The sequence below is a fragment of the Furipterus horrens genome, unplaced genomic scaffold (assembly GCF_987537825.1).
Source record: "Furipterus horrens unplaced genomic scaffold, mFurHor1.1.pri manual_scaffold_10, whole genome shotgun sequence".
Classification (NCBI taxonomy): Eukaryota; Metazoa; Chordata; class Mammalia; order Chiroptera; family Furipteridae; genus Furipterus; species Furipterus horrens.
Genome location: NW_028327180.1, coordinates 36724181 through 36785128, shown reverse-complemented (window position 1 = coordinate 36785128; position 60948 = coordinate 36724181). Strand labels below are relative to the sequence as shown.

Sequence of the window (60948 nt, the reverse complement as noted above, 5' to 3'; positions counted from 1 at the left end):
CTTCTGCAAACAATGGTTGCTCAACTCCAGTTATGATTTTGGGCGTGATCAACCACAAGGAGTCCTTCTTGGCATGTATATTCTTCTCGGAGTCAAGAAGCTTAAAAAAAATTAATATTTATAGCATGTGTTCACAGGTCCTATCTTGTTTAAGCCTAAGAATCCCAGGAAGTAGTTTCCATTAGTGTCAGGATGGTCAGATTTAGCAACTAAATGTAGAGTGTGCCTGGTTAAATTTCCATTTCAGATAGACAATAATTTTTTTGTATGAGTATGTTCCAAATATTGCACGTGATCCTTCAACACTTTGTTGTTTATCTGAAATTTAAATTTAACTGGACAACTCTATTATCCCCATTGGTAGCTTAGAAAAATCACTGGAGTTCTTTTTGAAAATTTATTTTTATTTTTTATTTTGAAAGTACATTTATTAAAGCTGGGGACAATGCAACAAGGAAGGGCTTAGAAGAAGCAACAGGCGAGAGCCTAGGTGGAGCTGCTTTGGCTCTCTAGAAGTCAGAGAAAAGGGGGCCGGAACGAGCTGCCGCTGCCCACTGCTCCCCTGGTTGTAAGTCTCATGGCTCCCTTGGAATTTAGGAGATGCACACCTGTGGGGGAAGAAAAGAGGGAAGGGAAAGGCATGAGTGGGCTCCTGGGAGGGAGAGCATGTGGAGCACTGGAGTTCTGAATGTCGAAGCCACTTGTCCTTGGCTTGGTCAGTAAAGATGATTCGAATCTGGAGGTCTCAGATATAGTCAGATCTGTGTGTGCAAAAGGTCTTTTGACAGTAATGTGGAGTATGGTCTGAGGAAGAGGACAGGTTGTGGCAGTTTTAGGACATTGCCACCGACTCTCAGACATGCTCCCATCAAGAGGTCTGCATCACTTCTCTTTGAATGTTGGTGGGTGGGCTTGTGCCTATTTTGACCAATCATTTGCAGCAGAAGTGGCTTGGTGTGACCTCCAAGGCTACTTGGAAATGGCCTTGCTCTTAGGACCCTTGTCTTGAAGCCTGTGCTGAGAGGGAAGTCCTGGTAATAGATGTGGAACCATGTGCGGTCACTCAGTTCTGCTGAGCCTGGCTGCAAAGCTGCCCCAGGCCAGGCACCCAACTTGAATACCTCCAGATGACCCCAGTTCAAGTCCCTAGATATGGTGAAGAGGCAACAAGCTACTTCATTCCTGACCCACAGAAACTGAGCATAAAGAGGCAGTGGCTCTCTGTCACTAAGTTCAGATGGTTCTGCAGCAGTGGTAGTGTGGGAACAGGGAAGAAGAGGTCCAAGGGAGTGCAGAAAGGCTGAACCAACAAGGCTGATGAGGGTGGCAGTGTGTGTTAGCATGACTCTAGGACAGAGGTTGGCAGTTTTCTATAAATGGTCAGTCAGTATTTTTGACTTTTTTGGCCACTCTGGGTTGCCATTACTTAGAACTGAAGCTGCAGCGCATAAACAGCTAGACACAGGTAAAGTGAGTGTGACCAGAAGTGTCTCCTGATTTGCTGAAACGAGGGCCTCCTAGGGCAGGCCAGCAAGTCCCGGGCCCCAGGAGGCCCTTCCCTTCCACTGCCATTCCAGGGGCTGCCATCCACTTGCTGGGCTCACAAGAAACAGGAAACAGCCCAGGGGAGTAGTTCATACTGTGGGTGACACCTGCCCCCTCACTACTCTATAAAGGTGCATTTTCAGCCTCCCCCTCAGGAAATGCCTCTGAAAGACAAAGTGAGGGGGAGCTGCACACCCCCAGGTCTTAGCAGCAGGATGTGCCTGCAAGTTATAAACACAAGCTGTTGGCCTGGCCTTGGTGCTGGCAGGGTGGTCATACTCCTGGGATGCACACATGGGAGTCCAAGGACACCTGTGGATGCCCTCAGGGCTGAGTCACCTGTAATGTACAGTGGGGCTTAGAGGTGCCTAGAACAAGGCCCAGGCAGGAGGGGGACGGGTGTGGTTTCCACAGGGTAGACTGGGCTCAAATCCAGCTGAGAACTGTAGTGAATGGGTGTCCCATTGACAGTAGTCCCTCACTGGCCCCATACTGCCCCCCACGATTTAAGGGAAGTCAGAAATTAAGACAATTGGGTGAAACCTTCCAAGTTTTAATGTAGGAAAATCATTCATGTTTAAAAAACAAACAACATTGTGGGGGCCAACCATGAAAGCCATACTTGTGGCACCCAGGCTGTGGTACATTCGTGGAGCAGGAAGCAGACGAGGTGTGCAGGCTCTGCAGGGTCTGGCTGGGCCCTGGGGTGCACCTGTCCCCCACCTGCACAGGGGTCATACAGGCTCTGGCCTCAGTGACCAGTCAGGCCAGGGCTCACTCAGACCTTTTTCCTGGTAATGCTATCCAACCCTGAATCCAGCTTGCTCCAGGCTTTTCAGAAATAAAGTCAGAGGCCTAGGTGACATTGGGTATATAGCATCTGCAGACAGCAGAGTGGAGCCGCCTGAGGGCTGCAGGTCATTTCCAGCCTAGGGCTCAGGACCTTGAGCCCACAACCTCAGCCTCCAGAGCACATCCCTGGCTGCTCTGCCTGCCTTCCGCTCCCCCCATTGTCCTTGGGGAGGCCAAGGAGAGGTTGGTTTTCTGGCTTCTTATAAAGTCATTTTAGATTCCAAACAAACCAAAGCAGAGAGAAGAGGTGGCCATGAGTTAATCCATCCACTCAAGAGCTGGGAACCCCAAGTCTCTGGCTCTAGCCAGTGGGGCAGCAGACAGGATGGGGGTCTGGGCCTCTCAGGTTGCCTTTGCCCCCAGACCTGCCTGCCAGGTGCCCAGCACTAGTGTGGCCCTAGGGACACAATGAGATGGCCCCTCCTCTCCAAAGCAGAGGAAAACCCAGAACAAGCATGGGAAAGGAAAGTGAGACCAAGGAGACAACGCAAGAGCGGAGCCACCTCCCTGAGGTAGTCTCGGCGTCAGGAGGTGCCCGAGAGCCCACACAGTCTGGGCCTGGTGAGGTAAATCTGTAAGTTTATTCGGCGGAGGACATGGTGTCAGGACTCCTCATTGCCGGAGTCATCTTCGTCATCCCCAAAGCAGCTGTCAGCTTCGGCATCGGCCTCAGCGTCTTCATAATAGTAATCGTAGAAGAGGTCTGAGCCCTCGTCAGGCGCCGGGGCCTTGGTCTTCACGCAGTACTCAGCCAGCGTGGTGGGCACCTTTACGCCATCCCGCTCGGCGTCCACTTTGGTCCCTAGGACCTGCTTCCTGGGGGAGAGACAGGCCAGTTATGGTCTTGCCAAGATCCACAACCAGGTGCCTTTGGAGAGGTGACCTAGCTTACTGCAGAGAGCACTTGTGGGAGGGGCCTGATCAAGGCCAAGCCAGGGACCAAGCAAGGATCCTGGATGATTGTTACACTAAGTCAAAGTGCTGGCACCAAACTGTATACTTAACCCACCTGAGAAAATTCAAGGGGGGTTAGTTCTTCAGCACAAGATTGGAGGACTTCAATCACTTGAGGAGTAGAGGCAGGCAGAGGGGAGGAAGTGGACAGTGGGGACAGCACCCTGGGAGAGAGGAAGAGGATGCAACTGGCTCACGCAGCAACATGTAAGCTCAGCACTGCACTGCTCACAAGGCAGCAGGTGAGGTTAGGGGGATGCTTCTGTTGACAGTCAAAGGGAGAACAAGTGAGGTGACAGAGGGTGGTGGTATCCCATTGGGCCATACACCTGTCTCTCTGAAGCCTTAGCCCCACCACCAAGTATGGCTGGAACTGGAATATCACAGGACCAACCTGTAGATGCTAAAACCTCTTAAGCCCACCAGGAACTCGGCCTTGTCATCATGACAGAATGTGTGGGAATACAGATGGGGACAAGCAAACAGGCAGACAGCAGCCATCACAGTTTCCCACGTGGGCGCATATGAGCTGGCCCACAGGGAGTCTGGAGTGATAAAAATAGTCTGGATTTTATTTCGGCACCACATGGAAGATGCTGGAGAAGAACTGGCAGAAGATCAGGCCACGTGGGCAGGATACTCAGGTGGTGCCACCCAGCCCTCTGTCCCTGAGGGTTATGCACAAGTATCGAAAGAGGCTGGCAGATCAGATGTTTGCCAAACACTTCCTGGGATGGCTGATGGGGGACAAACTTCACAACATCCATCACAGCTCTGTGGCAGCTCTGCAAACAGAAAACTGACTGCCTAGCATCAGGGACAGCTGTCCTAGGACAAGAGGGGGACGCAGAGAAGAATGCTGCACCCTGTAGGCTCATAAGGTTCTCTGGGGGCTGTGTGTGTGTCAGTCGTTTATAGAAAATTCTTACATAAAACACCGCAGAACAAGCAGCAAAAACAGGCCACACCTATGTAAGGAAGCCAGCTCAGTTTAGTCAGGGAAAAGTAAACGGAAGTAAAGAGAGAGGGTACAAGAAAATAGGCAGAAGACCTGACAGTGCAAGGTCACCAATGCCCTAAACAAAATGCTGCACCTGTCTCCATGTGTGTACATTTGCTCACACATGCATACACACGTGTTTAAGACTGGGGACAAGTCAAACTGTAGGATGAAGTGAAATGGAGAACCAAGGGCTATTTAGGGTTAGGGAAGAGTTGGTTTATTAGGAAGGAATAAAGCAGGTTACAATATGTAAGCATGTGGAGAGCCTCCAAGGTCAGGTACTAGGAAGCTAGAGAAGACCGTTTCCTACTTTTAGATAAGAGCAGCGGCTGCTGGGATGGAGTGGGCAGGAAAGAACAGTATAAGGGTAGGAGGGAAGTTTCGGGTGGTGGAGCTGGATTTCCATCTCAGCAAGGAGGTGGTTGTGTTAACTGTCAAAACTCACCAAATAGCCCTAAAAGGATGAGCTTTACTGTAAGTTAACACCTCAACAAACCTGACTAAAAAGCCAGTTACAAAGTGGCATATGTAGTGCAGAAGGATACACCCAAACATTAAACATTAGTTATTAGGATCATGGGGTTTTTGTTTCTATTTGTACGTACATGTTTTTGCCTTCTCGTTATTTTTGTTTCCACAGCTTTATTAACATGAACTGCGCCCATGTAAAAAGGGTTAGCAGTGAGCTCTGACCCCTTTGTGTCTTGTGAAAGCACCCCACAAATGAGATCACTCACAAGTGTACCCGTCACCCCCGGAAGACTCCATGTACCTTAAATTCAACATCCCTGATGGCCATAAAAGCACGTCCCAGGACTCCTGTATGGGAGCATGCCATTATCTCCCACGTTTGCCTGGCTTCCTTCAGGAAACTTAATGCTTGGAGATGTGTCCACCTGCCTGCTGGACAGGCCAGGGCTTGCTCACCCTTCACTTGAGGATGTACATTTGGTTTGTTAGTTTTTGGCAAACTGATGCTGTTTTACATGGATGCTGGTAATAGATATGCACCTGATATTTCTTGGGTAAATACTTAGGCCTGGAACAGCTGGGCCATAAGGCAGAGGTGTGTCTAACTTCTTATCTACTTTTCTAATTAAGATAAATTACAAACAGAAAGGTATTTAGGGAAAAAAAGAAAACGAATAAAAGGCTGTCATGAAATAAGCCAGTAAACCCCATGAATAAAAGTGACAATGGACACAGCAACTCACAGAATTCAATAAACAGAACAAGGCAGGAAGAACAGATCACAGCCTGGAGAGAAAGCTGATGGCTTGCATTCCCATGGTGTTAAACAAGGTTCTGTCCACAGTTTGGCACCTGCACTGCTGAGAATCCACTCTATAAAGTCTGTAGAATGTTCACCTGCCCATTTGTGAGAGAAGAGCACTGGAAACAACTGAGAGGAGAGACTAGTTCTGACAAATCCTTAAGTAATATGTTGTGCTTATAACTAGGAAAATGGTTATTTTTTTTAGAAAAGAAGGCTATTTTCTAAATATGCTGATACCATAATGGTTTTTCTGCCTTTAGATGATGATCCAAGTTTAAAAATTACAAACTTAAGGGATGTTTACAGCAGCAAATTATTAAGTGGGAAAGATAAAACATTACACAAAGCATAGTCTCCTAACAGGAAAAATGACATGAAAACTGATGAGGGACAGAAGCAAACAGTAAAGGACACGTGCATGCCCAGACGTGGTTCATGTGCACCTAAAGGGAGACAGGCAAACCACACCATTTGCTAAATACACTTACATGGGCCAAATGTAACAGGAGAACCCCCATTCTCAGATGTGCTGCCTGGAAGGGAGGCAAACAAGGGGCAAAGGAAGACAGGGAGGACTTCCGGCGCTCGTTGCTGGACACCTAAGTGTCTATTTCTGTGACACACTATTGTGCGATACGCCCACATCCTAACACGCAGATGCACACCTGAGTTGATACACATGTACATGATATGTCTACTCTACAGGTTACATTAAATACACTGACTTTGGACTTGTATGACAAATATTTCCAAGTGCAAAAAAGAAAGAAAAACGTACAATTTTCTTTTTTTCTAAAAAAGGAGAAGAAAAGAGGCCAAGAGGAAAGAACCACTGGGTTGGGCTTGAATCTGACTGGATCTTTCCCACTGCCCAGTGGCCTAGGCTTCCCCATTAATGGCTCCTGCCAGGGTAGACATTAAGCCAGACTGATTTGGGAGCCCTTCCTTACCGGATGATGTCTGTGTACTCCCGGTCCTTGCCTTTGCTCTCTTTCCACTTCCTGTACATCACAGAGGCATCCACATTGGCCGGGGAGAAGGTGTTGGGTTCGTTGAGGAGAGAGATGACGCTCAGGAGGATGGTCCTGGGGGGGGGGGGGGCGAGCATAGTCAATGGGTGAAGGGCATGGGGGGTGTTCACTGGCTGCTCCACCCATCCTGGAAGCCAGGTCTGACATTGCAGCAGGAACCACAGGCTAAGCACAGCCTCGGGCAGCTGCCACTTATGGGAGGCTTCACAAAGTCCCAGCTTTTCAGCCTTTCAGGCCTGAGAGTCAATGGGAGAGCTTTTAGACACACCCTGAAGCCAGTACCCACCCAGAGACCCCCCCCTGGCACCCCCCCTTCCAAGAATAACACTTGTTTAGACTTCTCACTGGGCCTGCCCTGTCTACTGGCCTCCTCCTGTCCTATGCCACATGCCCATCTCCCTAGACATGGCATGTATGGGCAGCGAAGCCCAGGACCACCTTCCTTCCACCTGAAACATGCCTCTTCCCTGCCCTAGTGCCCTGCCTGGCAAGTGGATTTCTCTGTGCTTTCTCTTACTATGGTCTGGGCTGGACTAAGGATACGCAGGCAAGGAAGCAGAGTGCCAGGCCCTGGGGCTTGGCCACAGAGGGGCTGGCCCACTCAGAGTGAGGAGTTCACCCCTGAGGATGGAGGTGGCTAGGCTTGGTAGGGGTTGAGGAAAGAGGGAAGACCTCAGGGGAAGGCAGAGGGGAGATCTTGTGGGCAGAAAGATACGGACACAGGATACCCATTGGATGGGGTACTGGGTATCACAAAATGAGGAGAGAGGCCAGCAGAGATGGTCCAGGATGCCCTGAGGCCTCAGCACCCAGACAGAAAACCAGTTTCAATAGATGCCACAGTACTGCAAGGAGCTGAGGACAACACAGGTATGTCTTCCATGCCTAGGTTCCCAGGGCTGGAGCAAGGTCAAGAATGCTGGGGATGGGGCACCTACCTGCTGACTAGCCTCACCTGACATTCTGGGTGGGGTTCCACCGCTCCGAGGGCAGCTCGCCACTCTGGGGGTCGTCAACTGGGGGGTGGAGGATGGAGATGCACACGTCGCCTGTCTGTGCAGGGACAGGAAGGAAAGGGGTCAGTGCCCACACAGCTCATCAGGCTAAACAACACTGCTCCCCTGCCCACCCCCATTACAGAGAGGCCAGGAGGGGTAGGTTGGGAGAGGTAGGCTCACCTCGTAGATGTTGGGGTGCCACATCTTGGTCAGGAACCGAAAGGCTGGCGGAGAGTAAGGGTAGTCGATGGGGAACTTGAGGCGTGCCTGGGAGGTGGGCAGAGCGGGAGGACTCAACCAGGGCAGCCCTGTTGTCCCCTCAGTACAGTGTATGGGTTCAGACTAGACAGGACAGGCTACCTCTTACAGACTCTGCCCATAAACACACAAGGACATAAGCCTGGGACAGACACCCCCCACTACAGGAAGGCTGCCCAGCTTAGACATGCACAAGGAACCCTGCATGCTGCCCACACCCCTCATATGCCTGGGGTCAGGCACACAACAGGCTGCCTCAGGATTCTTTGTGGTCACCTGAGCAGATCCTGATCCCCACCCTGTTGTTGGGAAGCATGGACACCTACCCAGGTCTATGGCTCAGGCCTGTAGGAGGGTCAGGAAGCTGGGCCCCAGGGTTTGCTGGGCTCACACCAGCAAAAAGCTCCACAGACTGGAAGAGGCCTAGGGCCTGGGGCCTAGGCTCTAAGAGCTATGTGCCTAATGCAGTGCTGGACTCCCTGCCTCAGTTCCCAGGTTGTAGGAAGTATTAAAATAGATGTGTGTTCACTTGGCAATTCACAGGCCTGGGCCCTGTGGAAGGAGATGAGTCAGTGCTGGGTGAACAGTCTCTGCCTATAGGTGTCCATCTTGGGGGATCAGAAAAGCAGACAAGGAAGGTGACAAGGTAGACAGGGGAGGGCCACCTGACTGGGTGATAGAGCTATAGTCTCAGTAGGTAAGGAAGCTTCATCTGCTTGCATAAGCCCCAAGTCCCAGGCTTCAGGGGTAAGTAGTAGGCTGGAGGCCACAGCAGGGCACCTCTGCTGGGTAGGGGCCACTCAGGCATTTGGGTGAGGTCTCTCTGTTTTCAGGTGAACGATGAGGCCACTGGTCATGGCCTCAGAACAAGCCTGGAACCTGGATCTCATCACCTGCCCTGCGGTGCCCCAAGACCAGTCCTGGGCTTCTAAATGACAATGCTGAAAATGGTTGAGGCTTCCCCTGCACCAAGCACCCATCAAGTCCCATCTAGTCTCTTGTTTACCTCTGAGTAAACCAAAGCTTCAAGAATAGCGTCTTGCCCAAGCATACATAGTAAGAAAAATGTGGAGAGGGCTCCACAACCTGGTTTCTCTGGCACCCCTTCAGCACACTGCACTGCCTAGAGGGTCTGTCCTGGGCCAGGTGGTCCCATGTGGCTCATACAGAGAATTATGAGTGGTTGTGTTGGGCCTGGAGGAAGGTGCTGGAGGAAGTGGTTGGGAAGTGATGGTGGCCCATGGGGCACTTCCCACCCTGCATTTCCACATCTCCTTCAGAAGAACTTTTTTCCTCCATTCCCCACCTAACCACACCAGGACCTAACAGGAATGGTTAGGCGGGTGGCAGAACCACCATGGGCCACACGCTGGTTTTCTTGAGGACAGACACTATGGTGGCAGATGTGATCAAAGTCTGGCAGCGTCCCTTCCCCAATCCATTCTTTTCTAGGAAAATGGGATTTTCCCCATAACAGCCTGGGAGGTTCTACCTATAATCCCTTGCAACCACTTAGTGGGTAATAGCTAGACACCAACATCCTTTTCTTCCAGACCTGCAATTGAGCTTAGAGTCCTGGCCTGGCTTTGCCTAAGGGTGGGACTTGGTCATCCAGGTTCTGAGAGAGCCCTTATCTTCCCAGCCTGCTGCTCCCAAAGCAGATAAAAAAGCTGATCAACCTCAAATCTGTACCCTGAATGGGGAGGCCTGCCACCAAATGTAGAACTCAGCCTAGGGTTGTTCACACTCCTTCCCCTATTCCACCCCTGCATCAAGATCTCCTCCTTTCCCCTCCCTCCACCAGCAGACCAGGCTGCTCCCTCATAGACAACAGAGCAGGTGGGGCCAAAACAGTATCTGTCTAAGCAGCATTGCCCCCACCCCCCTGCGTGCCGCAGCCTGGCCTAGCTGTGGTTTCTGCTCCTCACCCAGGCAAAACCTGGCAGGTCCCAGCCAGGATCTTGGCAGACTGTGATGGGGCGTGTTCTATGCTGAAGGCTCATTTCTCACCTCTCCCACAGAGAGACCCCTTGCCTAATTCCTCTGGCTCAAAAAAGCCAAGTCCTGCGACCTGAAAGGGTTCCTTCCAAGGCCACGGTCTGGACTGAGATCCTGAAGTTAAGAAAGCTGTCTGGTTTTTGGCATAACTTCTTCGTCACACCAGTTCCAGAGAAAGCACTAACCTCCCTTTCCTGACCCCAACAACAAGAGGGAACTGCTTGAAATCAAACCACCATAGAGGACAGAAGAAATGTCCTAGAGCTAAGATTCTGGCCATCTGCTCAGTGGAACCTGAGAAAGGCAAGTTGGGGTAAAAGAGGAACCCGAGCTTCTGAGGCCAAGGTCAGGACACTAGTAGGAGCTAGAGGCCTGGGGTCCATGGGGGTACCTCTGCAGTGTGGCTCCTAGGGACAGGGTAAATGATGGGAGTGACAACCCCACTTCAACCTTCCCAAGAGAAGAGAGAGAACAGGTTACGTAAAGCTCTGTATAAAGCTGAGAGGGCTTGGCCCGCTGCTATCGGCAAGGGTGGCTGCTTTCCAAGCAGGTCCTGGATGCCAAGGCCCAATCCAGCCCTTTGTTAGAATCTGAGCAAGTGGCAGAGCCAGACCCCCACCCCCACCCCGCTGGCCTCCCTCCCCCAGGCCAGTGCTCCCCAACAATAGGTGCTTGCTGGTTCTGGGGAGGTCTCTTTGTCTCCTCCGGGCAGGAGGCTGGGAAGGCAGCTGAAAGCTGGGTCAGCTAGGGCAGAGCGGAGGGAGGGGGCACCAGGGGCTGGGCCCTTCCAGGAGCGAAGTAAGCAAGAACCTGCACCAAACAAAACAGGGAGTGTCCTGGGCCTTCTCTCTGAGGGGCCTGCATCTGCCTTAGAGAAAACTGTTAAGTTCTCGGGGACTCCTAGGGCCTGAGAAAGAGAGACTAAGAGACCCCTTGAGTGACAGCGGCGGGCCCAGGCTGAGGGAATGGGGGACCGCCCCGCGATAAGTGTCACGGCGTCCTAACTGGACTGCGGGCTCACCTTAAAGTAACCGCCCTCGTAGTAGGTGTTGGGGGGGCCGAAAATGGCTACCTCCCAGTTGTACAGGTCGCCCTCGTCCACCAGGGTCACCCGGAAGCCCTCCACTGGTTCCTCCTGCAGACCCTTGAGCTCGAGCAACAGCGCCTTCTGCGAACTGGGAACCAGCGGCCGGGCCATGGCGGCGGTGGCGGCGGTGGCGGCGGGGCTCGGGATCGGGGGTGCGCTGGATCGCGAGGCCGCCGCAGGGGCGCAGGATGGGCCAGGCTGCGCGCTGGCCTGAGGGGCGCCGCCGGGGCCACTGCCGCCTTCCTCCTCTGCGCCTCCGCCGCCGCCGCCGCCCGGACTCCCTGAGCGCTCCACTCGCTCTGGCGCCGCCGCCCGACCGGTGCTCCTCTCAGCTGAGTCCGCGCGCCCCGCCCCGCACCGAGCCTGCGCGCTGCCACCAGGCCCCGATTGCGCCTGTGCGCTGCAGCTGAGCCCCCGACTACACTTGCGCGCTCACCCGCTGGAACGCCGGGAAGTGGAGTCCCCCCTCCCTCGGGCCGCCGGGCGCGCGCCGAGCGCGACAGCTGGGAGGGAGGGGGCCAAACGCTCAGGCACCTTGGTGCTTCCGAACCCCTGGGAGGCTGTCGCAGCGCCCCCCTCGGACAAGCACCCCAGACGCCTGTGCACGGGGAGGCGGGCAGGACTGGGCTGCGCCGCTGCGGCCAGGACCGCAGGGCTTTTGGGGTCGTTTTTGTGACGTCCCCGGCGCGGGGCGGGGCCGAAAATCAGGAAGGGGTAGGGGAGGGGCGGGGTGTTCTGCTCATGACCCGCCCTGATCCTGTTACCTCATCCTTGAGAGGTGGAGGATTCCCTTCCGGGGTCTCTGAGGGCAACCAGAAAGGGCACTGAGCCAATGGTGAGGAGTGAGGGCAGGTGAGAGCCCTTGCTGGAGCCCGCATCCTCGGCCCAAGGCGGGTCGTGCCTCAGTTTCCCGTCGGTGGGGCTGAAGATAGAGCCCAGCTTCCGGCAGGTGCGAAGGCCCAGCGTAGGCAGTGCGTAGGCCAGGGAGGTGAGGAGGCCTGAGCAGGGCTTTAGTGACCACTCAGATCCACAAGCTGAAATCAGAAGAGATTCACTCTCCGTTCAGCACTCATTCAGCACCCATCCTGACTGAATCCCCAGACTGATGCCTGAACCTGGCTGGAGCCTAATATCAGGCTGACCTTTGACTCCACCCAGGTCCTGACTCAGGGCTTCATCCTGACCTGCCTGAGCTCTGACCTAGCTGAGTCCCCAAGTCCAGACACCCACACACCACTTGCGAGGACACTTGGTCAGGACAGTAAGGTGTGGTGCCCTGGTCTCAATCCTACCACCTCCACAGGGTGAGAGCTCCCTGTGAGAGGGACCTGTTGTTGTGGCCCAGGCTTCCGGCTGTGCCTGCGGCTTTGCTGACAGGTGTCCTGGGTAGCCAACACCTGCAACACCTCAGACTGGACTCCCTCCCCAAGATGCCCAAGCACCTGGCCCCTTGCCTTGCCTAGCTGACATGCAGGTAAACCTGTCTGGGAAAGAGAAAATAAAATGTCAACAGTGGGGAGGGATGGAGCAGTCAGAGCCCTGGCAGAGCAACAGCTCAAATGGCTGCCCAGGGCTAGGCCTTGGCTTTCTCAGCCATAAAGCTCTAGGCTTCATCTCTCAGGCCCTCTGCCCTGCACCCTAAGGACCTAGAGCAGACCCCCTCATCTGTCAAATGGGCTATTACCTTTGCTGAGTGTCCAGGGGTTATGATCCTCGTTATCTGCCCATAAAACCAATGTCTTAGCATTGGCATGTGCCAGCTCATCAATAAATAATCACTATTTCCCCAGAGAGGTTTCCCAAGGTCTCTCCTTATGTACACCCCACATCCCTAGGGAGTACTGGAAATGTAAAGGAAGGCACCACGTTTTTGCCCCTCTCTCTCCCGGGGCTGGTCCCACATGGGGCCTCATCCCTCAGGAAAGCCTGCTCCTCAAGCTCTGAGACCTGCGATGGTGGATGTCTAGGATTTCTGTCTGCCTGTTTTCTGGCCACAGCACCTGATTGTCCTGCAGGGTTTCCCCATTTGTCAAGTGAGGGTAGTGACTTACCTTATAGGGCCATGGTGAGAAGTCAGATAGGATGTTGCAGACCTTGAACGTGTTAGCTGTTTCCGCCATCACTGCCTCTAGTACCTGTCGTTGACCTCTTCATCTGACAGCTGGTGACTGAGGCCCAGGAACTACTTGGTGGGGCATGTATAGAGAGCAGGGCTGGGGACCATGTCTTCATCTTACAGAGCAGTTTGCTGTGCAGGCCCAGAGCCCTAGGGCAGGGCCTCTTGGGTCCAGGGCACCTCACCAGATGCCTCCATTGCCCTCTGCTCCCATAAAGCTGCAGCCAGGTGTACTCTGGCGTTTTCAGGTGGCAAACCTGGCCTATGGGCAATGGTGCACCTGTTGGGGTTGGCTGGCGTTCACTGGAGTGGAGAAGCATTTCTGCAGCACAGAGCTGGGGCGTGGGGAGCACACACACACATCAGATCTTCCTCAGACACAGGCTTTATTACTGCTGAGAGGGGCCTTTGCAGGTGTGTGGGGAGGGGTGACCACTTCCAGAGGGCCTTGGCCTCCCCCCTGAAGGGGGCTGGAGTATCATGCCACCCCCTGCATGCAGTAACACCAGTTCTGGTCCCAGACCCATGTTCTGCCCAGGAGCAGGTGAGCCAGGCCTTGAAGCATCCCCAGCTGTCTGGGTGGAGGAGACAGGTGAGAGGTGAGGGGGGGGGGGGCTCAGCCCACTGGCTTGACTTTGGCAATGAACAGGGCAGCAGCCTTCTCCAAGAACTCCTCCCGGGTCATAGGGGAACTGGGCCGCCGAGCCACCAGGGCACGGTCCATGGCCAGTGCCAGGTTGTCAGGCCCCAGGAGTGAACCGGCCTCCAGATAGTGGGTGGAAGTGGTGGCACCATTGCTGGCCTGCAGGGCCCCCTCCAGGGTGTCCAGCACAGCCTGGCCCATGCGGCGGTCAGCAACTGCCAGGGTTGGGTCCTCCAACAGCTGGTAGAGGGCACTGGCCCGTGCCACAAACTCCAGCAGCACAAAGCAGGTGAGCATGCCAGTGCGGAAAACATCCAGGGGCACGGCCTCATGGTCCCGGCACTGGATCTTGCGCAGCAGGGGTGCCACGACCTCCTCTGGGGCCTCCCCATCTTGGCAGATGCGCTTGAGCAGGTCACTGTAGGTACGCCCGTCCAGCCCCGGCTTCTTCTTGCGCCCACTGGCACTCAGGCACTCATAGGCCACACCAACGTTGTTGTTGAAGGCTGTCCTGCAGGTAGACAGGGGTGTTGGGCTATCTCAGCAGAGCCCTTGGCCCCCATGCCTACCCACCTAGCCCGTCTCCTGTCCCCTTAGCTCTTTTTTGAACATGCCAGGCTGGGTCCACTCTCAGGGTCCTTGCTCAGGCTGTGACCTCCCCCTGGAATGCCCTTCCCCCAGCTCTCCCCATGGTTACCTGAGTCACCTTTCTGGTGGGGCCCTCCATTCCCTAACCCTTTCCTTCTCTATTTTTCTTTGCAGCAGTTACCACTTTTAGACTCACTACATGGTGTGCTCATGAGTTTATGTCTTTACCATCCGAATGTCCAGGAGTCCACATCAGGGTTTATCTGTCAGTTACTGTACAGCCCCAGTGCCTGGTCCACAGCAGCTGCTCAATAAATGTCTACTGAATCAGCAGATAGGCATCTGCCCTGTGGGATCTTACAACTGCCCCCTACAATAATATTTGCACTTAAAAGGTAGTCATTCTTGGCCAAACACTGTGCCTATCCATTTAACATGGGTTGACTCATTCCATTCCCCCAAGAATCCCACTGGCCAAGAGTCAGCAAACTAAGCCACAGGTCAAATCCAGCCCACTGCTTGTTTCTGTAAATAAAGTTTTATTGGCACACAGCTATGTCAATCCACTGACACGTAGTTTGTGGCAGCTTTCTTGCTGTAATGGCTGAGTCCAATGGTCACAACAGATATTGACCTGCAAAGCTGACAGTCTTGCTACCTTTACAGAAGTCTGCCAACCCTGCTCTCAGCTGTGAGGTGGGTATGGTTCCTTGCCCAATGAGGAACTTGAGGCCCTACTATGTGCCCAGGCCATGCTGTGAGCTTCACAAGCAGAGTAGGAGAGCACTGGTTAAGTGTGTGGAATGTAGGGTGAGACTGGGTGGCTAGTTAACTTACCTGGTACCTCACTCTCCTCCTCAGGTTGACAGCCCAGTACCTGGCCTGCGGCCCTGCACTAGTGTGGTTGGTGGTTTGTTACTAGTTCCATGGTCACAATTGGGAAGTGAGGTCCAGGGCAGGCTGATGGTCGGATCAAGGATGCCAGGAAGGGGATGACCCTAGGCCTCATATTCATCCTTTCTGGGAGCTCTCAGCTCCATGGTGAGGGAAGGTTCACAATGCAGCTCCACTCTTATTTCATGTGTGACTTGGGCACATCACTTCACCTTTCTATTGGTCAGTGTGCAGTGGATGCCCAGTTAATACTGGCCAGTAGGCAGTGGGAGCCCAATAAATGCTGGGCAGCATGCAGCAGGTGCCCAGCAAATGCTGGCCAGCACACAGCAGGTGCCCAGTAAACTTGGACACTATGGTCATCTCTGCTGCCCAGCGCAAGGCTTATGGATAGGTGTGCTGATCCAATGAGCTATGTGAGTTAAAGCATTGTTAGAGGAAACTGAGGCCCAGAGGCAAAATGGCAGTAGCCTGGGAGGTCTCTCTCCCAGATGCGATCCAGTTTGCACCCATCTGGCTATAAATGTCTCTGTCTTCCTATTTATTGGGCCCTTTGCAGTGTGAGACCATCCAGGAAAGCACTGAGATTAGTGCCAGATGCAGCCTCGTGCTCAAAAATACTTGTTCTCATTATTGCAACTGTTACCACGTAATAATCCTTTGTAGGAGCTTTTATTAAGTCCTTTCACTACGGGAAGGAAGTTGGAAAGACCTGGTGTAACTGTGGTTGAGTGCCCATGTCAGCTACCCATTGCTGCGTAACAACTAACCCCAAACTCTGTGGCCCAAAATAGCAGTAACAGTTATGCTGAGGTTTCTGTGTGGCAGGAACTTGGGAGCAGCTTAGTTGGGGGGTTCTGGCCTGTTCTCTTGTGAGGTTGAGGTTAGGATGCCAGCTGTGGCCATGGTCTTCTGAAGGCTCGATAGTGGAGGTGTTTCACATGCTGGCTCAGTCAGGAGGCCTGGGCTCCTGGCCCTGGGAATCCCTATGGGATGGCTTAAAACACCCACACACAAGGTGGCTATTCCCCCAGAGCACATGCTCCGAGGAAGAAGTTGCTCTCTGTCACATCTGTGACACCTAGTGTTGACACAGGTTGGCCCTGTGGACGTGGGAGACAAGCATAAGCAAGTGGTGAGGGTCTCAGGGACATCTTGAAGGCTGGTCTCCACTACACTGTCCAACTCTCCACCCCGACTGAGCCATGACTTGCTTCAGCCACTGAAACGTGAATGGGAGTGATGTGCAGGCTGGCCACGCCTGATGGAAGTTTTCAGAGCCAAAGCACCATTCCCCATGGTCCACTCGCCACTGCCATGATGTATAAGCTCACAAGAGCCCCATGGTGTGAAACAACGCAACTTCGGTTGTGTTGAGGCCACTGAGGTTTCAGGGGTTTCTTCTTTTGGTGGAGCATAGCTCACCCTGACTTGTACATAAATAGCCCACGAACCACCCAACTGACCCCTGAAGCCTCTCTTCCAGGAACTTGGTTGGCCCACCAGGGGAGCAAATATCTGGGTGCTTGTTGGATTCCCAGGTGTTCAATGGGCACCTTCTACGTGCACACCTGTGTTCTTGACCCCAACTCAGACCTGTGCTCAAGTCCTAGCCACTATCTCTCATTTTCCTCATCTGGAGAACAAGGGTCATAATTCCTGTGCCTCAACTCAAGAGTCTCATGATGACAGAATGGTAGATTTTGTGCCAAGTTCTCAAGATTGTGCTGGCATGTGGGAGGGACCCCATGCATGCTTGTCATTTGCTATAATCTGGTCTACATTTCAGCTGGGCTATCCAGACATCGTTTATCTTAGACTCACAAAGGGATAACTACAGCCCAGCTAAGTGAGATCAGAGCTATGACAAGGATTGGGCAAAAAACCAAGTTAGACCCAACCTCTAGGCAAAGGTCTCATAACTGCCCCTCCTGAGTACAAACCCAGTGGTTCCCAGCCACAAGGGGCACCCATGCCATTTGCTGAATCATGCGGGGGGTGGGGTGGGGTGGGGGAGGCAAGAAGGCAGCCTGCTTTGGACTTGGTGGCCTGGGCTCTATCTTGGCTCTATGGTGGGACTCTGGACCTCAGTTCCCTATCTGTGAATTGGGACTGGGCACTTACTCTATTCCTGTCAGCAGTTTGTGAAATAAGTGAGCATCTGTTAAAACAAAAAAAGAATATGGCATGTCTCCAAAAAGAGACGAGAGACTTCTCACTTTAAACCAGGGGTTCTCATCAGGGTGATTCTGCCCCCAGGGCACACTGTATAATATCTAGGAACATTTGTAGTTGTCACACTGAGGATGCTCCAGGCATTGAGGGGATGAGGGCCAGCGATGGTGCTCAGGACCCCACAGTGACCACGACAGCCCCCAGAGGTGATATGAGAGGAGAAGCCTTGGCCTAGACCTGTTGGTGCCTTTTGTATGTTTTGCCAGGTCACAGGGACCTGTGGGGGATGGCATTCTTGCTGTTACTATTAGCAATGTGGTGGCTTAGAAGGAGGCCTTGGAGCCACACTGCCTGGGTCTGAATCTGACTCTGGCTCTGTCCCTTTGTAGTCATGCAGCCCTTACAAGTGCAAATGACACACAGGGTCTTGAGCCCAGAAGAGGGCAGGGTGATGGTGGGGGTGCAATGGGATGCAGCTGCAGCTATTACCACTCCTGCAGGCCAGCAATTCTGACTTCTTGAGACACTGGCACAAGTTTAGGTTGAGTTCTCCCCAAATCTTTCTTGTTAACATGGTCAACATTGCAGTGTCAGGCAAAGCTGCCAAACCTTGAAGCACCTGCCTCCCACACCTGGAACTGGCCTGGCCAGGTTTCTGCTCCTGAACCATCAGGCATGGTTAAGGTCCTCCTGCATTTACCACTCACTTGTCTCTGGGGAAATGTATCTGTAACCAACACCCGCTATGCACTCTGTGCCCTGGCTGCTCTCAACTGCCTATAACAGCACAGTGACTAATGTCCCTACAAAATGCATGTCCACCTGGAACCTGTGGGTGTGGCCTTGTCTGGAAATAGAATCTTTGATATGTAAATAGTTCAGGATCTGGAAATATGGTGAGGTGGCTCTAAATCCAATGCCAAATATTCTTAGAAGAGAAGAGAGGACAGAGACACAGAGGAGGTGGCCATGTGACGATAAGGCAGAGGCTAGAGTGATGCTTCCACAAGCCTGGAGACACCCAGGATCCAGGAGAGGCAGGAAGAACCCTCCCTTAGAACTTCCAGAGGGAGCTCAGCCCTGCCATACCTTGATTTCAGACTTCTGGCCTCCAGAACTGGGAGGATATTTTTTCTGTTGTTTTCAGCCACTAAATTTGTGGTAATTTGTTAGAGCAGCCACAAGAAACTAAGTTTCCTGTTGACCCTAAATTCAACGCTCCTCAGCCACCATCTACTGGGCCATTGAACACTGGGCTGCTGCCAGCCCACAGGATGTCTTTGTGTGAATTAGGAAAAAACTCTGCAAAAAGGCTTCATACAAATGTTCTTGTCTGTGATATCTATGGGACAAGTGGCTTGTGCATTGCTTGACTTGTACATGGTGGCCCTGCCAATGACCACTCTTTCTCCTTGGAAGAGGTCCTGGGGTGCCACTCTCTTCTAGTTCCCTCCTTCATGTCTAGTCTGCCTTCACATGTTTTTTGTGGGTTTTCCAAGGCTGCAGCTACTCAGAGCTGGGTCCTGGGCTCTTCTCAGGCCTTCACAACCCCTCCCATTGATCTCTTGTCCCAGTCACACATCTCAGTTGCAGACCTACCTGTCTACTTTCGTGTTGTAAGGTTCTCCCAGCCCCCTGACTTATAAGTCCCCAAGTGACTCTGGGTGGGAACTTCCCCCAAACCAATGACCTTCTATCTCAGTAGACAGCCCCATGGACTCATCTGGGACTGTCCTGCACACTCCCTTTCCACCCTGGCCCCAGCAGACCCATCAGCTTGGCATTCATAGCATGTCCCACCAACATGTTCCTCTTCCCAGGTCCCCATCTCAGGGGTGGTCCCAGCCCCTAGGCACTCCACTGCTCCCTTGTCTGGCTGTCATCTTGTTCCCTTTCTTTCTGTGGTGGTGATGTGACTGCTCTGTTTGGATGCCCAACCTCCACACCCCTCCCACAGCTGTACTCCTTCCCCAGCATCTCTGTACTTTTCTTCTCGTGGCCTGCACTTGTTACTCTCTTGGGAAGTCTACCCAGAAGCACCTGGGAATACTCTGGGATTCAGGGTGAAAGGCTCCCCTGTTGGCTTCCACCCCTTCCTGTGGTCTCGTGGGAGCACCCCCTTACAAAATCACCCCTACATGAATGTTTGTCTCAGGCTCTCCTCTGGGGATGCCCCTAGCCAAGATCCAGCCCACCTACATCCAGTCAGTGGCTTAGTCTGGTTGATGCTGCTTCTCTCCAATCCACCTGATGCAGACCATGACTTCAACACATATTCCTCAACCACTTTCCATGGGCTCACAACTGTGGGGAAGGAAGGACTCGTGGGGCGTGGGCAGACACCACTCCCTCCATCCCGTCATGCTTCAGCTGTGAGAAGGCTGTGCGCCCCACACTGCACCTGTACAGTCTCCAGGCTGGTGCACCTGAGGCACCACCATTCTCTGTGCAACCCGCGGGGCTCTTCTGGACAACCCTCCTGAACACTGGGAGCCTCTCTCTAGGATAGGTGCCTTGAGTGACTGGATTGCTGTCTCCACACCCCCATAAAATACTCATTTTCTGGCTGAATGGAAGGGGATGCTATAATTGTAACGAGCCAGCTAGGAGGAACCAGGCTCGCAGGACTTGCTCTGCGACATTGGGCTAAGTACTCTCTGGGCTCCATGATTTTCAAAAAGGCTTCACGAAAAACGAAGCCGGCAGGAGCATGGACGCCGGCGCATAGTACGGATGTAACCGCCAGGATACGCAGGGAACCTCTGGGCCATCGCGGTCCCGGTCCACCCCGCGCCACGGAGGCACTGGGGACTACAGTTCCCAGAATGCCACGCGCTCAAGCGCCGGGTCCGGGAGCGCGGGGACGCGCGGAGCACGCTGGGAATTGAAGTCCGGTTGGGGTCCCTACCCGCCCAGGCCCGGCCCAGTCCCGCACCTTTGGGAGTGGTGAGCCAGGCGAAGGTGCCACAGCGCACGGCCCAGGCGCTGCTGCTGCAGCAGGAGTTGGCCTGGGGGTTCCCCGGAGCCGCCGTTTGCAGGCGTACTCATGCCCATGTTCTCGAAGTAGTGCGCCAGGAAGGAGATCGGCTCCTCGGGCCGTGCCTCCAGTACCTTCAGCAGGGCCGCGCGCAGCATCTTTGTCACGCCGACCTGCCTCAGGAAATCCTCTTCGCTCTCGGCCGTTGCTGCTGCTGCCCGGGACGCCGACGGCCGACCGCTGTCCGTGAAACTGGCCGCCGGAACTACGGGCGGCCGACGCTTCTCCACTGCCGCCATCTTCGCTGAGGGCAGCGGGACTGGGAGCCCTGCTATATTCCATAGTGCGCTTGCGCCTCCTAGCGGTCATCTTGGTTAAGGGCCGAGGACGCCGGATTTCTCAGGGAGACTTGGGAAAATAATTAGTGCAGGCCACTCTTCCCTTTAGGTTCTATTTGGCATCTTCCCTCCAGTTTACTCTTTACGTATACTGGTTGGCTTTTTTGGCTTAAGCCTGGAACCTAAACTTTGCCAGGCTTCAAAATGGCTCCCAAGGAAGGGCTTGGCTTCTGGCATGAAGCTGGATTGCTTGCCATCTTGCTGTGGGCGAGTCCTTTCTTATCGTGGTTCCCTAGTAACGAGTCTGGTCGGATACCAGAGATGCCAAGCTGCGCTGGAGAGAGGGATGGATCCCCCGAATTCAAGGACTCAACGCCGCTCCATCCCATTTATCTGATTTTCGTCTTTGAGACTTTGGGCTCAGCCTGGCCTTCACCCTAACCCAGTCTTAGTCCGAGTTTATAGCTCACCTCGTGGGGACCCCTCGCGCGCCCCAACCACCCACCAGGCTCCGTTGAGGATCTGCTCTGGGCTTCCACCGTCCCTAGTCCCCTGTGCGTGTTCGAGGAATGAGTAGACCACCCACGGTCCCCAGTTCCCCGTCCTAAGCTGTTACCTTTCCTCACCACCCGAGGGATCTTTCTCACACTGCATCCCCTAGCACTCTCAGCTCTCCCCAGAGCCCACAGGCTGTAGCCCCTGGCATCTACTGATCTCATTTCTAGCCTGTTTCTGCTCTGTCCCCTCCTTAGCTCCCTTAATAAGCTACCTCTCTTCTATGTTTGCCCACAATGTCCCCCCAAATACATTCTCTATTTCTTTTGGTGACTCCTTAGTTATTCCTGAAACTCCAGGGTTCCTGCAACCAGGGAAAGGCAGAGCATTTGTATTCTCCCTTCCCCGGCAGAGTGTATACTCCCCCTGCTCTGCGCCAGTGGGGCTGGGGTGTCTGTCCATTATGTCTCTCCAGTAAGTTGCCCAGGGCAGAGCCCCGGGTCCCCGTACCACAACTTAAGCCAGGGAGGTCAGACCAGATGCTCTTTATTCTCCAGTTAGGAGCAGCTCCCCAGGGGTCCCACAAGGGGAAACTCAGCCAGGTGGAGAGCCAGGATGTGCTGGTGATCAGGGTGAAGGACCCTCTCTCAGCCCTCATTCTGTCCAGAACCCTGCAAACATCCTCCAGTCACAATTGAGTTGAAGGAAAGGCAGGCCACTTCAGAGGCACTGGTGGGCCTGGTGGTCAGCTGGCAGGCTGGCAGCGTTTCCACAGGTGATAGGTGAGGAACACCAGGAGGAGCAGCCCCAGCACCAAGCTGCCGATCCACAGGGCTTCGGACGTTTGTGGAGAGCCTAGAGAGAGAAGTGTCAGGAGCCTGAATATTTCTTTGGAGGTTGTGGGAAGAAGTTCAGCAGAGCTTTGAAATTTACCAAGTTCCCTAAAATTTAACAAAGGTCTTAATGGTTTAGAACAGCAATTTTCAAAATATTTTATCTCATGGCACACATAAACTAATTACTAAAATTCTGCAGCACACCAAAAAATATATTTTTTTGCCGATCCAAAAAATTGGTATGGTTTTGATTAATTCATATCAGATGGCTGTTGTTGTATTAACTGTTGTCATTTTTTAAAATTTGACAATCTAATACCTAGTCAGGTATTGCATGTTTTAAAAATTATTGTGGTATACTGGTTGAAAATTGCTGGCTTAGAATGTCTTTCAAAACATACAAAAAGCACTGGATTATCCAAAGGACTTTGGAGTGAATCTTTTGAAAGGTATGCAGGATCTTATAGTTAGATGTGGGCTGTTCAGGGAAATGGCCACTTGCATGTCTGTGCTTGAAATGTAGCTTGTCTGGGTGAAGTGCTTGCTGTCAGTGTACAATACACATCACCAGAACATAAAATATATCATTTATACGTTTTTACAGATTGCATGTTGAAATGATGATATTCAAGATATATCGGGTTAAATAAAATATATTATCTTTTATTTTTTTCTGAATGTAGCTACTAGAAAATTTGAAATGAATTAAGTGACTGTATTCTGTTTTTATTCCACAGGCTGTTGTAGTCAGTAAAGTTCAGAGTTTACAAAAGCTTCTGTGAAATATACATAGTCCCTGAAATTTAGTCATCACTATGCCAGGCAACTGTAATCTTTTCATGTCAAGGAAGCCCACTGGACAGTTGGGGAAACTGAGGCTGGGCATGGGCACCTCCTTCACTAAGGTCTTTATGCAATGTTGCCTCCCTCCTAGCCTCCCCAAGTGCCCTCCCAGCCCCTCAAACTCACAGATTTCTGGAAGTAGGTACAGACTGGCTGTCTGGCCGCCTGGGTCCAGGCGACACTGGAACCAGCCCTCAGGGTTGCATTCAGCCCACAGCACGCTCAGCCAAGCCTGGGCTCCGGCTTCCCACATCTTATAAGTTGCCAGATCACCAGGTGCCTGGGTCCAGTGAACAGCTGTGCTGGGGCCACAGGCTGCTTCACACAGCAGCTCCAGACCCCCTGGTGCTGGCAACTGGTGGATCTCAGGGCGGCAAGGCCTGGTGGAGCTGTTCCCAGGCTTGGGGCCAGGACTCCAGGGGCTGCGGGTGGAGTCCTGCTCCAGGGTGGTCTCCAAGGGGGTTGTGATGGGGGGCTCCCTGGAGGTCAGGCTGTGCAGAACTGGAAAAGAAGGCAGCCATTTTTCTCCCTGCTGCTCCAGTCCCCTTTCTTGCCTGTCTACCTGGACCACAGAGTTGGACCAGAATTGCTCCAAGCCCCAACCTTGGGTGAACTGCAACATATCCCAGTGGGTAGGAGTTGGGTTGGTCTGTTGTACCACCCTTCACCCCCAAGGAAACTTCTGAATCTCCTTGTCTCATTTTCCTCAACCGTAAAGGAGGTGAGAGCCCCCACCTAGGCCCACACATGCACACAGAGCATAGGGTCAGTGAGCACTGGATTTTCTTGTTATGGGACAGGAAGGTGGAGAGAGGGGAGGATGCATCTGACACAGATTGAGCACCTGCTGTGTGCCAGGACCCACATTAAATGTTATCATTCAGCAAGTATTTACTGTACACCCGCTATGTGCTGGATACCATGATATTAGTCATTCACTTATTCAGAGTGTATCTATTCAACATCTACTACACTCCAGGCACTGTTTTAGCCACTGGGAACACAACCGTGAACAAGACAAACATTCCTATCTTGTGGCCAAGAGCAGGGGAGGTAATTAATGGAAAAATAAAGAGAACATATAGGATGCCAGATATTGATAAAAGGTGTCAAGAAACAGTCAACAGGAGAGAAAGAGCCCATGTGTGCATGTGTAAACATGCACATGTGTTAGGAGTCGGGGTGAGGGGCCAGGGGAAGCCTCATTGGGAAGGTGACCTGAGGGAGGGGAGTGAGGGAGTCATGGAACTATCTGGGGGAAGAGCATTTCCAGTGGAGGGCATAGCACATACAAAGGCCCCGAGGCTGGACTGTGCCTATTGGAAGAACAGCAAGGAGGCCTGTATGCCTGGAGCAGTGAGTGAGGAGAGGGGAAGGAGGAAGTGAGGGCAGGGACATGATGCAATAGGTTGTGCAGGACCTTGGGGCCCCAGAGACGACCTGGGTTTTTATTTGGATGGAGGTTGGAGCCTTGGAGGGCTGTGAGCAGAAGTGGGGCAGGCCCTGATTCAGGTGCTCACAGGTGCTCTCTGGTGGCTGATGTGAAGACGACAGACTGAGGGGGGGGCGGGTGGGAGCTAGGGACCAAGGCAGAGGGCAGAGCTGCTCAGAGCACAGGGTGCGTGGCACAAGTAAGGTGCTCAATCAATCTGTTGAATAAATGATTGAGAAGTGTCACTCTGGCTGCCACCAGAGGGCGGACTAAAGATAGGATGCAATTTTCCCATCTGCCAGTAGATGGACCCAGTAGGTGAGGGGCAGAACCAGGATTCCAGAGGAGCTGAACACTGCTCATCAAGGCTCATAGGAGCTGGGTAGAATGACTTTGCCCACTTCCTGGGGCGACACTAAGGTGCAGGGCAGTTAGGACCCTGTAGACTGACCTTGAATAGGCTGGCGGTGGCTCCGATTCAAGCCGGGCAGACTCATGGTCGCCTGGCAGTGGAGGGTGGGTGGGGCAGTTGTTCCCAGGGGGGGCAGTAGCCAGCGCTCTGTCACTCGGAACAGCAGGTCCTCGCCCTCCTGGGGCTCCTCCTCCTCATCCCGGCCCAGGACCTGCACCCCTTCCAGTTTCTGGTCACCCAGAAGCAGGGACAAGGAGAGGGCATCAGGATTGGCAGGTGCGACATTGTGGGCAGTGCAGGCCAACTCCTGGTATTTCCCGGTCACCAGGGCCACTGGAGAGACAGTCAGCTGGTTCGGGAAGGCTGTGTGAGGAGAGTTGGAGGAGGGTGGGCTGAGCTGAGAGGATCAAGGAGGGGGCATGGGGTGGGTCCAAGCAGGGAATGGGGACTGCTGGTGCATAGGGACAGGGGAGACCCAGCGGTGGCACCTGCATGGCTAGAATATAAGGTGCTAGAGAGGTGTCCAGAGCAGAAAGGGCAGGGGGGTCAGATATGGGAGGTTTGGGGTGGATTGGGGGTGGGGGAGTGAAGGCTGGGAGGCCTGGATGGGAGGAAATATCGAGAATGTATGGCAAACCAACTCAGGAGCTGCGAAGCGGGTTTTTAGCTGGGCTAGGGTGGGCAACCCGGGAAGACTCCCGGGAAGAGGTGGCATAGGGACAGCGCTAAAGCAGGACTGCTAGGTGGGCCCTGCTTGTGTAAAGGCGAGAAGAGGAGGGGTGAGGGCTCACCAAACACCAGGAGTTGTACGGTCTGCTGGAAGGTGTGGTTGCCGCAGGAACCCACACACACGCGGGTCCCCGCAGCCGACAGCGAGGCGTTGCGCACGGAGAGGACGCTGCTGCCGGCGCTCGATTGAACTGCACCCAGGCTGGTGTCTAGGCCCCGCCACTGCACCGAGGCGGCCCTTGCCGCGCAGGCCAGGCGGCAGGTGAGCTGACTTGATTCGCCCAGGGCTACAGCCACCACTGTCTGGTTGGGCTCTACCTCCAAGGGCCCACCTGCGGGCAGACGTTGCTCTTAGCCCCGCCCTGCACCTATCCCAACTCGCGCCCCCAGCCTCAGACCCCTGTCTTGAGCTCCCTCTCTGTCACGGCCTCCAAACCTCTCAGCCTTGTCTCCTCCAAGACTGTCCTCTGTAGGATCCCCCATCACCCTCCCTGAACGTCCCTCGTCGAACCCCCTACACATCCGCTCCCTTCTCTTTCCTAGGCCCCCTCCCCTACTCACCGCGGCCTTGCTGGAGTAGCCCCATGAAAAAAGGAAGCAGGAAGGTTAGGGCCTGTTCCATGTTGGGTCGCCTGCTCTGTCCACGGCCCTCGAGGGAAATGGCTTAAATAGTGGTGCCTCTGGCTCCTTCCCGCTGCCCCGCGACCCTGCTTCTCCGCCCCCTCCTCCAGCTGCTCCTCGGGGATTTCCCGAGGGGGTTTCCCGCCCTGACCCCCCCCCCCCCCGACCCTGGAGGCGACAGAGAGGCAGGGACTGGGGGCCAGAGATGGGAGGGCGGGGCCGAGGTCACAACAGATGGGGCGGGAAGGAACGGCGATTCCAGAGCTCACTTTCAGAGACGGGAAAATCGGAATATGTGGCCAGAGGGGTGACTGTCGAGGTCAAGTGAATGGAACACCAAACAAAGCCCAGGGTCCGCGCCGGCCACGCGCGCTGGGTAGGCCGAACCCCAGCCTTCACAGCCTTGAGCAGCGCGCTCAGGATTGGAGGAGAGCATCTGCCTTCCAGGTCTCTTGTGTGCAGTGCTGGGGGATCTCCCAGAGGCTGAGGGTCTCTGTCGATGGAACCTCCTGAGGGAGAGGGTCCTTCAGGGGTGGTGGGGTCTCCTGGAGTGATGGAGCTGAGATCCACGCCTGGGACACATCAGGACCTACCGCTGAGTATATCTTCCCTCTGTCAAGGGGCAGGCTGGTGGAAGCCCAGGAGCCCCTGGCGTGGGGGTGCCTCCATATTCTGTTCCACAGAAACCTGGGTCTGAGGTCCACAGGGGAGCATGGCCAGGGTCCCCACCACAGCAGTCATCAGCCAGACCTGATAACCTCATCTTCCCAACACCCAGATCCTCCATCCTATGCTCGGTGCCCCTTAGCCTGGTCCTCCTTCCCCTGTCTGCCCTTCCCAGCCAGTCACCGCTTGGCACGCAGAGCAGTTTTAGAAACACTCTTCTGAACACATAGACACCCCAAGTCTGCTGGTGACATAAAGGAATAAACCCAATTCCTTGCAGGTCTGAGCCCTGCGGCATCAGGCAGCCTCAGGACCTTTGCACGGCTGTGTCCTCACTCTGTTCAGTCTATGCCCAAACCTTGCCTCCTCAGTGTCCTCCCCAACCACCTTCTCACAGCCCCTTCCTGTATTTCACTTAATCCTCAGGGCCTTTAAGGAGGTCATGAAGCTGAAGCTGTAACTTCCCCTGTTCTGGGGGGAATCTTGTTTGCGTGATCCTCACTGATCCCAAACCCTATCACAGAAGGCGCACAGGAAGAAAAGAACTGAAGTATCCTGGTTTGTCCCCAGCCAACCTCAGGGTGCAACCTGTGCCTCTTTCCCTGGGGCAGCCAGAAGATGGGATTTCTAAGCACCACTGCTCTGCCTGTCTGTGTCTCCCTCAGACTTTTGTCAGAGGCAGAAACTGGGGCCCAAGAAGGGCTGGGAGAGAAGGGGTAAACTGAGGCTCAGAGGGGCTGGAAGCATAAAAAGGAAACTGAGGTCTCAAGAGGTGAAAGTACATGTGTGTGAACTCAAAGTTTATCTTCCTTGGTCCCAACCCCCCTCTGCCCTAGTGCCGGGAAAGGCCACACAGGAAGGTGGACTACAAGTTTCAGTCTCCCCCAGCCCGGAGGTGTGGGCCCTTCTCGGGAAGCTGGGCTCTTAACCCGGGCTGGGAGCAGCTGGCCTGGTGAATGGGCCTCTTCCCAGCCCCTGACCCCACTTCCTGCTGCCCTGGCAACTGAGGTCCCTTGCAGGGCGTAACCCAATTCTCTGGCCCTGCCTCCCCCACTGCTGCGCATTCCAAGCTCCCAGATCTGAGTTCTACCTGTATGAGTGTGACAGGTAAATCTTCACATTCAGACTCACATCGCTGGGGTGGCTGGGGCAGCAGTGGACTGAAAAGATAAAGAAGGTTCTGGGCAGAGGTGAAACCTGGGAAGGGGGAGAAGAGGGTTGAGAGAGAGATGGGAGGAGTTGGGACGCTGAGAAGGGAGAGAAGAAAGGGATTGGGCAGGAGACTAGAGAGTCTAGGTGAACCCCAGGGAGGAGTGAGGGAGAGAACCCTAGGAGCCTGAGGCCAGCAGTAGCTGGAGACTGAACCAATTTCATACCTGCACCTGGGATACGTGGTCTTGTATCTGAAAGACTGACTCCATGGAAGCCGCCTGGTTTGGGGCTAAGGTCCTTGCTGTACTGCTCCCCCCGATCCCTGGCCTGGGCTTCCTGCAGAGCCTGCCCTCAGATCCCCCTTCCCGGCATTGTCCCCACCAGAGAGGAAGTCCTCAGTGGCCTTGGCAGGAAGCCTTCTTCCCACAGAGGGTCCCAGCCCTCATTCCAAGACCCAATATCCTGGCCTCCCCATCCACTGCCCCACAACACTGGGGCTCTGCAGGGGACTCAGGCCAAGAAGGGTGTCCAGGAGAGGGAGCCCTGGAGGTGTCTGTTCTCTTCAGGGAACCCTTCCTGCTGGACTGGGCTAGCTCCCCTCATTGGCACCACTGGTCAGTTGGGGGCCTCAAGGCTCTTTTTGGGGGGTAGGCTGCAGCTGTGAGAGCAGGGCTGGGTCATTTGGGACCTCTGTTGCGTCTTTCACCCAGGTCTGGTGCTGGAGGACCCCAGACCTGAAATGTCAGCCCAAGTCCTGCCCCCTGGCGCCACTCCCTATTTTGGTGCGGTTTGGGACAATGTAAGCCTGGGCAGGTCTGTTTAATAAATAACCACACAGAAAGCTCTAGAGTGGAAGGGCTGTTCCAGTCCATAAGGCCTTCAATCTCCTGCTGGGCCTTGAACTAAGCACAGGGGCCATGGCAGGAGGGGTGACACCCAGGGTACCAAGTTGGGGAGTCAGGACTCCGAATAAATAGCACGGAATGTCTGTGAAGACGATGTTGCTTAATGAATCTGTTTGTGATGCTGTACCAAAGTTTGGCAAAACAAAGTCTGTATGGTACCCAGCCCCACAGGCCATCTGGGGGCCTGAGATATAAGTCATCAGGAGTGTCAAGGGGTCCTGGCTGGTGTGGTTCAGTGGATTGTGCATTGGCCTGCCAACTGAAAGGTCGTCAGTTGGATTCCCAGTCAGGTCAAATGCCTGGGTTTCTGGCCAGATTCCCACTTGGGGGCGTGTGAGAGGCAACCCAGTCAATCTGTCTCCTGCACACCAATGTTTCTCTCTCTCTCTTTCTCCTTCCCTTCCTCTCTCTCTCTCTCAAAAAAAAAAAAAAAGTGTCAAGGGGAGCGAAGGCTGGCTGGAAGGGCCTGGAAGCTGGGCCTAACCTACCCAGGGACTGCAGTTCCTCCCCAACTCAGGGAGGGGGACTCAGGCAAGCAACACCAAGGGAGATGGACAGATGAGTGTGGGGGGCAGCTTTGAGAGCAGATTTGGGGGTGCTGGCTCCACCACTCTGAAGCAGGGAGATCTGAGCAGGAAGTGGTGGGTTGGGCTCTTATAAGCTCTACCCTTGGTCTCAGGCTGTGTGGCTACCTCAGGCTATACTGTCCTTCAGCAGCAGCTCCTTGCTGATGGGGCCCTGGCTGCGGAACTGGGGGATGGCTCAGGGACCCCCCACTAAGCTTCCTGTGTGTGTCAGGCCACAGGGACAGGTGATTGTGTTGGAAGATGAAAGGTGTTAGGTTTGTGCAGGGAAGAAGGGAGGGGGTCAGGTGGACCACTTCAAAGCCTTTATTGAAGGATGTTCAAGCAGGCGCTGAGTCCCAGAGGACTGCAGCACCAAGGGAAGAGATAGAGGGATTTTTAAGTGCTTGCAGCAAACCCTCAGGCGGATGGGTCACCCTGCTGATTGGCTCTAGAGTCCAGGGATATGTGTGTTTTTAAAAGAACAATGTCTCCTGATTAGGGATGGCTGTTAGGACACTTATGGTCCTTGTTTCTGGGAAATGATTAAGGGAGAGGAGAAGGGGCAATGGCGATGTAATTCATTCTCAGCAGGATGCTGGTGGCTGTACCTTAGTCACCTCTGTTAATAGGGAACTTTGTGATTGGGTGCATGGCCAGTGACGCAGACCCTCTTTGTTCCGGCACAGGTGGTGGCTCAGGTCCTGCATGACTGCAGGCCACAGTTCTGGAGAACACTGTGACCACTGGCCATAGTCTGTTTTGCCAGGCCTGACTCGGAGGTAGGCAACATGGGGTCTCTGGCCCTAACAAAAGGAGCTCAGGGCTCTGGGAGCAGGTACAGAAGAGGAAGGATGGCCCAAAGGCAGTCTATTTTGGAGAGAGCGGGTGGTGGTGATTAATTCAATTTGAGGGATTTGGCATGAGTACCACCAGAGCTAGCTTTGGGCCCGCTGTGTACAATTTCCTGCCCCAAACCAGCTGGCTGTAGCCTGAATGATTGACCCCAGCAGAGACAAGCCAGGGAGGTCACACAACAAACTTAGGCCAGGGCAGAGCCACCAGCCACTCTCAGGTAGTGATCATCTGAAATGTAATTTTTAATTTAAATTTCAACTTAAAAGTAGACACAACTCAGTTGTTGGAAAACTTCGGGCAGGGAAACATAGTCCTCAATGGAAACTAAAAGTGTCCTCCCTGGAGACAGAGGTGAAGCTACCTTATATGAACAAGAGTTCTAGCCCCATAACTGACTGGTCAGTTCTCATGTAAATGAGGATTCAAAATCTTCAGTTTGATTGATCTAAAAAGCACTGTCTGGAGTAGTTGGAATGGAATTCTCTGATTGGTCAATAAAGATGCAGATAAAGTTACCAATTGGATGTGTAACATCTCAGTTCTACTGATCAAATTTCAATTCTAGGAGTTCTCATATAAGAGATTATTCAATGGACAAGGAGCACAGTGCAGGGGGCTGATGGCCCGTCTCTGGCTTTTCTTTGATATGCAGCTTAGGTGAGAGGCCTCTGTAAACGATGGCTGCTAGACTCTGGTTGTGAAATTCGGTCTAATAAACCACAAGGAGTCCTTGGTAGTATACTCTTCTCAGGGTCAACTTGGGTTAAATAAAGTACATTTTATTTTATACTTTATAAAACTCACTTTATTTATGCCACCCATTTCTTTGTGTTCTTCAACCAGGCTGCTGGAGAATTGAAGTCACCTGTGCAGTTCAAATTCCATTTCTGGTGAGCAGGGTCTCTGACCCCAGCCTAGGCCTGTTGCCTGTCTGGAGCACAGATTAGAAACATTCCTTGATCACATGGTGAGGTGCCCTCTCCACCTCACCTCAGGCTGAGACCTGGGGACACCCGCTGTTTTAGGAGGTTAGGACAGTGATTCTCACCTGTGAATAATTCTGCCCACACCCCACCCTGGAGGATACTGGGCAATGCCTGGAGACATCAGTGGTTGTCATGATTGGGAGTGCTTCTGGCATTAAGTGAATGAATGGGGGCCAAAGGTGCCGCTTGACACCACACAGAGCCCTGAGAACAGTCAGGTTCCAATGCCAGCAGTGCTGGGAATGTCAGAGATTAGGAAACCCTGAGTGGAAGACGCTGCTGGTGGAGGACTTGGGAGAATTAGGCATGAAGCTGGGGTGTCACGGTCAACGCCCAGACCAGAACTTCTCGGGGAAGTTTTCTGTCCAAGGAGCTTCTTTCAGGCTTAGTGTCTGCACCTGCAACGTGAGTGGGGCCATGGGGCTTGGGCGGGATGGGCGCCTGGCAGCCAGGTCTGTTGGGGGTGGATCTGCACGGAGGGTGGAGAACTGGGGTTGCAGGACCTTGCTTGGCTGTCTGGGGCAGGGGTCTGGGTGGACAAGGCTGGGTTTGGCAGTCCTGGGTACGGAATGGGACCAGATTTCAGCTTCCAAGGCCGACGCTTAAGAGTTCCAACTGGTCTGAATGGGCCGGCCCAGACCGGCAGGGGCAGGGGCAGGGGTCGGGCCGCGACTCAGGTATTCACGGCACCGTTAGTGTTGGGGACGATCTTCTTGGTCATCGGAACGTTGATATTCAACCGCTCCTTCTTCTCGCTGGTCACGTTGCCCGGGCCGCTGCCCCCCGGCTCTGTTCGTTCCTGTAGGGGAGCCCGTATCCTGCAGCCCCAAGCCACACAGATCGCATGGCAATGATCTCGTTCAGAGCATGGTCTGCAACCACTAGCGGGATTCGGCCGCAGTCTCCTGGCACGCCCACAGTCTCCGCCCACAAGTCCCGGCAGCCCCTGCGCCCTCCTCGCCTCTGCCGGACTACAACGCCCAGCATGCTGAGAGGGTGGTGGTGATGGGGTCTGCGTCCTGGAGCTTCGTTTCCCCGCAGGCCACGCGCACCTTAGGGCCTCTCTAGCACTCTCCACTTCCACCTCTAGGCTACTTACGTGCCGCACACCTGCGCGACCTTACTTGAGCTGCTCCTCAAGCCCGCTTCCAGAGCTGCACATACCCAGTGCCTCCCTTCCATTCATGTATTAGTGCGAATGTTTGGACATCGTGCTTTTATATTTTTTTAATTTTTACTTTGTAAAAATCCTGACTCAAGGATATGTTCATTGATATTTAGAGAGACAGAGGAAAGGAGGGAGAGAGAGAGAGAGAGAGAGAGACATCAATGTGAGAAACATAAATTGGTTGCTTCCTTTATGGGCCCCGACTGGGGTTCGAACCGGCCACCTAGGTATGTGCCCTGACGGAGGATCAAAGCCACAACCTTTTGGTGTACCCGAGGACGCTCCAACCAACAGAACCACCCCATCAGGGCATTTGGCACTTCTTGAAACCAACTTCCCATCCCCCAGTTTCTAGGCTGCATTGCATTGTCTAGGACCAGGGACAGAGGCAAGTCATTTTTGCCTTGGGGCAGGTCACAGGGAAGGCAAGATGGACCTGCATCTCTTAACTCAGACCGGAAGAAGGCACTCAATAAATAAGTGCTGAGGTTTCTTCCTGGGACTGGAGTCTAAGGCCATAGTGTTTCTGCTCTGTCACCCTCAGGGCAGGGATCACAACACCGGGAGCTGCTCAGGCATCTCGAATTGCTATGGGGCTGGGATCATGATGATAAGTTCGTGTTGCTTGGATGGAGTCATGTTGCTAAGGCATCTAGGGTCTTAATGCCTGGCCAAGGTCAGGGTACTAGAGAACACCACTGTTTTATTTAAGGGTGAGAGGATGTTTCTGGGGACTGGAATAATGGTATTAGAAACTTGGGCATGCTGAGGGGTGGTTTTGTCACTAGGGTCCTACTTTCAGAGTATGAGCAATTGTTAGGGAGGAGGGTCATTCATTCAACAAAAATTTATTGAGTGCCTGCTAGATACCAATTATTGTTCTAGGTGCCAGGGTGACAGCAGAGAGCAAGGCGGGCAGACCCCTGCCCCAGGAGCTTAGATTCTAATGGGGTCCTGGGTAACCAGAGACCACAAACACTAAGTATAATAAACAGGTAGCTCTGTGCCTATAAATGTCCAACAACTGGCTCTTCAGGGCAAAAAGCCCTGCTTTATAGTGCATGCTGATTCTTGTGGTGTTGACACTCCCATCACAGCTGATTTCAAGCAACCAATAGGACTTCTACCAGCTCACAAAACTGCACATTTTACAGCTCTGAGAACTCCAGTCCATCACTGTGCAAAACTGGACACAGACAAAGCAAGATGGAAGGGGGACTGGCAGTCTGGAGCTGGGGTAAGTTGTAGCATCAAGTTGGGTGGTCAGAGGAAGATCTGTTCAGACCGAGAGGTTTAAGCAAAAACTTGAAGGAAGTGGTGAGAAGTAGCAAGCATCTGTGTAGGAAAGGATGTACCAGGTAGAAGGTACAGTGAGTGCAAAGGTCCTGAGGCTGGAGCTGCCTGGTGTGTTTTTAAAAACCAAGGAGGCCTCCTCTTTCCAGGGGATACTGAGCCATGGGCATCTCTTGGGACAACTACCACAAGCGCCACAAGACCAGGATGAGAGAAAGCCTTACCACAAAAAGTGTAAAGATGAGCTGGGGCATCCTGCTGTTACCACACAGACTGCGTGCAGGGAGGCAAAAGAAGTCCCTTGCCTTGAGGCTGGACATGGGCAATTCTGAGAGTTGTACACACAAAACAAGGATTATTGATAACGTCTGCAAATGCATCCAACAACACACTGGTCCTCTCCTAGATCCTAGTAAAGAACTGCATTGTGCTTGTTGCCAGCACACCGAACCGACAGTGGTATGAGTCCCACTATGCAGTGACCCTGAGCCACAAGAAGGAGGCCAAGCTGACTCCAGAGGAGGAAGAGTTTAAACAAAAACGATCAAAGAAAATTCAGAAGAAATATGATGGGAGGAAAAAGAATGCCAAAATCAGCTGTCTTCTCGAGGAGCAGTTCCAGCAGGGCAAGTCTCTTGCATGCATTGCTCCAAGACCAGGCCAAGGTAACCACACAGGTGGCCATGTGCTAGAGGGCAAGGAGCTGGAGTTCTAACTGAGGAAAGTCAAGGAGGCCTGGAAAGGCAAAAAGAAAAAAAAAAATCCCCTTCCTCCTATCTTAGCTCATATAATAAAGGTGTTTATTGTTCTAGAAAAAAAGAAAAAAGAAAAGGAAAAAAAAAAAAAAAGAAAAAAAAGAAGGCAAGGGGGCCAAAGGAGATGCACCAGAGGGATGGATTAATGTCAGAGAAGAGAAAGGACCTGGTTGGGTAGGACTTTGTGGGCTCCAGGAGATCCTGCTGGGACCCCTCTCCAGTGCCCCAGTCTTCTGAATGTGAGCCCTTTATTTCCTCTGAACCTCAGTGTCCTCATCTGTAAAATGCAGCAGGGTACCCAGCAGAACTGCTCCGGTACCTGCTTGGTCCCATATAAAGAGCCAGCTTTTTCTGGGATAGAGGGAGGTGGGTAGGCTGGCAGGTTCTTTGCATTCTAGTCCTCTGGGAAGAACAAGGCTTCCTTGTTAGAGTCCCCAAGGAAAAAGGGGCAGGCTGCCACAAAGGCACGTGAGTCTGAGTCAGGGGACTGGCCACTGGACAAAGGACAATTTCGAGGCACCGGGGAGGTGGGAAGTGACATATCAACTGTGAGCTGACACTAAATGGGGTGGCAGCCCCTGTGAACACCTGGCCTGCCACATCCTATATACCTGGGACAGAATACAACAGATCATCCAATAAACCCAACCTCCTGGGGTATGTCCTCACTTTCAGCCCTGAATGATTTTTAGAAAAGGGTGATGAAAATTTGAACCCACAGTAGCAACAACGTTGATGAGAGCTCCACTTCACCCCTTCCTTTCTTCAACAGGTACTTCCTGTGAACCTGCCATGGGCAAGTAATGTTCTGGACCCTCAGGATACAAAGGGTACAGCTTCTGCCTCTTCCTGTGCATGTGTGTGCCTGTGTGTTATATGGAGGAGCATGGAAGAAACAAATAATGAACAACCAAAGAAATTAACAACTATTTTGACTCTTCCCTTCCTCTTATCCCAGACCACACCCTGCATCTGCCCCAAACCCTCCATGGCTCCCACCTCACTTGGGATAAAAGGCCACATGGCCAAGAAGCTGAGAGTGCCTTCCAACTCACAGCCAGCAAGAAGGGGGCCCTCAGTTCTATAACAAAAGGGAAATAAACCCTGTGACATCTGGGGGAGCTGAGAGTGGACCCTTCCCCAGTCCAGCCTCCTGATAAGGTCCAGTGCAGGCCAACACCATCAAGACAGCCTGAGCAGAGAACCCAGCTCTGTGGCCTGAAAACTGTGAGATAATAAATGCATGTATTGTTTTAAACCACTGCTTTTGGGTCACTTTGTTATGAAGCATAGACAACCAGCCTCCTACATGGATGGCTGCCTACCAGTGTCCACATGCACCTCCCACCGGAGCCTCAAACTCACAATTTCAAAACTGAACTCTTGATCTTCTGAAACTTGCGCCTTCAGCATCTTCCCCCTCCTCCTTACAGCAGCTTATCCTCCAGGTTCTCCTGCCCAAATCCTGGAGGTGGCCTCAACACATCTAGTTCCTTCAATCTCCACACCAAATCTATCACAAACCTACGGGGTCCAGTTTAAAAATACACTCAGAACCAACCTGTTTATCACCCCATCCTCCAGCTCCACCTGATGGAGCCCACCATGCCTCCACACTATTCTCCCCCATGCTCCCACCCCCTCATCACCACACCACTCCCTGTCTCCGCATCCTTCCCCGCAATCTTCCCCACTTATCCTTTCTGGACCAGCGCAGTCCCCTCCACTCTGTGGTCTCCCAGCACCTCCTACGGCCTCTTCTCTGCAGCCAATAAAAGGCGCCCGTGAGCCCCTGAAGCAGAATTGGCCTTCGGACCCCACAGCCTGTCCTCCCCAAAGTAGCCACCAGAGGGCAAGAGTGAGCACCGAATGGGCACGTTCCTGCTCTGCCTACCGCCCTCTATGGCTCCCACGTCCCTCAGGGTAAACAGCCCAAGACCTCCCGCGCCCATGGGACCCTGCACAACTTTCCCTGTCACCTCCTTGTCCTTACCTCCTTCCTCTCACTCCCTCACTCATCCCGCTTCAGCCACGTGGGCCTTCTTGCTTCTCCCTAAACATGCCAGGCACTGTGCAATCTCATGGCCTTTGCATATGCTGTGACTTCTGCTTAGCATGTTCTTTCTTCAGACCTCACCCTGGCTCCCTTCTCACCTCCTTTAGGTCTCTGTTCCAATGTCACCTTCCCAGTCAGGCTTCCCCTGACCACCCCATTTCAAACTGCAAACTCCTTGCACCTCCAACTCCTCCTTGCCCTTAGTCTTTTTTCATGGCAGTATTTGCCTTCTAAAGTAATGTGAAACCCACTTATTTGCCTCTCTGGACCAAGAGGTGAAGAAGGGAGTTTATGTGTTTTGATCATACCTGTTTACCTAGCACCTGCCAGTGCTTGGCACACAGTGGAAAAACAGATAAATACTAGCTGAATTAGTAACTAGGACAAGGCTATAATTTAGGGAACACCAACTGTATTGACGCTTCAGGATCCTGAGTCCCAGGGTGGTGACGTTCCTCTCCTGGAGCCTCACACTGTCACTGCCAATCCATGCTCCCCCCCTCCCCCCTTTTTTTTTTCTGATTTGCTCTCTTCTGTCAGTGAGTCAGACTGGATTAAAAGCCTGGCTTGTTTGCATATGCTTTAAATGAAATAGCAGCTCATTTACATGCCATTTACTTGGCATCTGGGGAAGAGCTCTGAGCTGAACCTGAGTCACAGAGAGAAGTGGTGCCATCAATGGTGGACCTGTGGACTGGAGGAGGGCTGATCTCCGTCTGGTGAGGTGGCCGGCCCTGAGGTCCTCAAAGGTGTTCTTCACAGGCTCAGGCAGCCATTCCACTCTGGGCCTTCTCTGTGTTAGCTCTTGATCCCTTCCCAAGTCACAGTGGGGAAACTGAGGCAGTTGGGACCAAGTCTGGGCTGGAACCAGTGTCTCCAGTGGTCTGTACTCCATGGCTCACTGATGTAGCCTGTTTATGGGGTGGGCGGGGTTTAGGGAGCAACCTCCAGAGGGACATTTGTCTTTCCTGTGCCTGGCTGACTTCATTGGTGGGGTCCCTAGGCACTTGCACTTCTGGCCAGTCTTGGTCAATGGGAGGCTCTGCCTGGTGGGTGGAGAGAGAGAGGCTGGGATATTCATCTGTCATCTCCCTCCTCTGTGCCCAGTTCTGTCCATAGCTCTAGAGTTTCTTCTGCTTCTGGAAAAAAAATCAAATGGCTTATACAATGTTAGGGGCCCATAGGTGACTGAGGGTGGAGCTGACTGTGGACTCATTTATTGGCCAAGGCATCCAGATGGAGGGAGGGCAGGTGTAGGCTCTGAGGTGGGAACTGTCTTAGTGGCTCAAGGAATAACAAGTTAGCTGAAGTGGCTGGAGCAGAGTGAGCAAGGATTGAGGGGAGGGGTCAAGGGCAGAGCTTTCAAGAGAGCCTTGTGTGACAGTGAGGGCTTGACTTTTATTCTCTGAGCTGCGGGATCCACTGTGGATTTTCAGTACCCTCAGAAAGCTGACCTGGGATTAGAACCTGGAAGAAGCCTTTGACCCTTAACTTTGATCTTTCTTCTTTTCTAATACAAGCACTTAAGACTTCTTTTATGACCTTTTACATAGACTATAACATTTTGATTAAAAACTTTAAAAGTTTCAGAATGTAGTAAAAATCAGATTGTGGAGTGAATTGTACAGCATATGAGTTATAACTCAATGAAGTTGTTAAAAAATTAGAGTGCAAAGGCCCCGACAATACAACTGCAAACAAGGATACCATGGAAGAGACAGGAGTGAATTCTGTTCAGCCAGGTTAGGTTCCCCTGAGCCCTGTCTTGCAGTCTGACACAGCAGTGGCCTTCGGTGCAGGCAGAGATGTTGCTTTAGATTAACTCTTGGTTGGGCTGGAGTGAATTCCTGTTGACTTCTGGGAGGTAGTGGCTGTTCTGGAGGACTATACTTCCTCCTTGCTCCTGCCCCAGAGCCTTTGCATGGCTGTTCCCTTATCCCCTTCTCTTCTCTTCTCAATGCAATGACCTCTCATCCTGCCCTAACTAGCACTCAGCGGTCCTCTCATTGCTATCTTGGACTCCTGACCCTGCTCTGTGTTTTACAGCACATTTCACACCTTGTCACATACTATGCTCATGTATTAACTTACTGTTTATTTTCTCTCTCTCCTCCCAAGAACATCAGCTCCCTGTCTGTCCTGTCATGTCCCCACCAACCTAAAAAACCTAGTACACAGTTGGTGCTCCATAAATGCTTATTGGATAAAGGAACGAAAGAAGGAAGGAAGGAAGGAAAGGAGGAAGGAAGGAAGGAAGGAAAAAAGGAAAGAAAGAAAGGGAAGAAAGAAAGGAAGAAAGACTTCGAGACCCAGTGGCAAAGTTGCTATAGATCTTGGGCTGCTCCTCAGTTTCCCCAGCTGTAGAAATGGGGCCATGCTGCCCATGACCTCACCAGTCCCTCCTGCTACAAGGCTGTGGGTGTTGTGTTTGTGGCTCCAGCTCCCCTGGGGCCTGCTCTGGCTCCAGCTGCCCAGCTCCACCGTCTCCCAGGGGACCCGCTCTGCTGACACCGGATTCTTCCCTGGACTGTCCAGCCATCTGGCCGACACTCGATCCCAGCCCCACTTCCAGGCCAGCGTCTGCCGACCAGCCTGCTTGGGCCAGGGCCCCAAGACTCCCTGCTGAAGGACAAGGGGCTGTCTGTGCGGTCCCTGGGAGGGTGTGGTGAGTCTAGGGCTCTGCCAACACAGGCAGAAACCTCGAGGACTGGGGACAGTGCTGGAACTTGCAGCCCAGAGCCACTGTAGTCGAAGAGACAGCATCAAGTGTGGGTGCTGCCCAGCCCTGTGCTCCCTGCATCCCACCCCTGCTCAACATGGGGACCCTCAGCTGTGACCCTGCTTCACGGCTGACCACAGCACCCCTGGGCAGGCGGGCCACAGAGTGCCAGATTCCAGAGACCGGCCTGAGGAAGACCTGCGGGATGGTCACCTTGGAGAACGGTACATGCAGGTCATGGAGGAGGGGGGCCATGGTGGTGGAACCCTTTCTGGGAGCCCAGTGGGAAGCAGGAGCCTTTTTGAAGAGTGTCCGCCCTTCAGTTTTCTGTCCAGTAGGATAGGTGTGAACATAGTGTTTCTATGGCCACTGCGTGTGCCTCCACCCAATGAAAACTGAGCATTTTATGGGCCATGTCCCCTTCTGGGTGCTGAGGGTACAGCCAAGAACCAGGCAGGCAAGAGCCTGGGGGGGGATGGGTGCCAGATGAACCAGTGGGAAGAGTTTGTGGTATATTAATGAGTGAGCAGAATGTCCCAACTGTGACGTTCACTGTGGGATCTCAGTTATGGTCCTGGCCCGTGCCTCAGTTTTCCTGTCTGTAACAAGACATCTGGAGTCAGGCCCCATGGCAGGATTTCCTGGCTCTTGTGGCACTGACATTCTTGCACAGGCCACCAAACATTGCAACTGTGATACTACCTTAGTGACTGGACCTCAGTTTCCCCACCTGTGACAGTGTGTTTCTGTGTTTGGGCCTAAATTTCCCCACCTGTGACAACATGTGTCTGTGTCTGGGCCTCAGTCATCCCATCCCACGTGCCTCAAGGTGGGAGGAGGCTGCTGGCCCTGCAGCCCCTCCTGCTGTGATTCATGTCCGACACACAATGCTTGTTTGCAGTAGGCACCTCCTGCTTACCCCCACCCCTGCCACGGAGGATGGCTGGGAGCCTGGGTGGGGGCTCAGGGGCTGGGCCCTGAGCTCCACCACACTTCAGGGGACCTAGACCCAGGCTGTGACTGGAGGGCTTTGGTTGCAGGCTCTGGGCCGGGCTTGTATGCTCTGCCATCCACGGTTGGCTACATCAACCACGACTGCACCAGGGTGGCCAGTCCTGCCTACTCACTCCTCCGAAGGCCCAGTGAAGGTAAGGCCAGTTGGTGAGCAAGGAGATGGGGGTGGGAGAGAGGGTTCTGTGAGGCCTCCTGAACTTCCAACCTCCTCCCAGGGAGCATTTTCTCACTTGATAGATCCAGGTTCCACTGAGTAAGGCAGGAATCCGGGAGGGTTATTGGATCCCTGGCTTGCTGTGTGACTTCAGGAAACCCCTGTGCCTCTCTGGTCCTCTGTTTCCTTATCAAGGAAGAGAGTGGAAGAAGTAGTGTGGTGGTGAGGACCTGCATTTGCCTTCCACACTTTGCACATTTCTTGCCACTTGACTGCTCTGTGCCTCAGTTTCCTCCTCTGTAAACCATGGCAATACACTCCTTGCACAGTTGTCAGGATTAAATAAACATTAGGCGCCTGGATATGTTCATTAAGCAAGAGTTAAGTGCCTTAAAAGTAGCTACAATGCTGGGTACCTGATGGTCAGTGCTCAGAAAAGTGGGCTTGGAGAGGGAGTGTCAGCCTCAGTTTCTCCATCAACCAGCCAGGGGGCTCTCCAGGCCTTGTTGACCTCACAGCATGGGGTGAGGGTAGAATAAAATTCTTTGTTGTTTAGACAGGCAGGGGTGGCAAGACTGCAGGCTGTGGGGCTCGCCTGGTCAGTGGGTGACCTGGCCTCTGTGAACCTTTTCTCCTGGCCACAATGTGTTGAGGGAGTACCAAGTGCAGGTATGCCGGTGGCCCCACGCCATGGTCAGCTGTTCATTTCCTCAGTGGAGTTATCATCATTCATCCTGCAAGCCTGTACGCCTCATATTGATGCCCATACACTGCATCAGCCCATTCTCTAGAGCTGCTCTGAGGCCCCAAGTAGGCCAGGGCAGAGCTGTAAAAGTCCAGTGTGGGGAGTTTGATTCGCATGGATGGAGGTTTGTTCAGAGGGGGCGGCTGGCAGAGGCACCTTCAGAATCAGCAAAAATCCCAAACCAACTAAAAGAGAGCTCAGGGAGTGTCAAGAGGCCCCAGAAGGCAAATGAGGGAATCTGTCACATTTGTCACCAGGAAGGTTAAAAACTTAGCCTTTGGTCCAGAGCAACCTGGATTACCAGTTCTAATTCTTGTCACAAGACACACCCGGGGAATTGGAGTGGGGGTGGTTAGTATAGACTTTTCTGAATGCTCAGGGACTTCTTGGAAGTAGAGGCATGGCATCTGGGCTTTGTAGGATGAGTAGGAGTTCATTGGAGGCCCCAGGAGAAGAAGGGGTCTCCAGGTAGAGCTTGCAACATAGGCAAAGACCAGGAGGTGGGAAATGGGATGAGTTGGGATGTGTTAATTTGTCACGAACATGCTTCATGTATGCGCTGGTGCCATGTGTGTGCATATACATGTTCGTATGTAAACCAATTAATACTTGTTAAACCTACTATACATTTATACCTAAATGTGCTTATCAATAGTAGTAATGGCATCACAGTCATTGGTCGCAATTACTATGTGCCAGGCACTGGACCACCTCTGGTCTCACTTTTCAAGCTTCTCATCCTACTACTGAAGAAAAGGAGCTTTGACAGGCCCAAGGACACAGCTCACAGATGCCATGCTGGGATTTAAAGATGACTTAAAGCTTCTTCATTAAGCTTGTCAATGCCAACAAGCCCAGGCACTAAAAGGACTCTCCTCAGACCCTAGTTACTCTCACTTTATGTACAGTTTCTCTATAATTGGTCCCCTGGTTTGTGGCAGAGGAGAGGTTGAGAGGTGGGACAGCTTTGATCAGGGGGCACAGAAACGCTCATCAGGACAAAGTCAAAGTAGAAATCCAGGCCCCCAGTCAGTGCCATCAGACCTCAGTAGGCGGAGGTCCCTGCTCTCCCAGATGGGGCTGGGGGATTGCCTGGAGGTTAGAAGAGACTCAGGGCTAACCAGGAGACCAGGAGCACTGAGTGGGGGCAATGGGACCATCAGAGGTGCACTCAGTATTCTGGTCTCCTCTCCCCAGCATCTCCACAGGACGCCAGCCCTGGGCCAGTCTACTTCCTGGACCCAAAAGTCACCCGGTTTGGTCGAAGCTGCACCCCTGCCTACTCCATGCAGGGCCGGGGCAAGTCTCGGGGTGAGTATCTGACCTGCGTCCCCATGAGGACCCTGCCCCTTCAGGGTCTCAATGACTCTCCTGCCTCTGTCCTCTCCTTCCCCTCCTACCCCCAAGTTTTTAGAACATCAGTGTGTTTAGAATGACAAAATCCAAGACCTCAGAAGAGGGGCCAAGGGCCCTAAGAGAACCTGAATGAGTGAAGTGGACCAAGGGGATGGTGCCCCTGTGCACACATGGTGCCACAAGTGCAGCTGGGGCTCATCGTCAGCATCAGGAGATTATAGGGAGTAGTGGGGACTGTAGCAAATGTGGAAATCCCCTTCATAGGCTGCAAACAGCTTACTTTCACTTACATCACCTGATTTAATCACTTGACTCCAGTCTCCCATCTACCCACCATTTCATCTTTTCACCTATCACCCATCTAGTACTCATTCACCCACTGATTCATCCATCCATCCACCCATCTATCTACTCAATAACCTACCAGCACATTCAATGGTTCATCATCCAATCCATCCATTAAATCCATTTATCCATCCACTGATGCATCCATGCATCCATACATCCATCCAGGACCCATCTATGAATCCATCTATCTACATATCCATGGATCCATTCATCTACTCATTCCCTTCTCACCCAACCACTCACCACACATCCTCTACTCACTCATTCTGCCAAACATGTATTAGACTAACTGATGGGAGTTGAAGTAGGTTTGATGTGTCCTTGCTTTTTATGAGGCCCCCAAATTGTGGAGTTAGACCCAGGTGGGTACCATTCCACTTTAGTGTGGCCATGTCTGGAGAGCGGGGAAGACACAGACTCATCCTAGAAGGGCTGTGGGGAAGGCAACAGGGAGAAGGGACATTGGGGCTGTCTGGAAGGATGAGAAGAGCTCCTGGGAGGTGGGAATGGGAAACAGAAGGCTTGCCTGGCAAAGGGTTGGGCTTGGGCAAAAACCTGGAAGCTTGAAAGAGAACAGACTGTGTGGCAAGGTAGGGAAGGGGGAGAAATAACTTGGGACTTCTTCAGAAGTGCTGTGAGCTCCAGGATGCATGTGAGGCATGGAGAGTCATGCAAGGCCTTTGATCAGGTGAGCACTCTATCCACTGCTAACCTTCCTGCTTCATTTTCACAGGTCTGGAGGTGACACCTGGCCCTGGGGCCTATAGCCCAGAGAAGGTGGCCCCTGTCCGCCAGCGGACCCCTCCAGCTTTCACCCTGGGCTCCCGCCTGCGTCCACAGCCTCTGGACACCTCAGCCCCTGCCCCCAATGCCTACACATTGCCCTCTCTCTGGGGCGCCCAGATTTTCATCAAGCCCAGTAGCCCCAGCTACACGGTGGTGGGCCGTACACCCCCTGCCCGCCCTGCACAAGACCCCGCTGAGATACCAGGCCCGGGCCAGTATGAATGCCCAGATCCCAACACCTATCGTCAGCGCCGGCCTGCCTTCACCATGCTGGGGCGGCCCCGTGCCCCACGCCCCCCAGATGAGACGCCTGGCCCTGGCACCCACAGTCCTGAGCAGGTCACCGTTACCAAAGCCAGGGCCCCAGCGTTCACCATGGGCATTCGACACTCCAAACGGGCCTCCACCATGGGCGGAGACACAACACTCTGACGCCTTTGGGGGGCAGGACGCAAGCCAGCACCTGGGTTAAACCTCAGTTTTCCTACACCCCAAGGTGGAGTGTGGGCAGGCCCCTCCTGAGCCTGGCTTTCGCTGGGGTGGGACGACTCAGAGAAGCTGAACTGTCTGAGGTCCTTCTAGGCCACCTGCTTCCTCCAGTCCCTGGGGGCTGTGACCCCATGGCCCTGTGCAGGGTGAGCCTCCTTCCAGCGCCCCAGTTTCTTCTCTCCTGGTCATGCCAGGCCAAGTGAGGCCAGGTGGAGAAAGGGACACCCCTGGCCCTCCCTAGTGGCTGGCTGGAGACGGAGCTTCCTGTGTCCTAGAACTCGGCGTCCGCCCTGCTAGGGCCTGGGTCCCCAAAACAGCTCAGGTTTCTGCCAAACTTGGGCTCTAACCTGTTTCTCATGGAAGCACAGCTTCCTGACCTGGTCCCAGGCCAAAGTAAGGCTGGAAGCAGCCCTGATGCCCTCCTCTCTCCATCCCACCCTCTAGCTGCTTGCCAATAAATCTCTGTGGCACCAAGAGCTGTCAGCAGCACACATGGGTGTTCATTTAATCCAGGTCTGTTTATATCACAGATCTGCTCTCAATATCCAGACCCCCAACTCTGTAGCCCTTTGGGGTCTGGATGGGACCAGAGGAGGGATCCAGGGCTGGGGGAGTGCAGAGGTGAAGCCAGAGCTTTGAGTGGGGGGAGCCAGATAGGTGCCTTGGAAGAGGGACATTGAAACTGGGTTTTGAAGGATGTATAGGAGTGTGATGTCTTCTAATATTCACCAGATTTTGATAAAGATCATTTAAGCTTCACAGCAAATCAGGAGGTAGGTGTTGTTTACTGAGAGGAAATCTGACTTCAGAGATTGGACATTTGTCTGAGGGCACACTATAAGCCCTGGTGTTTGTCTAATGCCAGGATTTGAATTCTGGCCATTGGGCTCTGTTCCAGCCATAGTGTCATGTGATCAAGCCCTCTGTGTGATGACATCCAAGCCCAGACTTTAAAAACTGCAACCCAGAAACACTCTAACTTAGGAACCTGGGAGGGAGAGACTGCCATTGCATTTCCCTGGAGAAGATGACCCAGGGGCAGCACCAGAGGGAGGACCCAGAGGGGGCCTAGGATGGGTGTTAACTCTTTCCTAACTCTGTCCCTTTCCCTAGCCTGGGGATGCCAAACTTGAATACACACCTTTGGATACATATCAAGATTTCTACACATATGCATGAACACACACCAGACCCCTATACATGCATCTGGGCACACACCAAGACCCCTATACACACCTGGACACACACCAGGACCCCACCTTGAAATACACATGGATCCCTATCATAAACCGGGGGAACCCAGAACCCTTCCTCACACGCACACTCGTGCTCACATCTGCACACAATATGTACACAACCCGACCCTCATACAGTCCACATGTAAGTAAATCACAAGACACACACAGCACATACAACCCAGACAGGGGCTCCCAACCCCGACATGCTTTATCCCCCACAAACGCAAAGGCCCCGCCCTCTGCACTGGCACACCTCAGGCCTCGCAGACCCTACCAACAATAGCGACTAAAGCGTGACACCCACGGCGTCCAGCAGCATCACCGCCTCCCTCCACTCCCCCGCCCCACTCCCAGTTGCAGGCCAATCAGAGCGGGGCTCGCCCCTCCATTGCCCATCGCTACCTCCTCCCCGCGTGTGGCTGCCGGGCTGTGATCTCATCTCCTGATTTATTGATCTGGCTCCAAGGGCCTCCCCCCTCTTTCCTCACCTGCCCGCGGCCCCGGCCTCCTTTTGTTTCCCAGCAGTCAGCCCTGCATGGGTGGGGCCGGAGAGGGAGAAGGATCAGCCGAGAAAGACTGGGAAGCTGGGTCCTGGGGTGACCGTGACTTCCAGTTCCCCGTGCAGAAGGAATCAAGCCTGGAGGCTTGGGTGGGGACCAAGAGGCTGAGGCCGGAGGGGACGACAGGCCAGGGAGGCCGAGGCCCAAGGGCTCAGTTGGGTTGTTGCCGATCAGGGCTCCCTTGAAATGGAGGAGCCCATGCCCCTCCAGCCCATGCCCCTGGCTTACTGCCTGGGAAACTGAGGGCCACGGAACGGCAGCAGAATACGGACTAGGCTTCGCTCTGAGCCTCCCCACCTCGTAGACCCAGCCAGCCCAACCCGGGACTCCTGGGTCCACGTCTTCGCAGTGTGCCTTCACACCCCTCCCCCTCTCTGGGTCTCAGTTTCCCTATTAGGGCCTGATTTGTCAAGTATCTTCCTGCTGGAACAGTGGGAATGGAGGGGGCTGATCTTGGGGTTGGGGCTTTATTCTCTGACCTCGCCTCCGATCCTCTCCACGCTTCAGTTTCCACATCAGTCAAAAAGGGAGGAAGGGAGGTCATTTCTAAGTCTCTCCCGCCTCAGTCCTTCTAGGAACTTGATCGAGGGGTGGGGGGCGAAGCAAGGGATCCATGCCCGGGTCCTGGGTTGGAAACACCTCCCTCCCTGCTGCCCGATCAGAGTCAGCTCCGTGCCCTCGGCAGGCCTCAGTTTCCCTAGCTGTCCTGCCAGGCGCCGGGATGCCGAGGGCCGGGGTCCCAGGGGCGCAGCCCCCCGCGGCTGCGCGCTGGGCCGGGCGGATGACATCACCGGGCCGGGGGCGGGGAGGGAGCGAGAGGGAGAGAGAGGGCCTCCTCCGCACCAGGCTCAGCGCCCGGTCGGGCTCGGTCCGGCGGCCGCGGCCATGACGCAGGGTCCCGGCGGGCGCGCGCCCCCCGCGCCTCCTTCGGCCCCGGAGCCCGAGGCGCCCACCACTTTCTGCGCGCTGCTGCCGCGCATGCCGCAGTGGAAGTTTGCGGCTCCGGCCGGCTTCCTGGGTCGCGGCCCGGCTGCGGCACGGGCGGCGGGGGGCGCGGGGGCCGCGGGGGGCGCCGATCCCCAGCCGGAGGAATCCGGCCCGGCTAGCGTCCCTGCTCTAGCGGCCGCGGTCCTGGGCGCCTGCGAGCCGCAATGCGCCGCGCCCTGCCCCCTGCCGGCTCTCAGCCGCTGCCGAACTGCCGGGACGCGGGGGTCTCGGGGCACACGGGGGGCAGCCGGGCCCCCAGACACCGCAGCCGACGAGTGGATCCGCAAAGGCAGCTTCATCCACAAGCCGGCACACGGCTGGCTACACCCAGACGCCAGGGTTCTGGGGCCCGGGGTCTCCTACATCGTTCGGGTGAGTGAGCCGGCCGGGACCGCTGGGATGTCATCCTCGGACCCTCCAACCTGGGGACTGGGGTCCCTTCCCCCACTTTTTCCTCTCGGACACCCCTGGACCCTGAGAGTCAGGTGCTTCTCCTCTCCATCCTTTCCCCACCACTCCAGTCCCCCATCTCCAGTCAGAGCTCCGCTAGGCGCCCCCAGCCAGGAGGCGCTGGGGTAGGGGTTCCCAGGGCATCACGTGGCTAGAGGCGGGGAGAGGGCTGCAGGTGGGTGGGGGACACGCATGCGCAGGTTAAACATTCCCCTCGCATTCCGGTTGCGCAGGAGAGTCTGGACAGTGGGGACGAGGGTGGGGGCATTCTGCTACCCAGACACCCATTAAAAGCTCTTTCGCAGACGACAGAATCGGAACATGAGGAGACCTTGGCCTGAGGTGGGCGGGGGAGGGGAGGCTCCCTGGAAGGGGTATCTGCAAAGGGGCGGCGCCCACCCAGACCTCAGGATTCCAGATGTGAGACAGGACCTCAAACATTGTGTAAAGGGACGGGTCTTTATCCCGGTTTTTTATTATAAACCTTTCAAACACATGGAAAAGCTGGACAAATGGATCACCTGTGCACCTGCAACTATGACTGTTAAAATGTTAGGTTCTCTCGGTTCAACTGATAGTTGTGTATAGTTTGGTGAGCCACTAGAAAATCGCCAGTGCATTACACTCACTGTTAAATGCTTCCACATGGTCTCCTGAACTAGCTGTCCTGCACACCCACAGTCTGTCCTTTCATGTATACGAATATTATCAAGTATCCCAGAGTATCATTGAGCATGTGACAGAATTCACATCTTTGCTGGGTTTTTGGTACCAGCACCCTGGAAGCTGATGTGTTTGCATTTAGTTGTGCCTTTGCTGCTTTGGGCTCCCCCGGTACTGGGTTGAATACTATCCCTCTAAATTCATGTCTGTTGAACCTGCAAATGTAGTCTTATTTGGAAATAGGGTCTTTGTAGATGTAGTCAAGTCAAAATGAGGTCATCCTGGAGTGAGGGGGGCTCTAATTCAATGACAGGTGTCCTTGTAAGAAGAGGGAAATTTGGACACAGACACTTAAGCCATGTGAAGATGGAGGCAAACACTGGACTGATGTGTCTGCAAGCCAAGGATTGCTGGCCACCATCACTGGAAGCTGGAGGAGACAAGGAATGGCCCTCCACGAAGCCTTCAGTTGGAGCCCGCAGACTGGCTGACACCTCGACTTTGGACGTCTGGTCTCCAGAACTAGAGACAATACATCCCTGTTGTTTTAGGTTGTCCAGTTTATAGTGCTTTGTTACAGTGGCCCCAAGAAAGTAATTCATTTGTTAAGGTGACATTTCTCTCTGGTAAAGTGACCATTTGTTTCCTTTATAATTAGTAAATATCTGTGGTCAGACTTTAAAATTGAGGGACAACACACATATAGCAGTGTACGAGCAAGTCTCAGGTGCATGGCACCCCGACTGAGTTAGACTGCTGCCTGGTGACCTCCTGGTCAGCCCCACCCACAGCACTCCCACTATCCCAGCTTCCCTCAACATAGTTTACCTTGAAAACTGAGGTAAAATTCACATGACAAATTTAATCATTAATCATCGTAAAGTGTACAATTCAGTGGCATTTAGTACATTCACAAGGTTGTGCAACCATTACCACTAATTCCAGAACATTCCATTACCCCGATAGAAAGCCCTGTCCCCATGAGCAGTCATCCCCATCATATCCCCACTTCAGCCCCTGGCAACCACAAACCCACTCTCTGTCCCTCTGGATTTGCCTGTTCTGGAGATTTCATACCAATGGGTTTATGTGACAGACGCTGCCATGTGGCTCTTGAGTTGTACCACTTACCTTCTCAGCAGCCTAGAGTTTGGAAGGGTGGTTATGGTCACTGTTTGGTCCTCATTCCCTCCCCCGCCCCCTGCCCTTCGCAGCTGTAGTAGCTGCCCAGGAACTCTGTTGGGTGTTTCCACCTCCTCTGTCCCTAAGCATTATCTCTTGGAGGTTCTGAATCATTTTTCCATGGAAATGGTGGCCTAGGCAGGAGTCCACGTGCTTTTCCTGAAAAGGATCACAGATAGTCAATATTTTGGGCTTCACAGGCCAGATGGTCTCTGTTCTATCTGTTTGCAGGCCCTGTGCTGGGCTCTGGGACACAGAAGTGGGCAAGACAACCACCATCCTGGTTCTCCTGGACTTGCATTCCAGTGGATGAGAAAAAGAGAATGAACAGATGGTTAAATGAGCCTGGAGAAATCAATAAGCTTCTGTGGAACAACTTATGTAGAGTCAGGGAAGCTGGCTCTGAGGAGGTGACACTGAGTCTGAAGATACGGGGGAATCAGTCCAAAAATAGATGAGGGGACAGCAGGTGCAAAGGCCCAGCGGCTGCTGGCTGGATATTGTCAAGGACAGAGGGAAGGACTTGAACCCAGTGGGTGTAGGAGAGAAGGGTGAAGAGCTCATCTTTCACTCCCAGCTGGACTCCTCTACTGGTTCTGTGGGCCACACCCACTAACCCCATTCTTTCTTTCCTTAGTACATGGGCTGCATTGAGGTCCTACGCTCCATGCGCTCCCTGGACTTCAACACTCGCACCCAGGTCACCAGGTGAGCCTTCCAGACTGGGTTTTGTGGAAGGGTGGATGGGACGAGGGGTCCAGGAAACTCGTCTCATAGACTCTACCCTGAGCAGAGGTCTTCCTCTCAATGCCTGTGGCCACACAGAAGTTGGGGTCTAAGTTTAGGGGCTGTGTTTGCCTCACTGAACCTGACACCCACAGAGGGAGACAGCTGATGGGGGTATCTGCCAGATGCCTGGAAGCACCCCCCTTCTATGCCCTGGTCCCTTCCTCCTCTTCCCAGGTACCACAGCACACCTCCCCCTCTCATCCCTTCCCTCCTCCGAGCCTCTCCCCATCTCAGGGTCCACTGCACCCTTTGCTCAGCTCATCACCCTCTCACCCTCCACCCTTCTCTGAGCCTCTGCCCCTCCACAGACCCCTCTCCTCCAAGCTCTCTAAGCCCCCTCCCCATCCCCCCACAGGGAGGCCATCAACCGGCTCCATGAGGCTGTGCCTGGAGTCCGGGGCTCCTGGAAGAAGAAGGTTGGTGAGGGGCTTGGGGTCCTCAAGTGGGGGCTGGTGGGAACACCATGGCCACCCTGGGACCCTGCCCACCCTTGGACCCCTCTGCAGCTCCACCCAGAGCTCGGGCCCCCCACCATGCAGCCCTGTGCTGCTCTCTGCTCTCCACCAGGCCCCCCACCCTGTGACCCTGTGCTGCCCCTCCAAGACCACACTCTATGGCCCTCAGACCCCCCACCCTTTGGCCATTTGCCCCCTAGGCCCCCAACAAGGCGCTGGCCTCCATCCTGGGCAAGAGTAACCTGCGCTTTGCCGGCATGAGCATTGCTGTCAGCATCTCTACTGATGGCCTCAACCTCTCTGTGCCTGCCACGCGCCAGGTGAGGGCCATGTGCCAGGTGAGGGCAATGTGGTCTGTCCTCAGCCCCCAAAGGGCAGGCTCTGTGAGCTTGCACGAAGTGAAGTCTGGAGGGATGGTGGGTGCAGGGCTTCATGTGACGTGTTTCCCTAGAGATAAACTGAGGCCCATAACCTGGAGCCAAGAGGGGAAGCAGTAGCTGCACTGAGAGTACCCCACAGCTGTCACTGGCATCTACTGTGTATCTGTGTATGTCTGTGTATCCCTGCCCTCCCAGTCCTTACCTGTGGCCCTGGTCTAGTGCCCACTGGAGTCTTAGGTCCTTGACCCCAGGATAGCCTGTGACCTGGTGTGTCTCTCTGACAGATCATCGCCAACCACCATATGCAGTCCATCTCCTTTGCATCAGGCGGTGACACGGTAAGGGGCTGGGTGGTTGGACTTGGCCTCCTGTGTCCCCTGCGTTTCTGGAGGTGGGCAGCCAGGAATCCTGGCCAGTGGGCCCAGGCAGGTCCAGCTGGCCCCTCCCACCCACTCCTCTCTCCCCAGGACATGACGGATTATGTGGCCTATGTCGCCAAGGACCCCATCAATCAGAGAGGTGAGGCCCAGTAGGTGGGGTAGTTGGCCTGTGTAGAGTGTGTCTGCTGCCAGGCCACACTGATGCTGTGTCACTAAACGACCCCCCAGCCTGCCACATCCTGGAGTGCTGCGAGGGCCTCGCCCAGAGCGTCATCAGCACTGTGGGCCAAGCCTTTGAGCTGCGCTTCAAACAGTACCTGCACAGCCCCCCCAAGGTTTTCGTCCCCCCTGAAAGGTACCAACTCTCACCTGCTCCTCCTGGGCTTGGGTCCACTCTGTCCCCCCTCCCCTGTGTGCCCTGTGACTCATCACAGCTGCCAGGGTCCCCATTCACTTGGCTATAAAACTCAGATAAAAACGGCCCCTACTCCCTGGATTGAGGTGAGGATTCAGGAGCCAGTCAATGCTGCTGTGTCATTACCATCATTACTGCAGGTCACTGCTTCTGCAAAGGGCCAGACAGTCAATATTTTTCAGTGTTGTGGCCAGACTGCCCATCTTGGTCAGCCTCTGTGAAAGCAGTTGCAGGAGGTACTACAGCTATGGATGGCCCTTGTGCCAGCAAAACTATATTTATAGACACCAAAATCTGAATTTCATTAACTTTCACCACATTGCCAAATATTGTTCTTTGGATATTTTCTTAACCATTTACAAGTTTTATGGCTCCTGGGCTGACCCCTGCTCTCAGCTACTTAAATATCTATTAATTGTTAGACATTCAAATAAGCACATGATAAGGAAGAGGAATTCACAGTGCAGCATGAGGCCCTTCCCCAGGGTGAGGTGGCCCTTGTTGTTTTTCTCACGGGTTTGCACATCTGTCACATACACATGGTGGGTTTCACCTGCTATTGCTGGGCACCTGGAGCTGCCTCTGCCTCCATGGGCCATATGGTCCTGCTGTGCTGCCTGAACCAGAACCTGTGGTTCATCCCTGACTGAGGGGGGCAGGTGGTGACCTACCTCATTTTGCTCTTAGGAACCATGTTGACCTGAGTGATCACTTGTGGGATAAATTTCTACAGGTGCGACCACAGCCAGACAACGAGGGCATTTTAAATTAAGAGGGTATCCCACTCTAATGCTTGGCAGGTGTCTTTGTCCTGGGTGCTACCAGGTGTGTTCTGGCTGTCTGGTGAGGCCAGAAGCAGGTGGAAAGGAGTGGGGACCAGCTTCTCTGAGGCCCTGCTGTAGCCATGCCACGTCCCATTTTATAGACAACGGAAGAGAAGCACAGCACCCTCCCAGCAAGCATTTCCTGGGCAAAAGCCCAGCTGATAGGAGGTGGGGTCAGAGTCCCCTTGGGCCTGGCTTTTTCCATCCACCCTTCAAAGCTCAAGCCCCAAGGCCTTGGCGTCCCTTGGGTGGCCCTGTTCCTTCTTCCCTGTGTGCTGGGGTCACTTGCTGCCTGTGCTCCTGCTTGCTGTCTGTCCCCAGGCTGACCGGGTTGGAGGAGTCGGCCTGGGGGGATGAGGAGGACACGGAACACAACTACTACAATAGCATCCCAGGGAAGGAGCCACCACTGGGCGGGCTGGTGGACTCCAGGCTCACCTTGACACAACCCTGCGCCCTTGGGACCCTGGGAGCCCTCAGCCAGGTCAGTGTCTGTGGACTTGTGGGGGAAGGATGGTAGCAGCTGCCCCCAGGTGCTGACTCCTTGGGCTTTGCCCCTAGCTTTTCCTTCTGCTCCTGTTCTCTATCCTAGAGTAGGGTCTCTCACATCCCCTACTTTTCCTTCCTTCCCCAAACTGCACAAATATGCTCCACCCTGTTCTAGACACTGCAGATGTGATTTCCACCCTCAGACATGGAGTAAATAATTACACCCATGATTTAATCAGGGCTGTGAAAAGTGCTTACAAGGAAGTCAACAAAAATGTACAAAAGGGAGACTCACTAGTCTGAGGTCAGGAGGACTTTCCTGAGGAAGCAGTGTTTGGGCTGGCCTCTGACAGATGAATAGGAGTTGCAGGGAAGGAGGGAACAGTATGTGCTGGGCACAGGAGATGGCCCATGAAGCTGTAGCAGAGGTGGGTGGTGGGTGCGGAGCTGGGCCTGGTGGGTACCTGGCAGTTTGAGAGCCAGGGCTTGGGGGAAGCGTTAGAGGGTGTGAGCTGAGCCTCCCATCTGACTTAGTCTCCAGCGATTTAGGCAGATTGACTAGGAATACTGGAAGAGGGGCTTGCACATCGCAGGAGGAACCTTTCCTCTCTTTTTCAGGGAGCGTCTCCTCCTCGGAGAGACACCCGCGGCCTGAATTGGGAGCTGGGCCCCTCAGGTAGGGTAGGATGCCCTGGGGCCATAGGGGTGCCCCGGCCCATCCCCCACTGGGTGCCTGGGTCCCTCTTCACAGATTCTCGTCTGGATCACTTCACTTTCACCTGCAAGATTGTATCCACAAGCTCTTATGAGATTGGACAACATCAGTTTCTTTCCTTTCCTTCCTTCCTTCCTTTCTTCCTTTTGGAGATTTTTGGCTTCTTTTGAAACTGGAAAGCTCTGGCCCCCAGGGCCATTCCTTCCTAGCCGATGGAGACAGGCTGGGTGGATAGCTGTCCCCTCCCTAGGTATGGGCCTTTGGTGCCCTGCCACAATTGGTTGGGCACTTTTTGTTTTTTCACTCTTGATGGTGCTGGAGGGGGACAGGTGTGGGGAGGGCTTCCAGGTGGGGTCTTGTCCTGCCCCTCTCTGCCAGGGCCTCAATGTTCTCTTGGCTCCCCCAGTTGACCTCACTACCCCTCCTGACCTCTCCAGCCCCACCAGGGGATGGCTATGTGCAGGCAGATGCCCAGGGGCCCCGGGACTACGAGGACCACCTGTACGTCAACACGCAGGGTCTGGACGCATCGGAGTCGCTACGGCCCGAGGACAGCCCCAAAAAGGACCTGTTCGACATGCGTATGTGGGGGCAAGCCAGTCTGAGTGGGGAGGCCACCTGGGGTCTGATGGGGGAGGCCCAGCCTTCTCCCCGGTTTTTTTTACCCTTGGTATTTCCCAAGTTGATGTGAGTGGGGTGGGAAAGTCTGTTTTCTATGGAACTCCCTAGTCTGATAGGGGAGGCTCAGTGTCCCCCTCCATGGGACTCCCCAGTCTCTTGGGGGTAATCCAGCTTTCTTTCTATGGGGGTCCCTAGTCTGATGGAAGGGGCCTAGGTCAACCTTGAAAGAGTGGGTAGTTAATGGGGAGGCTCAAGCCCCTCTTCTCTGTGGGGCTCCTCAGTCTGTTGGGGAAGGCTTTGCTTGCTATTGCTGGATCTCCCCAGTCTGAGGAGGGAATTTGAACTCCTTCTTCATTTGACTTCATGGTCTGAGGGAGGAGGCCCCAAACCCTTCTTATGGGAATCCCAGCCTGTGGGGGAGGCACTGTCTTCTCCCTGAGGGAACCCCTAGTCCAATGAGGGAGTCCTAATCCAGGTCCTGAGAGAGTGACTAGCTGGCAGTAAATAGTTCTTTCCTTCCTTCTCTCTGGCCTGAGAGAGGGCTCAGTATGATGGAGGAGGCTTGTGTCCAAAACGCCCTTCTTATTTCCCACATCAACTCCACTCTCTTCCACAGCACTGTGTGGGTGTTGGCTCCATCCTGGCCAGGCAGGGTGGTCCCCCTCCCTCAGGACACCTCCCTAGTTGGAGGACCCTGAGAACCTCCAAAGCCAGCTGGAAATTTCTTCCTTCACAACATTTGCAAAGCCCAGTTCCCTGCCATCTGACAACCGGATATCTTATCATTGCAATAACGACATGCACTAGTATTTATTGAGCACCCCTGTGCTTCAGGCACTGGACTAAGAGCAGTCCCCACTGGCTTCTCACGCAGTCCTCCAATGGGAAAGGTGCTGGGTGTGAGATCCTTGTGAGGCAGGGTGCCCCCCTCTGGTGACCTCAGGAACACAGGAACCCCTGTTGGAGAAAAGAGTTGCTTCCTGCCAGGCTCCTATCAGCACACACAGTGTATGCACAGCACACGTTCAGCACACAGGAGTATACCTCACACACAACATACTCAGCACACACTGCGTACATACACAGAGCACACAGAACACGTACAGTGCACAGTGAGGACACAACATGCACACCCAGCTCATGCTCGCCCACACACAGCACACAGACAACGACCCACTGTAGTGGGCGTAATGCAGGTGCGATGTACAGTTGGTGCTCAGTCATTGTTGCTCAGGTCCCGAGGGTGGGTCCTTCTCTCTGTTCAGACCCCTTCCTTCCCGGCAGGAGGCAGCTGCCTACCCCCTGCCTCCCACACCCTGTCCTCTCCTTCAGGACCCTTCGAGGATGCTCTGAAGCTGCACGAGTGCTCTGTGGCAGCAGGCGCGGCAGCCCCCCTTCCATTGGAGGACCAGTGGCCCAGCCCCCCAACCCGTAGGGCCCCCATTGCCCCCACAGAGGAGCAGCTGCGGCAGGAGCCTTGGTACCATGGCCAGATGAGCCGTCGGGCGGCGGAGAAACTGCTGCGAGCCGATGGGGACTTCCTCGTGCGCGACAGCGTCACTAACCCTGGGCAGTACGTCCTCACAGGCATGCACGCGGGGCAGCCTAAGCACCTGCTGCTTGTGGACCCTGAGGGCGTGGTAAGGTGGACGTGGGGTCGAGAGGGGCGGGGAAAGGGGCAGGATCCCGGGGTGGGGCGGGCTGAGGGGTTAGGGAGAATCGAGGAAGGGCGCGGCCGAGCCAGGTTTGGGACGCTTGTTGGGGCTGATGGGGGCGTGGCCGGGCTGGGACTGGGAGCCGGCTGTGAGTGGGGCTAAAGTAATACGGGGGTGTGGTGGGCACCTCGGTCTGCCCAGGGGGTCATCTTCTTAGCTCCTTTTAGGTTTAATGAAGTATTTTCCGGATTACAAAGCCCTTAATATTTACAGATTCTGTTCCGTTTACCAGGTACTTTAGAATTGAAACTTTCCCAGTTTAAGAATTTCTGGGTTTACAAAGTATTTCCCAGTTTATAAGGTATTATGGGATTACAAAAACTTTTCCAATTTAAAGGTCTTCCTGGGTTTACAAAGTATTATATTTCAACAATTGTAAGATGCACTTTTTTTACATTCTATTATCACTAATCCATTTTATAAATAGTGATGTCTTTGATAAATATGGCATTTTCAGTTTATGATGTATTTTAGGGTTCCCAGAGAAGGTTTCAGTTTACAAGGGTCTTAGGGTCTGCAAGTTACTGAATGCTTCAATCCTCTGATACACACTTTATTTTCTCTCATTTCGACATCTATGAGGTTCGGATTCATTTTTAGCCTATCACTTGCATCTTTGAACAGCACCATTATCTAATTGGGAGGCTCCCCCTGTCCCCCAACCATGGTACATGAAATGGTGATACATCTAACAGTTGCTTGGAGTCAACGGGATTTGGTTTTTCACAGTTCCTAAAGCATTTTAAGCTTTACAAAACGTTTTCCAATTTACAACCACTTCTAGGGTTTGTGAAGTATTTTCTAGTGTCCAAAGGCCTTGGGCTTTACAGGTTATTTCCCAAGTGAGAAGGTGTGTGGGGGTGTTGGAAACCTTACAGTTTACCAGCTGTTCTTACCCGTCCAGTCCTTAGAGCTGTCCTCTGCGGACTCCTGGTCTCTTCGTACGGTGCATACTCAGGTGGAAGGCGGTTGTGGGGCTGGGCCCAGGAATATGCATTTAAGCCTGCTGTCCAGGTGACATGTGCCCAGTGAGCCCACCATCACCCGTGAAATATCTGGCAGCTGGGGGGCCAGAGGGTCTCTGTGTTGTATCCATGTCTAGCACTCAGTGATGCTAAGATTTTTTCATCCTAAGATGTGGATGGTTTTGGATTTGGTGGTTCTGATTTTTGGATCTATGTCTCTGACATTCCAGGAGTGTATTCATTTTCTAAGGCTGCCCTACCAAATGACCACAAACTAGCTGTCTTAAAACAACAGAGATTTATTCTCTCTCAGCTCTGGAGGCCAGAAGTCTGAAATCAAGGTGCTGGTGGGGCTAGTTCCTTCTGAGGCTCGGAGGGAGAATCTGTTTCAGACCCCTCTCCCAGCTTCTCATGGTTGCCAGCAATTCTTGCTGTTCCCTGGCCTGTTGACACATCACTCCAATCGCTGTCCCCACCTTCTCATAGGTTCTCCTTGTGTCTCTGTGTCTAACCTGCTCACTTTTTTAAAGGACACAAGTCACTGGATTTGGGTACACCTGAGTAATCCAGGATGAGCTCATATCAAGAACCTTCACTCAATCACATCTGCAAAGATGCTTTTTCCAAATAAGTTCCCATTCATAAGTGCTAAGGTTTAGGATGTGGATATATGTTTTGGGGGCCACTATTCACCATGCTAGGGAGTATAGCCCCAGAAGCCTGGTGGCTTTGGAGCCTGTGTCCATACCTAGTTCTGGAATTCTGAGGCCAACTCTGTAAGTTTTGGATTCAGTGATTCTTACACTTGAGTGTGCATCAGAGCCTCTGGCCCTGCAGGTGCGGACGAAGGACGTGCTGTTCGAGAGCATCAGCCACCTGATCGACTATCACTTGCAGAATGGGCAGCCCATTGTGGCTGCTGAGAGCGAGCTGCACTTGCGCGGCGTGGTCAAGCGGGAGCCCTGAGCCAGGTGTGTAGTTGGCCTTGCCAACTTCTGGCAATTGCCCATTGGCCACACTTCTCATTTTAGAAACTAAGAAAGAATTCACATGCCACACAATTCACCCATTACAGTGCACACCTCAGTAGTTTTTAGTATCTTCACAGAGTTGTGCAACAGCCCCCTAATTCCAGAACATTTCACCACCCACAAAAGAAGCTCTGTCCCCTTTAACAGTCACTCCCCATCCTCCTCCCCAGCCCCTGACAACCACTTCCTGTCTCTGTGGATTTGCCTGTTCTGGACATTTCACATAAAAGGAATCACACACTGTGTGGACTTTTGTGTCTGGCTTCTCACTGAGCATCATAGTTTCAAGGTCCATCCATGTTGTAGCAAGTGTCAGAGCTTCACTCCTTTTCATGGCTAAGTAATATTCCATTGTGTGGATGGGCTGTGCTGTATTTATCCATTCATCTGTTGATGTGCACTTGGGTGTTTCCACTTTTTGGCCACTGTGAGCATTTGTGTACAGGTTTTTGTGTGGATATGTGCTTTCATTGCCCTTGGGTGAGTCTGTACCTAGGAGTGAAATGGCTGAATTATTATGGTGATAAAAATCTCCAGAAGGAGGCAGCATTTGGCTACCCTGGAGGAGGCACCAGTGTGGCCTGGGTCCAGTGGGGGTGGTATGTCAGGTGGGGTGGGTGAGATGAGAAGGTGCACCCTTGGCCTTTTGATTTTGGTGCTGGGGGGCCACAGGAGGGTTTTGAGTCGGGGAGGGACAGGCAGGTATAGGACCTCTCTGGTGAGAGAGGGGGGCTCTGGGTGAAGTAGTGGGCGATCTAGGCAAGAGAGGACATGGGTGAGCTGGGGTGCAGAAGGTTGGAGTGTGTTGAGTAGCTTTCGTGGAGCAGGGAGAGACAAGATCTGGGGATTCCAGTAACCAGGAGCTGGGCTCAGGGAGGGAGCTCAGGGAAAGGGGACCGTGGAATTTCCCCAGTGGCTGAGCAAGAGGAGCTTCTGGGCCAGGTTGGGCTGCTCTTCTGTTCCCATCACAATGTTCTCCTCCTGCCTCTCCCCGACTCAGTGCAGGCCTTCTTCCTGCCCCCAGACAGGCCTGGCTTCAGTGGTTGGGGTGGTCCTATGGAATGCCTGAAGTGATCTGCAATGCTCTGGGGCTGTATGTTTGCATGACCTGCTTTCCTTCTGACCCTAAAGTTGTTTGTAGCCTGAGAAATAATGTTGATGGCATTTATAAAGCCAGTGTAGCTGTTGCTGTGTCCAAGGACTGTGCTCACCTCCTCCACACATCTCCACTGACTCCCATGAGGTTCTGAGACAGGCATTGTTATCAGTATTCTCATTTTGCAGAAGAACCAGCACAGAGAGATTAAGACACTACCCTAGGTCACTCAGCAAGAACATGGGGGAGCTGGGACTTGAACCTGGGCCCCCTGGGCCTGAGTCTCCTTGCTGAGTCACTTTACTGCAGTGTAACTGAGGTTTGGAGCACCTGGCACTTGAACCCAGGTTTCTGGTTGCTGTCTCAGCTGACCTTGACTTCTCCACTTTCTCCTCTAGGTGATGGTTCTCACTCCCGGCTCCTCTCCCTGCTCCCCAGATGTCCTTGTTGTGGCCTTACAGCCTTTCTCAGGACCCTGGTCAGGCCGAATCGCCGCTGTCTCTCCTTCCTCCACATGAGCCTCAAATCTCCCTTCTCCAGCCCACTCTTGGCTGGGCCAGGTCAATCATGCCACGAAATGGGGGCCCAAGACCCTTCTCTCCCACCGAGCCCCCTGCCTCCTCCCTTCTGCCTGAAGTGAGGTTGTACATACCAAAGACAGAACCGTTTCTCGCCTTTAATGAAAATATATCGAAAAGCAGCCCTCGGTGTCCAAGTGAGGGCCTGGTGGGGCTGGACTTTAGCTCATCTCTCTGGAAGGGGAAAGTTCCCAGGTCCCTGGCATGGAGCTGGAGTCCTGTCCTGGTTTGGCTCAGTGTTTCCACCTAAAAATATTGGTGCCCAGTTTCTGAGGGAGAATTGAGGTGCTCTGCGTCCTGAGGCCAGGACACATGCTGGTGAGGAAGTTGGGGCAGACTTGGGGGTATTGACCTGGACTGCACATTTGGAATATGTTTGTAATTAAATCTGGGAATGACTATAAGGAGCACGAGCCCACTGCACATTAAAGGGCCCTCTTTGGTTGGGGGGGGGGGCTGAAGTCAGTTTTCCCAGTGCAAAGCCAGGTGGCACCAGATTTGGCCTCCCAAGGGCCTGGAGATGAGAGAAGGATGCTGCCTGTGGGTGTGCCCCTGGTGGGGGGAGTGTGAGTGTGGGGAGTGATCTGCTCTCCCAGAATCCCCTGATATCTCTCAGAACCTGTTTTTAGAGATAAAGTATACCACAACTCCTCTATTAAATACACCTGAACTTTTCTTTGGAAACACGTAGTTTCCAAATGCTACAAACCTCTATCTTGAGATATCCTGGTATGTCTGACAAAAACTTGTTTTCTTCAAGTTGCCCCTAACTTGCCCCTAAACATGTCCTGATCTCTCAGGGATCCTGACTTCTTTCCTCTCCATTTTCTTGAGATGCCTCCATCGCCTGCAAAACCCTTACTTATCCCCGGTGCCTGGCTTCCTCCTCTAGCACTCCAACTTCTATTCTGCAGAGCTTCCTACATGTGGATTCTGAGAATCCCTCCTGGAGAGACCTCCACTCTCCCAGGACTCTCCTCTAATCCCCCCCCAAACATGGAGGCATCTCTTCCAAAGATGTCCCCAGCCCTCCCCACATTCCACCAGGGCCACATCCCTGCCCAGGGCCTGGGTCTCTGAGGAGGGCTTGTGCTTTCCCTGTTGTTGGCAGGCCTGGGGGACCTAGTAAGGGTATGAGGAGTAAAAGCCACTTTGCTCTGCCCCTAACTAGGGATGAAGCCATCCAAAGGTAGTCAGAAGGCAACTCTGATGCCATGTCTTTTCAGAGACATGGAAACTGAGCCTCCAGTCCATCCTTCTTTCCATTTGTCCATCTGTCCATCCATCCACCCATCCACTCA

General features: G+C 53.6%; 5 protein-coding genes and 1 long non-coding RNA gene across 8 annotated transcripts; 3 read left to right on the top strand and 3 right to left on the bottom strand.

The window, feature by feature from the left end:
* Nucleotides 1-383: 383 nt before the first annotated feature.
* Nucleotides 384-11339, bottom strand: CDC34 (cell division cycle 34, ubiquitin conjugating enzyme). Of its 2 annotated transcripts, none has more exons than XM_090289081.1 (5): nt 10937-11126; nt 7840-7926; nt 7617-7714; nt 6581-6715; nt 384-608 (listed from the first exon to the last, which is right to left on the bottom strand). In XM_090289081.1, exons 1-5 carry the CDS (start codon nt 11111-11113, stop codon nt 431-433), a joined length of 675 nt encoding a protein of 224 aa, XP_090145207.1. In that variant the 5' UTR covers nt 11114-11126; the 3' UTR covers nt 384-430. The 2 variants fall into 2 exon arrangements, with proteins under 2 accessions (XP_090145207.1, XP_090145208.1); XM_090289082.1 differs by lacking the exon at nt 384-608 and adding an exon at nt 2083-3213 and having other exon boundaries at nt 10937-11339.
* Nucleotides 11340-13485: 2146 nt separating this feature from the next.
* TPGS1 (tubulin polyglutamylase complex subunit 1) lies at nt 13486-20733 on the bottom strand. The gene is made up of 2 exons (XM_090289083.1): nt 20354-20733; nt 13486-14272 (listed from the first exon to the last, which is right to left on the bottom strand). Exons 1-2 carry the CDS (start codon nt 20692-20694, stop codon nt 13735-13737), a joined length of 879 nt encoding a protein of 292 aa, XP_090145209.1. The 5' UTR covers nt 20695-20733; the 3' UTR covers nt 13486-13734.
* A 1179-nt stretch (nt 20734-21912) lies between these two features.
* On the bottom strand, nt 21913-26183 carry MADCAM1 (mucosal vascular addressin cell adhesion molecule 1). Of its 2 annotated transcripts, none has more exons than XM_090289080.1 (5): nt 26042-26183; nt 25543-25812; nt 24791-25084; nt 23034-23408; nt 21913-22083 (listed from the first exon to the last, which is right to left on the bottom strand). In XM_090289080.1, the coding sequence occupies exons 1-5, from the start codon at nt 26100-26102 to the stop codon at nt 21974-21976; spliced, it is 1110 nt and encodes a 369-aa protein (XP_090145206.1). In that variant the 5' UTR covers nt 26103-26183; the 3' UTR covers nt 21913-21973. The 2 variants fall into 2 exon arrangements, with proteins under 2 accessions (XP_090145206.1, XP_090145205.1); XM_090289079.1 differs by having other exon boundaries at nt 24791-25114; nt 26042-26182.
* A 3904-nt stretch (nt 26184-30087) lies between these two features.
* Nucleotides 30088-35705, top strand: LOC149999523 (uncharacterized). Its single transcript, XR_016513420.1, has 3 exons — nt 30088-30169; nt 31089-31636; nt 35220-35705. It is a non-coding gene; the product is annotated as an uncharacterized LOC149999523 (long non-coding RNA).
* Nucleotides 35706-39177: 3472 nt separating this feature from the next.
* On the top strand, nt 39178-44605 carry CIMAP1D (CIMAP1 family member D). The gene is made up of 4 exons (XM_090288863.1): nt 39178-39446; nt 40263-40370; nt 42333-42446; nt 43573-44605. The coding sequence occupies exons 1-4, from the start codon at nt 39320-39322 to the stop codon at nt 44055-44057; spliced, it is 834 nt and encodes a 277-aa protein (XP_090144989.1). The 5' UTR covers nt 39178-39319; the 3' UTR covers nt 44058-44605.
* A 2168-nt stretch (nt 44606-46773) lies between these two features.
* Nucleotides 46774-60051, top strand: SHC2 (SHC adaptor protein 2). The gene is made up of 13 exons (XM_090289076.1): nt 46774-47271; nt 49832-49902; nt 50339-50399; nt 50639-50758; nt 51103-51156; nt 51286-51337; nt 51427-51553; nt 52759-52921; nt 53545-53602; nt 54079-54222; nt 55595-55902; nt 57780-57913; nt 59468-60051. Exons 1-12 carry the CDS (start codon nt 46798-46800, stop codon nt 57906-57908), a joined length of 1761 nt encoding a protein of 586 aa, XP_090145202.1. The 5' UTR covers nt 46774-46797; the 3' UTR covers nt 57909-57913; nt 59468-60051.
* The last annotated feature ends 897 nt before the right edge of the window (nt 60052-60948 follow it).

What these genes read in the sequence shown, in the direction of transcription:
- MADCAM1 (XM_090289079.1), bottom strand. Translation starts at nt 26,102, where the DNA reads ATGGAACAGGCCCTAACCTTCCTGCTTCCTTTTTTCATGGGGCTACTC. An exon ending in GCTACTCCAGCAAGGCCGCG is followed by an intron (nt 25,813 to 26,041) that starts GTGAGTAGGGGA and finishes GTCTGCCCGCAG; the next exon opens with GTGGGCCCTTGGAGGTAGAG. An exon ending in CCACCGCCAGCCTATTCAAG is followed by an intron (nt 23,409 to 24,790) that starts GTCAGTCTACAG and finishes CTTCTTTTCCAG; the next exon opens with TTCTGCACAGCCTGACCTCC.
- CIMAP1D (XM_090288863.1), top strand. Translation starts at nt 39,320, where the DNA reads ATGGGGACCCTCAGCTGTGACCCTGCTTCACGGCTGACCACAGCACCC. An exon ending in CCTCCGAAGGCCCAGTGAAG is followed by an intron (nt 40,371 to 42,332) that starts GTAAGGCCAGTT and finishes TCCTCTCCCCAG; the next exon opens with CATCTCCACAGGACGCCAGC. An exon ending in GGGCCGGGGCAAGTCTCGGG is followed by an intron (nt 42,447 to 43,572) that starts GTGAGTATCTGA and finishes TCATTTTCACAG; the next exon opens with GTCTGGAGGTGACACCTGGC.
- TPGS1 (XM_090289083.1), bottom strand. Translation starts at nt 20,694, where the DNA reads ATGGCGGCAGTGGAGAAGCGTCGGCCGCCCGTAGTTCCGGCGGCCAGT. An exon ending in CTGGCTCACCACTCCCAAAG is followed by an intron (nt 14,273 to 20,353) that starts GTGCGGGACTGG and finishes GTCTACCTGCAG; the next exon opens with GACAGCCTTCAACAACAACG.
- SHC2 (XM_090289076.1), top strand. Translation starts at nt 46,798, where the DNA reads ATGACGCAGGGTCCCGGCGGGCGCGCGCCCCCCGCGCCTCCTTCGGCC. An exon ending in TTGGGAGCTGGGCCCCTCAG is followed by an intron (nt 53,603 to 54,078) that starts GTAGGGTAGGAT and finishes TGACCTCTCCAG; the next exon opens with CCCCACCAGGGGATGGCTAT. An exon ending in AAAGGACCTGTTCGACATGC is followed by an intron (nt 54,223 to 55,594) that starts GTATGTGGGGGC and finishes CCTCTCCTTCAG; the next exon opens with GACCCTTCGAGGATGCTCTG.
- CDC34 (XM_090289082.1), bottom strand. Translation starts at nt 11,113, where the DNA reads ATGGCCCGGCCGCTGGTTCCCAGTTCGCAGAAGGCGCTGTTGCTCGAG. An exon ending in GGCACCCCAACATCTACGAG is followed by an intron (nt 7,715 to 7,839) that starts GTGAGCCTACCT and finishes GTCCCTGCACAG; the next exon opens with ACAGGCGACGTGTGCATCTC. An exon ending in GAGTACACAGACATCATCCG is followed by an intron (nt 3,214 to 6,580) that starts GTAAGGAAGGGC and finishes TCTCTCCCCCAG; the next exon opens with GAAGCAGGTCCTAGGGACCA.